The sequence below is a fragment of the Ochotona princeps genome, chromosome 17 (assembly GCF_030435755.1).
Source record: "Ochotona princeps isolate mOchPri1 chromosome 17, mOchPri1.hap1, whole genome shotgun sequence".
Lineage (NCBI taxonomy): Eukaryota > Metazoa > Chordata > Mammalia > Lagomorpha > Ochotonidae > Ochotona > Ochotona princeps.
In genome coordinates this window covers 43948202-44019793 of record NC_080848.1, presented here as the reverse complement: position 1 = coordinate 44019793, position 71592 = coordinate 43948202, and positions in this window count along the sequence as shown.

The window sequence follows — 71592 nt, the reverse complement described above, 5'->3', positions numbered from 1 at the left end:
TCTAGGGTTACCTAAATTGGCTGCATTTTTATTTACTAAATGACATCTCCTGAAAAGACATGAATAGATTTCAGCAAAGATTCTAGGGTTATTAAGGTAGGTATAACAGTCCAATATGAAAAGCTAGTGGAGCCAATAGGTAAACTCTGGATTATAGTAATTTGAGTTACATCTGCTAAATCACCTGGAACATTGCTTGGTGCCAAACAGATTATTAACGGAATCACCCAGAATAACACCAGGTACTGTGTGACCATTGTTACCACGGGTGCTTGAGGTCATCATTTGCATCAAACTTCTGAAAGTGTAACACATTCTCATGGGAGGGAAGAACAGCACCAATTCCAAATAATCTCTGCTGAATATTTAAACGCTCTCTTGTTTTTGCATGTTAACACGGCTGAGTGTGACAGGATAGTTTTATTTTATTTTTGATGATGTTTACATAGGTGCGAAGGTTGTATGCCCACTGATTATGGTGGAAAGGGTCGAGGCATAGGGGGAAGTGGGTGAGACCAATGCTTCCAATTTGACAGTCTTGTCTGACATGGATGCTATAATGATGGCACACAATGGCAAAAAAAAATTTGGGGAAATGAAAAAATACTAATTTGACACATCTATATTGTGTAATATATGATAAATAGGCCCTGATGGAAGATCTCTCTCTCTTCAGTTGTCTTCTTTGAAATGAGGCAAAAATAAATATATAAATGTTTTTAAAATGTAGCTGGAAAAAGTATTAGAAATATTGAGGTGTGAATAAATGTAATGCTGCTTTCCAGGCTTAGAGAACATGTGTTACATGTCTGAGGTCAAGAACTTCTGTTCCTGAGCTGAGGTCAGACCGAAAGGAAATGAAGGGAGGGAGAGCGACAGGGGAGGGGCCGACTGCAGGTATCGGTCTGGGGGTCGTGCTCAGCCCAAACGTCATCTGTGTGGGGTTTTTGTGGATGATTTGTACAATTTAGAGCGGAGTCATGATGGTAGCTGTTTGCGAGTATTTTACTATGTATCAGACCCAGATGGTTTCTATAAAGTGTGCTGGTGAGGTGTTGGGGAGTAGAGGATGTTAGCAGTGATGTGGAAGGGGATAGGTGGGTATCCACGGACACATCCAGATGCATCTTTCGTAATTCAGTTGTTGTTTATTTTCCTTGGGTATTATAGATAATCAACACTTTGCTGTTTTTTCTAGATGAGATCCCACAAGTCTTTTTGTTTTTTTCCTGTGCTTTCAGCATCTTAGAATGTCTCTGTGGAGGGGCGTGTAGCGGGCCTGGTGGTTTGACATCCAGATTGACTTGTGGCTCGTTCCCTTCTCATCTGGCTTCCTGTGAAGGCAGCTGTTAGTGGGCCAAGTGCTGGATCCCTGCAACCCACTCAGGACACAGTAGGTGGAAGTTCTCTGTTACTCTGTCATTAGGTGTTTAAAAAGGTCAACGATGAGGTAGCTTTTAGTTTTTCAAAATACATAGCTTCATACATCCATGAATGCTGTTGCTCTTCTGGCTTCTCAAAATTTGTGAGTAATATATAAATTATTACTAGTATTTGAATATTTATTTTGAATCTGAAACTTTCTTGAATTTGCCTGTAAAATCAAAGAGTCTCTTGATGGAATCTTTAAAAAAGACTTGTTTATTTTTACTTTGATCAGATCTACATAGTGAAGGACAGAAAGATCCTCCATCTGCTTAAGGATCCTCCATCTCTTCACCCCCCAAATATCCACAGTGGCCACAGCTGAGCCGATCTGAAGCCAGGGGCCTCTTCCGGGTCTCCCATGCGGGTCCCAAGGCTTTGGGCCGTCCTCCACCGGTTTCCCAGGCCACAGGCAGGGAGCTGGATGGGAAGTGGAGCAGCCAGGACAGAAACTGGTGTCCATAAGGGATCCTGGCACTTGCAAGGTGAGGATTTAGCCGTTGAGCCATTGCTCTGGGCCCTTGGTGGCATCTTTAGGTTCTTGTGACCTTTGTGCTGCATACAGGCGAGGACCAGTGGGTTCCTTCTGGCTTGTGTATCTTTACCTTCCTTTTCTTGCCTAGTACTGTCCCTAACAAAAGCAGCAAGAATAGACATTCTTGTCTGCTTTCAGATCTTTGTGCGGAAATGCTGTCAGAAAGAACAAGAAACATAGAGAGGTTCTGGCACACGTATTGCACACGTGGTCCCTTGCCCATGTGGTAAGTTTGGTCTTGTGTGTGCTGATGTCCTTGGTGAGCCGTAATTACGTCCAGGAGTGGAGTAATATTTGGCAAATGTTGTGTGGTTATGACACAAGACAAGACTGCTTATGTGGGATCGTGAGATTGCTTTAGGTATAAATTTGTGCTCATCAGTGTTATGTTTAGAGAATTTATTAGGGCTTATTGAGTCTTAAGAAACAGCTATGCGTATTTGGAGAATTAATTGTGGATAGGACAGTGGGCCCTGAAACTTTAACAGATACTTGTAGATAGAAAGTGAGAGGTCTGAGGATGGTGACTGAAATTGACAGGGAGTCAGCGCAGAGCTTCAGCCGTTCTAGTTGTTTACAGTGCCGGAGACTCATACCCTTCTCATGTTGACGTGAGTGCCCCGGTACACAGGTGGTGCTGAGTTCCTGGGAATGAGTGCCCCAGGACACAGGTGGTGCTGAGTGTCCCGGGACACAGGCAGTGCTGAGTTCCTGGGAATGAGTGCCACGGGACACAGGTGGTGCTGAGTTCCTGGGAATGAGTGTCCCGGGACACAGGCAGTGCTGAGTTCCTGGGAATGAGCGTCCCGGGACACAGGCGGTGCTGAGTTCCTGGGAATGAGCGTCCCGGGACACAGTTGATGCTGAGTTCCTGGGAATGAGCGTCCCGGGACACAGGCGGTGCTGAGTTCCTGGGAATGAGCGCCCCGGGACACAGGTGGTGCTGAGTTCCTGGGAATGAGCGCCCCGGGACACAGGTGGTGCTGATTTCCTGGGAATGAACGCCCACGTAGGTGGTGACCTTTTTTTAGAAATGGCCAGCATTTCAACATCTGTCTCCTGTTGTTCTGTATCTTGGAATGCAAGTAAGGTGTTTTTGAGGCTCTGATGTCTTCTTAGGTTCCCTCAGAACAGACTAATGCTCAGAGCATCACACGCTTATCCCCAACTTCTGTACTTACAACATTGCTTCTAAAGTCTTCATGCTTTCTTGGAAAAAAGATTGCCTTTTGTTTTAAAGATTCATTTCATGTTTATTAGAAAGTCAGACATATAGATAGGAGGAGACACAGAAAGGAAAATCTTTTCGTTCGATGATTCACTTCCCAAGCAGCCACAATGGCTGGAGATGAGCTGATTCGAAGCAGGAGCCAGGAGCTTCTTCTGGGTCTCCTATGCCTACGCAGGTGCAAGGTGCCAAGTCTTTGAGCCGTCCTCAGCTACTTTCCCAGGCCAAGCAGGGAGCTGGATGGGAAGCAGGGCTGTTGGGACTAGAACTGGCATCCATATGGGATTCTTGCATGTGCAAGGAGATGGCTTTAGCTGCTCGGCTACTGTGCTAGGCCTGAATGAGATTGTCTTAATTTGCTTCTATATCTCTTCTCAATCCATTTTATGGAGAGTTTACTTATTGCTTAGATTATTTGGATCTGAGGATACTCTGGAAAGTGATCAAAGTAATTTTGCTGATAAGGAACCTGAGGTTAATTGTTTTCTCATTGTCACACATGGTAATTGTAACATAATATATACTGTTTGTCTTATGAATGCAATGTTATATGAAATTTATGCATGGAGACTCTACTAATAAATACCCTGGGAAAAACTGCAGTGAGACTAGGAAGTTAGCAGTGGTGCTTCATTGGATGTCAGCTAGATGAGTTTAGAGTATTCCTTGTGTGATCTTTAAAATGTTCTGTCCAGAGCATACCTATGACTTATTATTCTAGAAGAAGTGAGAGGCGCTTGTCTGCAGTCTCCAACACAGCTGCGGATCTGTGCACTAACATCAGCTTTTCCAACCTCTCAGGTCATCTGAAGCCCTCTGGAAAATAGGGTTGAAGCATTGGGAGCTTTCTGGGAAATGGAACTGAGCCTTGAATGCCTTCTGGGTGGTGGGATTGTGCATGGGTACCCTCTGGGAGATGGGACTGAGCTTTGGATGCCCTCTGGGAGGTTGGGCTAAACATTGGGTGTCCTCTGGGTGGTGGTACAGAGCCTTGTGTTCCCTCTGGGAGATGGGACTGAGCCCTGGGTGCCCTCTGAGTGGTAGGAATGTATCTTGGGTGCACTCTGGGAGGTGGGACGGAGCCCTGGGTGCCCACTGGGAGGTGGGACAGAGCCTTTGGTGCCCTCTGGGAAGTGGGGCTGTCTTTTGTGCCCTTTGGGAGGTGGGACTGAGCCCTGGGTGCCCTCTGGGTGGTGGGACTGTGCCATGATACCCTCTGGGTGGTAGGACAGAGCCTTGTGTGCCCTCTGGGTGGTGCGACTGAGCCTTGGGTGCCCTCAAGGAGGTGGGACTAAGCCCTGGGTGCCCTCTGGGTGGTGGGACTAAGCCTTGGGTGCCCTCTAGGTGGTGGAACAGAGCCTTGGGTGCCCTCTGGGAGGTGGGACTGACCCTTGGATACCCTCTGGGTGGTGGGAATGTGTCTTGGTTGCCCTGTGGGAGGTTGGACTGAGCCTTGGGTGCCCTCTGGGAGGTAGGGCTTAGTTTTGTGTGCCCTCTGGGAGGTGGAACTGAGTCCTGGGTACCCTCTGGGAGGTGGGAGTAAGCCCTGAGTGCCATCTGAGAGGTGGAACTGAGCCTTGGGTGCCCGCTGGGTGATGATACTTAGCCTTTCGTGCCCTCTGGGTGATGGTACTGAGCTTTGGGTGTCCGCTGGGTGGTGGTACAGAGCCTTGTGTTCCCTCTGGGAGGTGGGACTGAGCCTTGGGTGCACTCTGGGAGGTGGGACTGAGCTCTGGGTGTCCTCTGGGTGGTGGTACTGAGCCCTGGGTGCCCTCTGGGTGGTGGGACAGAGCCTTGGGTGGCCTCTGGGAGGTGGGACTGAGCCCTGGGTACCCCCTGGGAGGTGGGACTTAGCTTGGGTGCCCTCTGGGTGGTAGGAATGTGTCTTGTGTACCCTCTGGGAGTTGGGACTGAGCCTTGGGTGCCCTATGGGAGGTCGGAATGTGCCTCGGGTACCCTCTGGGAGGTAGGACTGAGCCCTGGGTGCCATCTGGGAAGTGGGACTGACCCTTGGGTGCCCTCTGGGATGTGGGTCTGAGCTTGGGTGTCCTCTGGGAGGTAGGGCTAAGCCCTGGGTGTCCTCTGGGAGGTGAGACTGAGCCCTGTGTGCCCTCTGGGAGGTGGGGCTAAGCCCTGGGTGCCCTCTGGGAGGTGGGACTGAACCCTGGGTGCCCTCTGGGAGGTGAGTGAGGCCTGGGTGCCGTCTGGGTGGTGGGACTGATCCCTGGGTGCCCTCTGGGAGGTGGGACTGAGCCTTGGGTTTTGACGTGTTAGGAACCACTGACCTTGAGGACTGTGTGTGGAGCTTTCCCTGAACGAGCAGATCTGGGAGGTTTTAAAATTGGACTACAATACTCACATTTTAATCTGTTAACACCAGTTTTTCAGACTTGATAAATATCAGCTTCTTTCTATCCTTTTCCTTTGTCCACGATCGTATTTTTCACTGTTTTTCATGTATCACATGCTCCCCTCCTTTATTATTATTATTATTATTATTATTATTATTATTATTATTTGTGATACAGTTCTATAGGCTCCGGGGTTTCCCCTATACCCTGTTGGCCTTTAAGTCTGAGGCCCACATAGACCTATTTTGAGTTCTAAGATGCCAAAGTAGGAATTATTTTTGATGTGGGACCAATGCCATGCACTGAGCTTAGTGAGTTCACTTCCAGCTCAGCGCATGCACAGCTCACTGTTGTCCCTGGAGTCTCAAAGCCTTTTTTACACTGTACGGAATGGTGTCTAATGTTGTGAATTTTTGTTGATGTTATGTTGTGGCTTTTAATTGATCGAGATGATATTCTGCCAGCTCTGCCTTTAGACCAGAGTTGGTCTCCCCAAGAAACCGTTGAATTTATCTGGACAATAAGATGCTGGACTCTATAATTGGTATATGCTTGCAGTGAAAGAATCTGGACTGAATTTGAACTGTACTACTGCAACAAGGTGGAGGAATCCACCATGGGAGGAGGGGAAGGGAAGGGATTGGGGGAATCCCAGAGCCTAGGGAACTGTGTCACATTATGCAATGTAATTAATAAAGATAAAATTAAAAATAAGGTGTCTGATATGTCACTTGTGCAATTCTTACTCTGCTGGCTGTTAGGTCTCGGGACTACCTGGACCTGTTTTGGGTGAAATCTGTAGGATGTCACATCACTGCAATTCACTGAGCCAGAAATTAGTTCACTCCCAGCTTTGTGTATGTGCAGTACTCTCCACATCCTTTGCCTGCCTATACAAGATGGTGCCTGATTTGGCTCTACTGGGGGTTTGGGCTGTGAAATCTACCCTGTTCTTGCATTGCCTGTTTGGGATCTGCTCTGTCAATGCTCCTGGTAAAATCAAACAGCCCAGCAGGATGGGCAGTGCTTGCTCTGGATTCACCTCCCGAGCTCCTGGTGAACTCCCCTTCCCACCTGGTTGCTGGTGGGGTTCTGGCCACCAGTGCAGGTCAGGTTGCTGCTTGCTGACTGTCACGAGGGCATCTGGTCACTGCAACACCACACCATTGTCTCCATTGCTTTCCTGTGTCCAGTGGTCTCCAGGTGCCCCTCTGCTATCAGTCTGTCCTCTCCTATCTCCTGGAATGTCCCCTGTCTGCTTCACCCTGGCTAATGTTTAAACATGTCATTGCCCTATTCTGCTATCTTGATTTTCTCCACATTCATAAAATTTATAAATAATTTATAATGACCTCAGTGTGAAGTTTTATTTAATTCCTGGTATCAACTGTGTGACTGGTTAGAATGCAGTCTCCCTTGTCATGACTGTCATCTTTGTTCTCCCTGTATTCCACCCACATGGAATTGCCATGCAATGGACATCTTTAAAAATGAAAATGCAAACCTAGTTGTGTATTCAGTGTGCTGATGGCGCAATGGTGGCTGGATGGAGTGGGACAATGCTCACAGTGCCATGCAGGCTGCTGGGAGCACACAGCACCACTGCCAGAAGGGCTGCCGCTACCCTGCCTGGTGCAGGGAGGTGCTGCGTGCTTGTGCTGGGTGTGCACCACACTGATCTGAGTGGAGGCCACTGAGGGCTAGTTTGAGAACAGAATGGAGCTAGAGGCTTTCAAGTTCTGGGTAACTGAAGATATGGGAGGGACAGCTGGATGAAGGGACCTGAGGAGCACCCCTAGGGCAGGTCAGTGCTCCCATCAGCATGTGGGACCTGAGCAGGTGCTGGTCTGTTGAGGATTCTGCAGGGTCTTCTGGATCAGGCCTCTGCACCCACTGTTGAACCATGAGTGTGATGATTGCTTGGTCTTGGGAAAGGTCAGCACTGGCTGCTACTCCCATGGACACACAGGAGGACTAGGTGTCCAGCCACCAACACCCATGGACACACAGGACGACTAGGTACCAAGCCACCAGAACCCATGGACACATAGGAGGATTAGGTGTCCAGCCACCAACACCCATGGACACACAGGACGACTAGGTACCAAGCCACCAGAACCCATGGACACATAGGACAACTAGGTACCAAGCCACCAGCACCCATGGACACACAGGAGGATTAGGTGTCCAGCCAGCAACACCCATGGACACACAGGAGGACTAGGTATCCAGCTACCAGCACCCGTGGACACACAGGACAACTAGGTACCAAGCCACCAGCACCCATGGACACACAGGAGGATTAGGTGTCCAGCCAGCAACACCCATGGACACACAGGAGGACTAGGTATCCAGCTACCAGCACCCGTGGACACACAGGAGGATTAGGTGTCCAGCCACCAGCACCCATGGACACACAGGACAACTAGGTACCAAGCCACCAGCACCCATGGACACACAGGAGGATTAGGTGTCCAGCCAGCAACACCCATGGACACACAGGAGGACTAGGTATCCCAGCTACCAGCACCCGTGGACACATAGGAGGACCAGGTTTCCAGCCACCAGCACCCATAGACACACAGGAGGACTAGGTGTCCAGCCAGCAACACCCGTGGACACACAGGAAAACTAAGCTTGGTGCCCAGCCACTTGTGGGGCTTGGAGGATCTTCCTCATCCAGACCGTAGTGCTTGCAGGTGCCCATGAGGGTTGGAGTTGGAGCCAGGCCAGGCCAGGCCAGGCCAGGCCATAGCACCTGCCAGCCCATACAAGAACTAGTGTTGGGGAGGGCCTGATAGCAGTTCTTAGGGGTCTCTCTAACTATGCCACAGTGCTATGTGTGAGGGCTGAAAAGGTAGGAAAAAAAAATTTGGAGAACCTCATAAGTAGCATCTAGAGAAACAACCACTCTAATGGTGGCCCAGGGAAGGCCAAGCTGGACAGAGCCATTGTGTTGGTCCCATGTTAGCACCTCCAGTCTACCTTTTGATTCTGTGTGTTTGGGGTGTCTCATGTGTAGCTGGATTGTCTTATATAGGAGGTGATGATTTGGGTAGTGGAGGAAGGCTAGAACCTGCTAGGTTTAGTACACAACTGCCCTGATAATGCACCCCAGCCTTTAGGCTGTTACTTTTGTTGTGTCTCAGGAGTAACATGAATTGAATGATTTAGTAGGTTGTACGAGAGAATCCACAATTTGTTTAAAGCGTAATTCAGTGCTTCTTTATTTTTTGTTGGATATTATTGGGTATCAGCACTGTGCTTGCTGTTTCTCCAGGGACTTCTTACGAAATTGGGATTCTTTTTTCATCTCCTGAACTTCCAGAATTTAAAATGTGAATATATAAGTAGCTTTTATTTTTAGAAAATACATGATTTAACACTTCGCTAATAGTTTATTCATTGCTTATTAGTATGAAACTATGTACTAAATGGATACCTTTCTGTTTAATGCCAACTAATGTGAAATATTCGAAAAATCAAGAAGAAATCATAAGACATACCCATGTGCGCACAACCCACATTTAACAGAATGAGAGTCGTATATCAAAGATTTATTTTATTTTTATTTTTCCCTAAGGCCAGAGTCTGAGTACAGAGGTCTAGCTGGGGAGTTCCCAAGAAACCTTGGTCTGCAGTGACCTCAGACTTGAATTTTGTGTGTGCCAGCCAGAGCAGGGTCAGGTTCAATCTGTCACCTGCACCAGTGGAGGCAGTTACCTAGTCAGGTCACCCCAGCCCTGTATCTCACGTGATCTGATGGGTGCTGTGGCCCAGCCCAGCCAGCCTGCCACAGACCTGTGGCAAACATACTAGCAGATGTCATGGCCTGGTCAGGGCAGCCCCCAGTAGTCCTCAACCAGACCTGCCCTCAGCCCTGGTTTTTGTGTGTGGCAGCCTCTGCTGTAACCTAGCCTGGCTCAGCCCACATCCAGGCTAGCTCTTGTATATACTCATGGGTTCTATGGCTTAGCTCAGTCCAATCTGCCCCTAAGCTGGCCCTCACCTGTGCCAATGGGTGCCACTGCCTTGTCCAGCCCGGCCTGCCCCCAGCTCTGTTTCTTGTATTCACAAACGATAGGTACAGTCAAGCAGGGCAGTGCCCACAGTACCTCTGCCAGGCATATTTCAAGGCCCAGATCTTGTGCCTGCCAGGGCATAAAGTGGCGCAGCCTGACATGACTACACCAAGTTCTGCCACTTGCCAGCTTAATGCTGCAGCCAAGCCTAGCTAGCCTGTACTGATTGTGGCTCTGGTATACTGCCCCTAGTGCAGGAGCCTAGCCCAACCTTGCCTGCACTCACACTGGCCCACTCCCAGTCCCAGCTGTCATGTTCAACAGTGGAAGCAGCAGCCCAGCAAGAGATTCCCCAGAGTTCCCCTACTATGCCTGCTGTGCCAGCAGGTGCTGTGACCAAGTTTGAGATGACCCACCTCAAATTTCAGCATTTGCCAGCAGGTGCTGCAGCCTTGCCTAGCCTGGCCCACCCCTTGTCCCAGATCTTGCCAGGGGGTGCAGCAGCATAGCTCAGCCTGGCCCACCCCAAACCCTCATGTGAACTGCTGGTGTGGTTCAACCAGGCCTGTATTGGCTCTCACTTATGCCAGTGTTTGCTGTGGACTGACCCTGCTTAGTACCCCTGTCAGACCCGGTTCACACATGTGCCAATGGGTGCTGTAGCCCAGCCTGATCTTACCCTCTCCCAGCCCTGACTCTCATGCTCACCAAAGGGAGCTGTGTCTCACAGGAGAAGTCTCCAAATTCCCCTACCAGGTCCACTCCAGCAATGGATCCTGTATATACCATTGGGTACTGCTACCAAGACTGACATGCTAGCTCCTAGTCCTGACACTCTCTGGTGGATCCTTGAGATCTAGCCTGCCTGATTGGGCTATATCCATTCTGGCTCTCACTGATGGGAGCTACAGCCTAGTCCAAGATGATCCACCCCCAGTTATGACTCTCATGTGCTCTGGCCTAACCTGTCCTGTCCCACACTAATTCTGGCTCTTGCAAGCACCAGCAGGTACTGGATTCCAGCAAAGTTTGGTCAACCCCCAGACCTAGTCCACATGCATGCTTTTTCTATTTGGCTGTGCCCACAGCCCCAACCTTCACACTCAACAGTGGGAGGGAGCTGCAGCCAAGCAAGGGGAGTCGCCAGAGTTCCCCTATCAGAGCATTTCCAGGCCCTGGGTCTTTCCAGGCATGGCTCACCTGCTGTGTCAGCTCTTGCTGGTGGCTGTTGCAGCCCAACCCAGCACACACCCTTTCCTGGCTCTCATGCATGCCAGTCCATGCTGAAGTCTGGCCCAGTCTGTCATGCCCCTAGACCCGGCCCACACCCTTTCCTGGCTCTCATGCATGCCAATCCGTGCTGAAGTCTGGCCCAGTCTGTCATGCCCCTAGACCCGACCCACACAAATGCTGAGTGCTGCAGCCTTGCCTTGTGGACTAGAGTGAGAATTACCCAAATTGCCCTAGCAGGCTTGTACCCAGCCCTGAATCCTAGGGGTTCCAGTGAGGGCAACAGCCCTGCTTGGTATGTCCTGCCCTCAGTCCCAGCCCTGTATGCACTGGTGGGTGCTGCAGAGAGATGAGCCTAAAAGTTTCCTACAGAATCTGCCCCCAGATTGGATTCTTTCATGGTCTGGTGGGTGTTGTGGCCCAGCCTGGCACGGCCCACCCATGTTCTGACACTCATGGGCAAATATTGTAGTTGAGCCCAGCCAGGCATGCTCCTCAGCCTGTCTTTTGAGTGCCTGCCGGTGGCGGGTTGATGCTACTTAGCCCAATCCTGGTCTTCCATGAGAGTAGGTGCCCTGGTCTGACCCAGACATGCCCTCTGGTCCTCCCCTCTAAACCACTCCAGCTCAGATCCTTTGCTGACCTGTGAGTGCAGTGCTCCAGTCTGTGGAAGACCCCAGAAATACTTCCTTCCCAGCTCTTGGCTGTTTTTCTCCTAGCAGTGGAACGCTTGCCTAGGTAGAAGGCGACCCAGGCAGCTGCCCACACTGAGTGTGCGAGTGCAGGTGACATCTCTGTCATATGCCTTTTTATTCCTTTAAGAAACATGCCCAGAAGTAGTTGATCTAATTGTAATGCTTTGAGGAACCTGCAAATTGTTCTTCATGATTTTCCTAGCGCACATTCCCATAATGTATTATTGTTCCCTTTTATAAACATTCTATTCAATTATGTGTTTTTATTTTTTAAGTTTATTTTTAATTACTTATAACTCAGAGTGACAGGGAGAGAGGGGTATATTCCCGCCGCCACACATAAATGCACTTCATCAGCTAGTTCACTCCCTAGATGTTTACAACATCTGGGACTGGGCCAGGTCCTCGTCAGGAGCCTGCGGCTCCATTTGGTCTCCTCGTTGGGTTCAGGGTGCCAAGAACTTGGCCCATTACCTGTTGTTCCCCTGTGTATCATTAGGAAGCTGGGTGGGAAGTGCAGTAACTAGCACTTCAGTACGAAAGAGCTTGAAGAAATATGGCATGTGGCATCTCAAACTTAACCTGTTGCAGCACAGTGCCTGCCCTTCCCCCTCCTGTTTTTAAGTAACTATTCTAACTGGAAAGGGATGATATTTCAGTGGGGTTTTGTCTTACAGTTTTCAATAAACAATTTTTCATTTGTTTGGACGTTTGTATTGCTTCTTCTAAGAAATGCCTTTGTACCCTGGGCCCATTTCTAAATGGCTTGTTTGTGTTTTTGTTGTTGAGCCATTTGATGAATATGCATCTTTGCCTGATGTTTTCTTTCTTCCTTTATGTTTGCTGTCCCTTCGTTCTGTTCAGTGTTTCTCTTGCTGATCAGAACATCTTCTCGTGGTATGATCCAATTTATCTATTTGTGCTTTGTAGTCTTGCTTTTGGGGTCTTCTCTAACAATAATTTCTTATTTCGGTGTTGTCCAGGGTTTCACCCATGTTTTCTCTAGGATTGAGTAGCTTCAGATGGCATGCTTAGACCTTTGATCCCTCCATAAGTTGGTTTTTGTGTAGTACGAGGGGTCCAGTGGTCCATTGCCAATCTTACAGACTGTTTTCTCAGCAGTGTTGACTGAAGCCATCGTCATTCTTCCAGCGAGTGTTTCTGGCTGCCTTAATGACTGCCAGAAGATGAATCAACTTCTCAAGTGCTTTGTATGTTCCACTGGTCGTCCGACGCTGTGCTGCACGTATACACATATTACATGCAGTGATTTAGTATTTGTGCTTTTTTGTGCTTCACGTAAATGTTAGGGGGCATTTAAACATTTTGTTAGTGATCATGTTTACGTAGTTGTTCAGGATGGGAAGGGTCAAGGATCAGGGGATAGTGGGTGAGACCATTGTTTACACATTTTCTTTTTCTTCTTCCTGTATATGGGGGAGATGGGCTACAAGTGGAGAAACTACATCCAGTGGAGTGTGTTTTTCTGGCTTTGTTGATTTGTGGATGGGAGATTGCACTGAAGCTGTAAATTACTTTTGGTCATTTGGAGTTTTTAAGAATATTAATTCCAATATTTTAAATTAATTAATTAATTAATTAATTATATTTATTATTTTTTTACAATCTTGACATAATTAGGGTAAAAAGATTCAAGCACTACAGTAATTCCAATACTTAAACATGTAATATCTTTCTGTTTTGATTTCCTTTTCAGCTTATTTCATCACAGTGTTTCTTAACTGTCATTGTAGATGATCTCTTCTGTGTTCTGCTTTTTTTTTTAGCTGTTGTGAATTCTGTTAGTCTTATGATTTCTTTCTAAGTGGCTTTGTGGTTGGTATGCAAAAATGTTATTAGTAATTGAATGTTAGTCCTGTATCCTACAAGTCTCTTGAATTTGTTTATCCATTCTAAGTGTCTCTTGGTGGAACCGTGAGAATTTTCACCACCATATCCTCTACAGGTAGGGATGCATTTAATTTCTTATTTTCAACTTGCAGACATTTGTTGCTTGATCGCTCTGGTTCATATTCCCAATAACACATTGAAAAAGAGCGGAGAGAGCAGAATGCTTGTCTGCTTCCAGGTCTTTAAGGAAATGCCACAAAGAAGAAGAAAGGTAATATGTTTTTTTTTACATATATGTGCACACTCTCATGCACTTATGCATTGAGAAGGGCATGAAAGCTTGTCAGAATGACTGTTATCCAAAAGAAGGAGCAACAGATGGTTGCAAGGATATGGAAAAAGGGGAACTCTTACATACTGTTGATTAATAATATAAGATAGTGCTACCTCTGTGGAAAATAGTATGATTTATTTAAAAACTAGAAAAAGACCTTCCATATGATCCAACCAACAGTCCCACTACTGATTATTGAATCAAAAGGCATGGACTCATTTTATCAAAAAGTTACATGGTTCACCGTTTTATAGCAAGCCAAAATCCAGACTCAACCAACGTGTCCCTCCTTAGTGAGTGTAGAAAGATACATGATCCGTTATATTTATAGCAAGCCAGAGTATGTAATCAACCAAGGTGTCCCTCCTTGGTGAAGGTATAAAGAGTGTATATGTATGTTTGTGTGTATGTGTGTATATTATTCACCTATAAAAAGAATGAAATCATATAATTTGAAATAAAATAGTTCTAACTAGAGGACATTTTCTTGAGTGAAGTAAGGCAGACACAGAAAGAAAAATACAGCATATTACCTCTTTTTTAAGATTTATTAATTTTATTGCAAAGTCAGATATATAGAGAGGAGGAGAGACAGAGAGGAAGATCTTCCATCTGATGAGTCACTCTCCAAGTGAGCGCAATGGCGTTGATCTGAAGCCAGGAGCCAGGAGCCTCCTCCAGGTCTCCCACACGGGTGCGGGGTCCCAAGGCTTTGAGCTGTCCTCAACTGCTTTCCCAGGCCACAAGCAGGGAGCTGGATGGGAAGTGGAGTTGCCGGGATTAGAACCAGCTCTCACATGGGATCCCGGCACGTTCAAGGTGAGGACTTTATCAGCTAGGCTACCACGCTGGGCCCACGTATTACCTCTTATATGTGGGAAATAAAATATAGCAAACTCTTAAAAAGAAAATGCTGTGTGGTCAGTTCTGCTGTGAATATTGTGTCTTCTCACAATTCTAAAAAAATCCTTCAAATAGATAGGAATTGCATACTACTGTGGCTTGAATGATTTTAATGATTTTGAGGTTATTTCTAAATGTACTTGTGAGTGAAGTCAGACCCATTGGCACAGGTGAGGGCCAGCTTGGGGGCCACAGCAGCCACGGGTATATATAAGAGCTAGCCTGGATGTGGGCTGCACCAGGCTAGGCTACTGCAGAGGCTGCCACACACAGATAATCATTTGATTGTTTATGGCCCTTGCCAATTTCACTCCTGGAATGTGTCTTATTACTTTGGATTTGTTGAACCCTTTATTTAGCAGAGCTGTTAAGTCTTTGGCTATAATAAAAATTTTAAATGACATCTTGAAGACGACACGGACAGCTAAGTTGGTCCACGTGCATGCTGACTCCGTTGGTGAATGCAGTCGGTGTTTGTAGGTGTGTTGTGCAGAGGGCCTGTCTGCTTGTGTGGTTTCAGAGGCAGTGTTATGCATCCAGCTGTCCTGGCAGGGCTCACTCTGTTGCAGGGCACCTTTCTTGGGCAGGGTTGGGTGCAGAAGTGAAGCAGCTGTGTGTGCAGAATGCGCTGTGGATCAGATACTGATCTGAAACATTTGGAAGTGTGTACCTTTTTAAGTAGGTTAAGTTTGAAAATTGCATTTGGAGAGTAGCTGGGAGATTGGTCTCTATGTTTTCATGTGCTTTCTCTGTGTCAGGAGACACTGGACATGTTTTGGCTGGATGTTCGGGTTCTTTAAAAGTGAGTTGGGATTGTCAGGCGCTGTAGCATGCTGCATGACCTTAGAGATAACACATTTTCAGTGTGGGTTTTGTGAGTGTGTGTGTACATGTGTATTTGAGAATAGAGGACAATACATTTGTTTGATATGTATTTTAATATTTCAACAATGCAATTCATATGAATTAAGACATGAGACAGTGTGGTTTTATTTTGTGTGTATGAGAAGTCTTTGGATTGGATGCCTCTGGAGTCATAGAGATGGTAAGAAATAGTTCATTTATATAGTCAGATCCGGAGTCTTTTGTGTGATGGTTCTAATTTCTCATAAAGACTTGTAAATCCTTCCAAACCAAAGCATTTTCTGTGTTTTTGCCTCAACAGCATTCACAATTTATAAAGCTAATTCTGGATGGCACCATTGACCATTTAAAAGAAAAAAATCCATCACATTTCCTCAGAGAATAATGTGTATACAGTGTTCTAAAATGTATAATTAATTTGAATGTAAGTAAATTTGCATGCCAGGTGGAATGTTTGTGGCTTTGTTTACTGCGTAGAATTGTTCCATCAGCATTTGTTGAAAAGACCAGTCTTTCTCCCTCTCATTGCTTTTGCATCTTTGCAAAGGACCAGTTGGTTCCCTTTTCCTGGGTTTATCTATGGATACATTCTTTTAGTTTACCTAGGGATGTGTCTGTTATTTCTCCTATGTTTTCTCTCTGCGTTTTTGTAGCTTTACATGAACTATTCAAACATGAATCTGTGACAGTATCCATTTTAGTATTCATCATTTAATGGGGTACTTTAACACTAAGATTTTTTTTCAGTACATAAAATACATTTCAATAGAAATTTTATTTCCTCTTCAGATGAGAAGAAAAGGGACATGTTCATATTCAGTTTACTGATCATAAAAGACAATTTTCTGTTATTTTTTTGAGCAGTGTTTTTTTTTTTTTCTGGGAGATATTTTGTGAGATGTTTAGCGATTTATTTGCTCCTTTATTTTTGCATGGTGTGGTGGATGGTTAATTTTAGCATTTTCATTTTAATTTCTCTTTTTTGGTATTTTAAAATTTAAAGTGGCCACATTTCATGTATGCCATTCTACAGTTTTAGGACCACTCCTGTTGCATTCCTCAGTTACCCTCTCCTTTCCTGATTATTTTTACAATGGCCTATTGTCCTTTCGCTTTGAAATCACAGGCGTAGCACTCCATTGGGTAAAGATGCCAGCACATAGTGAGTAGAGCAAACAAAACAAAACACTATTCCTCAGAAGTAAAGGCTGCAGACAGTAATGCTACCCCAGGATGTCAGTCTCACTCATATTGTTATATTCTGTGTATTAGTTATCACAGATTAGGGAAAATGTGATATTTGTCTTTTGAGGGCTGGCTCACTTCACTTAGCATAATGCTTTCCGATTATATCCATTTCATTGCAAAAGACCATATTTCATTCTTTCTGTGGCCAACTAGTATCCCATAGTGTAAATAAGCAACATTTTCATTATACAGTTATCCATTGATGGGTATCTGGATTGATTGCATATCTTTTCTGTTGTGAATTGAGCATCTAGAAACGTTGGGGGTATAGACAATTCACTCTTAACACTGATATAATTTCATTTGGATAAATTCCCAAAACTTGGAGGGCTCAGTCATGTGGTAGATCTAGTTTCAGATGACCAAGAGCGCTCTGTAGTGTCTTCCAGTACGGTTGCACTAGTTTAAGTTCCCACCAACAGGGGATTAGGCTACCATTTCCTCTACATCCTTACCAGTTTTTATTGTTTTATAGTTTTTGGTTGATAACCATCCAAACTGGGGTTAAATGAAATCTCATTTGTTAGGTGAAATCTCATTTTCCCATGTACCTTTGGGTATCTGAACTTCATCCTTGGAAAACCGCCTGTTCATATCTTTTGCCAATTCCTAACTGTATTGTTTGTTTTGTTGTTGTTGAGTTTCTTGAGCCCTTTATAGATCCTGGATAAATTTTCTGTCAGTTGCATAGTTTGAAGATATTTTCTCCCATTGTCTTGACTGCTTCTTCGTGGGTAGATTTTTAACAAATATTTATTTCTTGAGTTCGACCTCGGGGCCTGGGTGCCGAAGGCTTACAGCAGCCTATTGGCCTCAAGAGGCCTCCCCTTTCCTGGTGAGTCTGCTGGGAAGGGATCTCTTGGGAAAAAGGCTGGCCTTGGCCCCACCCACTACTACCTTTGAGCAATGAGAGGCATCCAGGGCAGTTCAACTTTGGGACTAGTGGCTGCTGGGAGTACCCAAGCCAATTCAGACTCAAATCTTAGGACCCTAGCCATAATACTACTGCCACGCGGCTGGGCTGCAACATTCACCAGCTCATATAAGGCCAAGATGGAAGCGCAGAATATGCTGGGCACCGGCCTAACACCCGCTGGCATCTATGAGATCTGAGTCTGGGAGTGGGTCAAGTGGGGAACTTGAGAAACTCCTATAGTGGGTCATAACTCTCACTGATGATCACAAGGTCCAGGTCTGGAGGTCGGGCAAGCTGGGCAAAGTAGCTCCAGTGACTTGCTAATGTGTGGGTTGGTTATGGAAGGGGGTAGACAGCTCAGGGCTGAACAGACCTTAGCTCACCAGCAAGAACGTGGAGCATGGTCATGCCAAGCTAGGCTCTTACACCTACTGATTTGCAAGAGCCTGGGATGGGATAGACTGAGCAGGGCCAGTTTCCATCACCCGCCAGCAAGAATCAGGCCAGGGGTGCAGGGTGCAGGCACAGTCAGGTCAGGTTACGGCATCTAAGATAACGGCCAAGAGAGGTGAGGGGCTATGCCAACCTGGGTCAGAGAATCCACTTGCACGCACACGATATATGGCTGGGAACGGGCTTGGTTGGGGAGCTATGGGAAACCATAACTGGGTTGGGTTTCCCACTGGTGAGTGTGAGGGCTGGAGTGGGGGCTGCATTCTGGTGACATGGCTGCATTCTCCCTTGGCACAAGTGTGAACTGGGACTCGACGCACCAGGCCGGGCTAGACTCCAGCGCCATCTGGTCCAACTCCTACTGAGCCCTCCAACTCCTGGGGCAGATGCATCCACCCCTCCCCCCCACTCACTGTATTGCTGTTGTCTTAAAATCATGGGAGGAACCTGTCTGTGAAGCAAGAACTTCTGAAGGGCCCTCAAGTAATGTGAGCTGAAGTGCCACAGAACCATGCCCAGCGGCCGGCTCCGATGATGGAGTCCTTTGCATCTGGCTGATTTCAGGTGGCACTCAGGGAGTCCAGAGCAGGTGAACATGGCCCCAGCTTCTACCTCTGCCATGTCAGCAGCAGGAGGGCAGGGGCTGAAACCGTTGGGAGAAGGAGCTGTGGAGCAGGGCAGTGAGGAGCCCCTGGACAGGCTCAGTCTAGCTGGCAGCCATGTGGTCCCTGATGATTCCTGTGGAGGAGCAAACAGGCGCTGAGGGAGGTCCTCAGGTGCTCACCCCTAAGCCTGGTCTTCCAGACACATGTCCTGGCTCAGGGCTGCTAACCCTGACAAAAACCTGCGGAAAGCATCTTGTTAATGTGCTCCTCCCCGGCAGAATGCTCCAGTCATCACTGGTCACGCAGCAGAAAAGTTGGGCTGTTTTTTCTAGCAAGTGCTGAGACCCACAGGTCTGCTTCTCCCGGGCTCTCTCTCTCTCTCTCTCTCTCTCTCTCTCTCTCTCTCTCTCTCTCTCTCTGCTGTCTCCCCACAACCTATGGACGTACATCAGCATTCTTCCAGCTACAAAAAAGAAAAACATCTTACTCTGTCTCAAAGGCAGGAAGCTGGGCATTGAATTACCTAGCCTAAGTAGTTGCCTGTGGTCGTTGTGATGGAAAACAGCAGGAGTTTTGATGTGTCACAGGGTGTTGGAATGGCAAGTGTTTAGCCATGTTAATGCTGTGGGGATAATTTCATTAATGGAAGTGAGAGCGGAGGCCAGAGCCAATGAACAGCGATGGTGTATAAATACCTTGCCCGCGTGTGACCGGGAGGCGTGAGTCTGCATCTGTTGTGGATGCCCACGCGCTGAATGGCACAGTGCCACTCAGAAGCGATTGTGATGATCACGGTGGAGAAATCTGTAAGAGAAAGAAAGGAAGCAGCAACAAGGGTGTTTCAAGCGTGGATGCAAAAAGCTGCCGTTTGATTTGGGGTCACACAGGATGCAAAAGGCACCCAGTACTTGGCGGAGGAACGCATCCAGCCCACGGAGCAGAGGGGCATGGACCCTCCCTTGGAGGAAGCTCCCGAGGGGCGTAGGCCCCCCCCCAGGACCTGCTCTGCCCCTGGACAGGCTCCTGTGGCTGCCAACCCAGCAGAGCCCAGTGCTTGGAGGAGCTCCATCCTGGTCACGCCCCCTCCCCTAGTGCTGACCTGCCAAGTCTGGTCCCTCAGCTGGATCGGCCACAGCCCCTTCGGGGTCCTGTCACTCCAGACAAGGACCATCTGTGTCCAGCCAGCCCTGTTCCCTTCCCTCTTGCCCTGAAGTTGGCCCTTCTGCTCCTGTCACTGGCCCAGGCTCTGCCCTGTGGCTACAAGTGTGAGGAGGCAGAAGGATAGTGTTGTGGGGTGCGGGGAAGATCACACCGAGTCTAGGGTGTATTATCGAGTCTTTATTGACCAGGCTTGGTGATAACAGGGCCCACTAGGAATGAGCAAATGATACGAATATATGGCAATCCAGTCTGAATCAAAGAGGCACCCCACCGGTGAGGCCTGGAGAGGGGTCGGGGGCCAGCAGGTGGAGGGCAGTGAGTGGGCACAGGTGAGACAGCCGGGTGGGGCTGTCCTGAGTTAGGGCACAGCCTGCGGGGGCACGGGAATCCCGAGACCGTCCTTCTCCTCGAGGCATCTTCTGTCCCTTGGGCGGCTCACCCTCTGAGGTGACTGCCTTGTGAGAAGGGCTTCCTGTGGCCAGCGCTGCAGACTCCACCAACTCCTGTTCCTCCCCTTTCACCCCTGCGCTTGACCCCAGGGCCACCAGGCACAGTGCAGCTTTGTTCCATGTTGAACACTCTCAGGCTACCAGACCACTGGTTCCTGGCAACAGCACTCAACCTGTGCGCTGGTGCCTCCCACGCCGTCACATAGGGCTGACCTTCCTGGAGCCGCACTCTTTTTGTGGGTGGGAAAATGATAGAGACTGCATGGGGGAGTCTCATACCAACTCACCCTGTGCTCCTGGCAGCAGCCTTCTGAGGACCCTAAGGAAGACCCCCTGCCCCCTGCCTGACCAGCAGCAGGGGAACCTGAGGAGAGGCTGCGCTGAAGGTGGGGTGTGTGGCCGGAACCACCCCAAATGACAAGACCTTTGCCCCTTGCCCCAGAGATCCACCTGAAGGTGCAGGGACTGGGTGGGGCAGAATGAGCCGTGTGCAGGCAGGGAGTGGGCAGGTCTGCGGCCACCTGGGAAGGAGGCGGGTGGAGATGCTCTGGCCTGGAAGACGGGGGAGTACAGAGGGCTGCTCTGCGAGGTGGATGCTGCAGGGTGTTGTGTGAAACGCAGAGTTGGGAAAAAAAACGCAGAAAACACCACGGAGGAGGAGGATGGAGATGAGGCCCTGCAGAAAAGAGCATCAGGCACGTCTGGGTTCTGGGGGCCCTGCTCGGCATCTGAGGGGCCTGGAAATCCTGGCTCCCGCCCCCTGAACCAGCAGCGTGCTTGCAGAAGCCGCAGCCTCCATGACTTGGGTTGTAACCAAGCCCGCCTGGGACAGCTGTGGTTTGACCACCCTGTGAGTGATGGGCTGTGTGGGTTACAACCCTGACACGCTGCCCTGCTCATGGTCTGTCTCCATCTGCCAATCAGAGAGGCAGGTGTCATCTTGAACGCCCAGTCATGATGTGGGAATCGGCAAGAAGCCTGTAGACAGCTTGGGCTGCAGAGCATGCTCAGGGCCTGGGAGGTGGGCCCGGTGGGGTGGGGGGCTCACAGCAGAGCATGCTCAGGGCCTGGGAGGTGGGCCCGGTGGGGTGGGGGGCTCACAGCAGAGCATGCTCAGGGCCTGGGAGGTGGGCCTGGGGGGGTGGGGGGCTCACAGCAGAGCATGCTCAGGGCCTGGGAGGTGGGCCCGGTGGGGAGGGGGGCTCACAGCAGAGCATGCTCAGGGCCTGGGAGGTGGGCCCGGTGGGGTGGGGGGCTCACAGCAGAGCATGCTCAGGGCCTGGGAGGTGGGCCCCGGGGGGGTGGGGGGCTCACAGCAGAGCATGCTCAGGGCCTGGGAGGTGGGCCCGGTGGGGAGGGGGGCTCACAGCAGAGCATGCTCAGGGCCTGGGAGGTGGGCCCGGGGGGGTGGGGGGGCTCACAGCAGAGCATGCTCAGGGCCTGGGAGGTGGGCCCGGGGGGGTGGGGGGCTCACAGCAGAGCATGCTCAGGGCCTGGGAGGTGGGCCCGGTGGGGTGGGGGGCTCACAGCAGAGCATGCTCAGGGCCTGGGAGGTGGGCCCAGTGGGGAGGGGGGCTCACAGCAGAGCATGCTCAGGGCCTGGGAGGTGGGCCCGGGGGGGTGGGGGGCTCACAGCAGAGCATGCTCAGGGCCTGGGAGGTGGGCCCGGTGGGGTGGGGGGCTCACAGCAGAGCATGCTCAGGGCCTGGGAGGTGGGCCCGGGGGGGTGGGGGGCTCACAGCAGAGCATGCTCAGGGCCTGGGAGGTGGGCCCGGTGGGGTGGGGGGCTCACAGCAGAGCATGCTCAGGGCCTGGGAGGTGGGCCCGGTGGGGTGGGGGGCTCACAGCAGAGCATGCTCAGGGCCTGGGAGGTGGGCCTGGGGGGGTGGGGGGCTCACAGCAGAGCATGCTCAGGGCCTGGGAGGTGGGCCTGGTGGGGTGGGGGGCTCACGGCAGGGCACTCTCAGGGCCAGGGAGGTGGGTCCGGTGGGGTGAGGGGCTCATGGCAGGGCACTCTCAGTGTCCACACAATGAGGCCAGTGGAGGTGGGGCTCACATTTGGATGTCAGACTGACAACAGCATCTTTGGCTAAAATAGAAGAGCTTTGGACAGCAGGGACCTCGGACAGCTGAGCTCCCCTCTCAGACCCCTGTTTGCAGTGGAGAAGGATGTCTTCAGGGCCATTGAGGCTGTGTGGGCGGGTGCTGTTCACAGTGACCTTGGCAGATGGATGGTCTGCAGCGTTCAGAGCCTCCTGAATGAGGAATGATTGAGTCAGATGGGGACTAGAGGAGAGGAGGCCTCAAGCTGACCGAACAACAGCAGTGACCACGCTGATGCTGGGAGCCCGGGACAGGGGGCAGGGGCAGTGCTGGTGAGGGTGGGGGAGGGCCTCCCTGCATCGGGCAGTGCTCTCTGCAGTGTGAGTGTCCTTCCCCCGACAACGTAGGAATTGGGCTGCCCTAATGAGTTGCCTTGGCTGAGAAGGTGTAGATCTGATGGTGTGCCATTCTTGAGCCGTCGAGGGGCCTTTGTGTGTGCGTTGGAGTCCTTGTCTCTACCAGGGGAACACACAGTGTTAGCTGGGGGAGACGTGTGAGGTACCCCACCAGGCAGCCCAGTCCAGAGAGAGCTGCCAGTCAACCTTCAGGTGATCACAAATGTGGACGGAGTCCAGGCAAAACCGGAAGAGGCACTCGGCTGAGCCTAGCTTGCCTGCTGGCCTGCAGAATGGAGAGTTAGAAAATGGCAAATGGTGTGCCTGAATTTCAGTTCTGGGTTCACAGTGGGTTTTTTTGAACAACCTGTTATTGAAGTATAGTATCCATATCAGGAAATGCACGTGAGAATACGTAAGAATGAGTTGTTGGTCACCTGATCATACCCTGAGTCTCACTGTCCCCAACCCCAAACAGAAATGCATAAAAAACAAACAAACAAACAAAAAACTGTGAGAAGGGGCTGGCATTGTGGTGCAGCATACAAAACTATCAACCTGCAATTTCTGTATTCCGTTTAGTACTGGTTTGTACACCTGCTGCACCACTTTTTTTTCTGTATGAAGATTTATTTATTTTTATTGGAAAGTCGGATATACAGAGAGTAGGAGAGACAGAGAGGAAGATCTCCTGTCCGCTGATTCACTCCCCAAGTGGCTGCAACAGCCAGAGGTGAACTGATCCAAAGCCAGGAGCCAGGAGCTTCTTCCGGGTCTCCCATGCGGGTGCAGGGTCCCAAAGCTTCAGGCTGTTCTCGACTGCTTTCCCAGGTCATAAACTGGGAGCTGGATGGGAAGTGGATCATCTGGGATATGAACCGGTGCCTATATGGGATCCCTGCGCATGCAAGGTGAGGACTTTAGCCACTAGGCTACTGCGTTGGGTCCTACTGTACCACTTCTAATCCAGGTTTCTGCTGATGGCCTGTTTGGGCTCCCACAGCACTGGGTGATTGTTGTACACTTTCTTAAATTATTTTTTAAAGAGATGTATTTATTTTAAAGGCAGACTTACAGAGTCAGGGAGAGGCAGGAGGAGATTTTTCCATCTGCTGGTTCATTTCTTAAATGGTTACCTACAGTCGCTAGGGCTGGGCAGACAGCACCAGGAGTCAGGAGCCTCATCCGGCCTCCGATGTCGGTGCAGGCCCTAAGCACTGGGTTCATTTTCTGCTACCTTCCCAGGAACATTAGCAGGAAGCTGGATTCTAAGTGGAGAAGTTGGGTCTTGAATAGGTGCACAAACTTGATGCTGGTGCTAAAGGCAGAGGCTTGGGCCCATGGTGTATATTTTTATGAGCCTACCTGGACCCTAGTTCAGCTGGCAGGCATGTGGCTGCTAGCAGGGGCACCTGTGTCCCTTCCTACACACTCTTACACACTTTTAGATTCTTGAAGTAAGAGGGAGGCACTTGAAGACACAAGAGTAGGCGCTGGCTGGTGAGTCAGCACACGTCATTCCGTCTGAGCCTGGGCTCCTGGACACTCTGGCTCTCTGGCCTTCCAGGGGCTCCAGGAAGCCCCCTGTGAAGCAGCACCCACTGTGGAGGTGACAGGGAGACTCCAGTGTTCACAACTCCGCTGGTAACAGCTGGTGCCTCCCTACGCCCAGCGCCTGCCAGCACCACAGGCTACATGACTTGAAATTTAGTCTGACATTAAAGTTAACTTTTTACTTATTAAAATTACAGAGAGAAAAAGGAAGGAAGCTCCCATGCATGAATTTCTGCCCAGATGCTCACAGCAATGGGACTGAGTCAGACCGCAGTTGGGAGGCAGGAACAGAAGGCAGCTCTTACGTGTGCGGCAGGGTCCCAGCTGTCTGAGCCACCAATGCTTCCTCCCAGGGTTACGCTAGCCAGAAGTGGGACGTGCACCCAGGCACTTGGATGTGGGGTGTGAATGCTTCTCTGCATCCAAGCCACCAGGCGAGGTGCCCAGCCCGCAGCCTTCACCGTTAGGACGGAAGCCTGTTGGTTCATTAGACGCAAGGAGAGTGGCCACTTGGCACTGACTCCCTGAGGACAGGCCTGCTGGCTGTCCTGGCTCCAGCCTCATGGTTCTTCTGCCTGGTCCCCGGGGAAGCATTTCTTCAACCAGCTGGGGATAATCCACTTTAAAAAAAGATTCATGGGCCCGGCGGCGTGGCCTAGCAGCTTAAGTCCTCGCCTTGAACACCCCGGGATCCCATATGGGCACCGGTTCTAATCCCGGCAGCTCCACTTCCCATCCAGCTCCCTGCTTGTGGCCTGGGAAAGCAGTCAAGGACGGCCCAATGCATTGGGACCCTGCACCCGCGTGGGAGACCCGGAGGAGGTTCTAGGTTCCCGGCTTTGGATCGGCGCGCACCAGCCCGTTGCGGCTCACTTGGGGAGTGAATCATCGGACGGAAGATCTTCCCCTCTGTCTCTCCTCCTCTCTGTATATCTGACTTTGTAATAAACTGAATAAATCTTTAAAAAAAAAGATTCATTTGTTGATCTGAAAGGCTGAGTTAGAGAGAGAGAGAGAGAGAGAGAGAGAGAGAGAGAGAGAGAGAGAGAGACACAGAGAGAAATCCCCCCATCTGCTGCTTCTCTCCTCAATGGCTGCAAGCCAGTAGCCCAGCTCTCTTGTGAGGCTGCCAGATCTTCTCCCTTTGTTCTTCCTGGTACAACTGTGGGGAGCCAGGCAGGAAGTGGAGCAGCCAGGACTTGAACCAGTGCCCATATGGGATGGTGGCGTCACGGGCTGGGGTTGTACCACAAAGCCGGGGCCAAGTGTTGCAGGGTTTTCTCACATCATGTTGCTGTTGGTAAGAGCAGGATGCTGACCTCTCAGTGGAGCAAGTATGGTGACTGAGTTCCGCTGGTGCTCAGCTGGCCACAGTTGCTTGTCTCTCCCCAAAGCTGGCCTTTAAAGGCCCATGTCCCTATAAACCCACTGGGAACCAAGGAGTGTCTGAAGTCCACTGTGCACAGAGTACATTCATCCCGCCAACTGCCCCGGCAGGCAGGCAAACTCCCCCGGCAGGAGGTGGTTGTGGTGTGGCTGCTCCCTGCTGGGCTCAGCGTCATGAGAGGTGTCTGGCCACATGTCGCTAGTTCTGGAAAACTCAAAATTCAAAACGCAAGAGACAGTTCCCCTTGCACATTTATCAATGTCACTGTGAAGTCTGGGAAGTTCAAGGACTGAGCTGGCCGTCGCAGACTTTGTCCTGCTCCCACACCAGCCATGGAGGACGTGCGTGGCCGTGAAAGTGAAATGAGCCACGGAGCACCCAGGGTCACGTTCAACCCCATCGCTACGCCCGGACTCACACTCTTTATTCACTTGTTCACCCATGAATCTGCGTGAGAGGGGGCTTTCTGTGCACCGTGTTTGGCCTTGGGGTTCCAGGCAGTGCTGTGGTGGCAGTAGAAGCTGCTTTGCCTGCTCAGGCAGACGCCACCAGGAATCCAGTCCTGGAGTCCAGGAGACACGCAGGCAGAGTCCTTCCCTGGGTGCACTCAGGAGGTGACAGGTGTGGTGGGTCAGAGTTCCTGGGAAGTTCCGGGGTGCGATTGTGGATGCTGTCCTTGTGAGTCGGGGGCTCTGGAGGCCGAGGCTGGGGTCTGACAACTCCCAGGATTGACCCCGTGCCCCTGTCTGGGAGTGGCACTGCCCAGACCTGGCTATGCAGGGAGTTCTCTGGGGCCCACTGGGCTGACTGGCACCTGGCACTGCAGACTCAAGCTCGATGCAGGGCAGGTGGTTGGACATGGTGACAGACGCCAGCCTTGCTTATGGTTCTTAATGGAAGCTGTTGTCCCTGGGTGCCAGCATGGCCTAGTCCCCATGACCCCAGAGAACTCAGCCAGCCCAGGCTCGGCTGACTGGTGGCCGTAAGCTCTAGGTGCCCTAACTTCCGGCTCCCGGCATTCCAGCCCAGCCTCGTCCTCTCCCACCTCATCTCCTAGCATGCCTGGGCCCATTGGCTCCTGTGTCACAGCATGGTGGCCACGCCCGGGCTGCAAAGGGGAGAAAGGAGACAGTCTGGGGGCCCTATACAGCCTGCTGCTTTGCAGGGTGAGGGGATAGCCTGTTTGGTCTGCTGCCCCAGCCTCCACCCTGAGCTTACTGTTCACATGCATGGGATCACCGGCCCCTGTTGAGGGCCGCACCCTGCTCCCTAGCCCCACAGGAGACCAGCGACTTCCCAGCAGCATGTCCAAGGTCACACGTAGGGACCCTGAGGGCTGAGATGGCCTGGCAGAGCAGAGGCTCCTGTTGGGTTTAAGCCCTCAGCACCCGTGCACCTGAGGGAACTGAGATGGCATGGAGCCGTACATCTGCAAGGACCTGTGGCCTTGGTGATGCAGGCCGTGTGCGCGGAACTCTGCTGTGTCCTTGCCCCAAGTCATGTCCAGTGTGACTATTTCAAGATGGTGCCTTCAGGAGGTGCTTCCAGCTAAGTGAGGTCACGAGGTACTAATCCCACAGGCTGGGTGTCCTTCTGAGAAAGAAAGGGACAGCAGGTGGACAGAACTCGGCTTCTTTTTCTGTCTTTGCTGTGTGGGGACACAGGAGGACCCCAGTCATCTCCAACCCCAGCAGACCCAAGTCCTGCTGTCACCTGCACCGCCAGGTCCGCAGGAGGAGCCTCCGTGTCTGCTGCTGAAGACCCTGAGGCTGTGGCATCCTGTCAGGGCCAGCCCTCCCCACCTCTGGAAGACTCTCCAGTGGGAGGGGGCAACACAGATCCCCCTGAGTGGTCCAGGTCTTGGGTCATAGCCTTGGGGCCTCCGTGCCATGGCTCTTTGCTGGGGACCCTGCACTTGGATCTGCCCGAGCTCCTGGTAGAGGGCAGGCGACAGGCTGGTCTTTATCTTTGCTGGCCCTTGCTGACGGCTGCTGTTTTCCTGTGTTCTTATGTAACATCTGCCTGGTGGATACGCAGGACCTATCCCAGGTTCTGGTGCCCAGTTGGCGAGTGGGCAACCCCTGTGCCTCAGGTGAGCTGCTGCTATTGTTGGGCAAGGAGCCCCTGAAGATGCCAGAGTGAGCGCTGTGTGGCAGTGATAGGCAAGGTGGGCTAAGGGGTGACTGATACAGGTGGTACTGATACAGGCCCTGGAGACCTGCCTGAGGTGGTGTGAGGGCAGTCAGGGTCTGCACGTGTGGTCAGGGTAATTCCAGGCAGGGTGGAGGGTGGCACGGACTGCAGACTGGCCAGTGAGTGCAGGGAGGGTTACAGTAGGGCCCAGAGGGCAGCAGAGGGTCCCCGGGGTCAGTGAGGAGTGTGGACATGTGGGACCAATGTGGGCACGGACAGGGTCAGGCCAAGTTGATGGATGTTTCTGAGGCTCACTGGGCTCCCGAGGCAAGGAGGGGGTCCCAGGCTTGCCCTTCCAGGTGCCACCATGGCTCCTCAGCAGCCCAGGCCTGCGTACCTCCTCCACCCCCACCAACTGCCACCCCCACCCCCACTGAGTCTCCCTACTCCTGCTCCTTCCTCTCCGGGGCCACGTTTCAACATGGCACCCAGGGGACACCACATCCTGTCCCCAGCTCCCACTTGCGCTCACAGAGCCAGCAGGGTCTGTGGAGGACCTGCAGGGCGGTGGCTCCCAGCTGCCCTTGTCCCAGCTCTGTCCTGCTCTCCCTACTGTTAATAACACAACAGGCTACCTGAGACCATCCAGGTCTTCTGAGGTCTTGGCCACACCTTCAGGTGGGCGGCACCAGCATTGCCCACCCATTTTCTAATTAATTAAGAGACCACCAGTGGGGAACATCTTACTTGCAGGTTCCCGCCCAACTAGGGGGGAGTCAGGGAATGCTTAAAATCCTGAGACACTTCCAAAGACCCCTTTGGTGTCTCTCCCTCCTCTTTCGAGAGGCACCCCACCTCCCGCTTTTCGGAGGTGCTTCCCCTTCCCTCCCTCCCTCCCCTGCTCACCTGGTCCCTTTGCAAATAAACTTTTCTCTTTGCAACTGATTCCCGGCTTTTTATTTCTATACTAAGCTGAGGAAAGAACCCACCGGGCATTTCTGGTAACACTACCCACCAGGAACTGACACAGCACTCGGAGCAGGGCTTTATCAGGGACCACACAAGTGGGCATTGGGGCCCGAGCAGTGCAGACAGCAGGACGTGTGGTGGCCCAGAGCCAGCATGTGACCAAGGGCAGGGAAGGAGGCTGGAGGGGATTCCTGCTGGAAATGGGCAGTTCAGGTGAAAGGGGATCAGGTCCCCAGGCAAGCGCTGCTGGCTGAAGAGACCTAGCACGTTCCCTGCTGAGTCTGGACTTGGCCAGGAACCACACAGGTGGGCCTGGAGGAGGATGCAGTCCAGGGGTCTGGCTCGGGTTTGGTCCAGTGTGGAGTCTGTCTGTGCTTTTGTGGGTTAAGTCAGACCTTGTGAGAGCAGAGGAAGCGCTCAGCAGGTGGGGTGGGGGCGGGCCAGTCCTCAGTTCCAGGGAAAGGGCTTTGTTCTGTGGGGGGGAGCTGCCAGGCTCTGCTGGGCTTGCCTGATTGGGCAGCTGCACAGAACACCCTGGTGCAGTCACGGTGTGGAGCCCTTGGGGCACAGGTGTGGCCTGGGGTGTGTCCTTCATGTGTCTTTGGCGGCCTGGGTGGAAATGGTAGAAAGTCCGTGTGGTCCAGCTGGTGAGGGTGTTCAGGCCTGAGCCCAGAGATGCTTCACTCGGAGGCAAAGGGGCCGGAAGTGGGACGGGCTGACTTCTCTGCGGGGTGTTTGCCTCGTCCAAGCTAGCTGCCCAGAGTTGTAGATTCTGGGTGGGACTAAGAGCAAGCAAGCAGACTGAGTGGCGACCTTCGCTGCACCCTACTGGGGTCAGCACAGGTGGACACAGCTGACAAGGAGCTGGCAGGTGCATGGGGTCTTGGGGTGGAGTCTCCCTGCACCTGTGGCTGGGAACGTCTGGGCCTCCTGCAGACACAATGGCTCACGGCAACCACACAATCGTCACACTAGGACTTCCAGACCATTCTTTGCTCCCAGTGGCCTCCAAGGAGAGCCTCCTTGCTCTGAGTTTGACCAGAGGCTCCTGCCTGACTGACCCTGGGCAGCTCAGGCAGTGGGCGTCTCCAGGAAGGTAAAGGCAGTTCCCAGCCTGTTCCCTAGGGAACACACTATCACAGCCCCCACCCATCCCCGGCCCGGTGCCTCTCCCCGACTGTTGTCTTTCAACGTTCTTCCACAGGCTGATCTTGTCACTGTGATTCCAGCAACTTGCTGGCTTTTCCTATTTCCTCTTGACACTGACTCAGAGACGCCAGGTTGTTTTACCACCGTGTGATTTTCATCTTCGGGTAGAGACTTTCTGTGGTTTCCCATTTCGTGTGTTGCCTTTGAGTTGCTGCCAGCAGCTGAGAGCATTCTTTGGATTCCATGGCTGCTTGCTGAATTATTCAATGTGTTCCCTTATTATTCCCTCTGTGTGGGCCTATGTGGCTTCTTGCCAGGTGTGTGACTTCCATGGTAAGCTGAGCGCCTACTGTATGTTGGCTGAAGGTGACCTTGAGGGAGAAATTGAGTGGAGTCAGTTTGGCCCCGGAGAAGCTGGCTGGCAGGCTCTGGCAGAGCAGGGGCTATGTTGAGCTCACGCAGGTATTCTCTGTGTTGCTGGGTTCACTCACTGTGGCGCATTCCTTTAATCAAAGCACCCAGACTGGAGGCTGTTCTTTTATTGGAAACTCAGCAGGGCTACACTCACCTAAGGGCCTACCATCTGTCCCCGTCCATCTCCACAGCCATTGGTCATTCTCTTATCCATCCACCCACCCATCTGCCCTCCATCCACCTATCAATTTTTTCATTCACTCATCTATCTATCCATCCATATAAACGTGTATATAGACTCAGCTATCAACTTGCTCATTCATTTACCTGTCTACCTGTGTATCTGGATTTCTATCAAGCCACCCATCCATCCATCCATCCATCCATTCATCCATCATTTATCCATCCATCCATCCATCCTTCCATCTAAACATACATAACCTGGCAGTTTACCCACTCACTCAGATGTCATGTACCATCCATCTACCTATTTTCCAATCAGGCATGTACCTGCGCCCCTGCCCCCATCCATCCACCCACCATCCAACTTCAATTTACCCATCCTCTCTCTCTTCATTCCTTTCCTTTTCTCTTTATTTTGCCCTCTTTTTCTTCATTTTCCTTTGTTCCTTTCTCTCCCTCCCTCTCTCCTTCCCTTCCTTTTTTCCCTTTCTCCCTCCATCCTTCCTTCCATCCATGAGTCCTCCACCCCAGGCCTTGTTTCAGGCCCAGTGGACACACTAGTTTCTATACTCAGGGAACTCTCATCTCGATTCTTACAAGTGAACAGAGACTGGCATCCAAGGAAGACAAGGCCCAACAAAATCCACAGATAACCAATGTCATTTCAGGTGGTGATGCTTTTTATGGCAAATGAGGTAGAGCAATGAGAGAAGGTGGCTGAGGGGAGCAGTGGACTTTTTGCCAATAACAAGGTCACCCACGCCTGGGCCAACATCTTCCTTTGTCCATGCCCCAACCTCAAAGCGAGTACACAGGACAGGGCCAGCTGCAACTCATTCACTGTGGGATGAGCTGTGCCTAGGCCTGGGAGGCTGAGCAGGGTGGCCTGTCATGCAGCAGCCTGGCAGGCCAGTGGGTGTTCACATGGTTTAGGACACTGGCTATGTGAGTAACGGCGCTGGCCAGCAGCCAGCCGGCAAAGCCAGGGCTAAGCAAGGCTCCGTTTTCCATTTCTTGGCTATGCTAATCAATAAAGGCTTGGACCCGCTCTTGCCATAGCCATTGATTGGCTTTAGAATTCCAAAGGATGTTCATTTTAAGATAGCAGCATTTGGGGACATTTCATTATCTCCCATTAGGACACTGAGAGCATCAAGTATTTTAATCTGGGGGGCTAAATTATTTAGTGTCTGGCACTGGCACGTATCATGACATATTGTCCCTCTTTCTTGGGGGGGTTCCGTATCTGGCTGCGGAGATGGCTCATGGGGGGGAGAGGGCGAGAAGGAGAGAGGCCTTATCTTAGGGCCATTAAAGTGTTCTATTACTGATGATCTATAAAGGGAAGGAACAGTGATCAGACTCCCCCAGGCACACTCGAACATTTGGAATATCATTAATTTTAACGATGTAGTTCAAAATCACAGCAATTATAATAAAACTTCAAGTTTGGAGGGGGATGGGGAAGACAAGGAAGTGCATTCTAAATGATCACTAATGATGGGGACATATTTAAATCACACCAAATTGATCTTAAAGTTTTACTTAACACTCTCATCAGACACAGGTCATTCTGGCTCATTCCGGCTCATTCCGAGTGGTGCCCAGCTTGATGGTGCCTCTTGCTTCTTGCTGGGCATCTCCAGCCTCCTCCCTCCCAGCTGGGTGCCCTCTCTGTTTGGTGCCCTGAGTCAGCAGAGCCATGCAACTGGGGGGACAGCACTTGCCGACAGGTGGGTGGTGGGTTTTGACCACAGCACAGGGGTGCGGAAAGCTCCTTGTGGCGGCTCCGGGATCCTGCGGGCTGATAGCACAGAATGCATCACTGGCTTTGTCCCAGAGGCCTTTGGCTCCGGGCTGGCTGGTGAAGGAGGCAGAGAGTGTGTGGGGCATTGTGGATGGTCTCGCGAGTCATGTGGGGACTTCCAGGGAACAGAGGATTGGTGACTGGGAGTCACCAAATGGCAATTGTGTGGATCAAGCCTTGTTTCTCAAGTGCAGGAACTGGAAGTGGGCGACCCTCACCTCTTTGGTCAAGGTTGGAATGAAGCCAGCCTGCACCTGTCAGTTTGTGGAGGGCAGGACATGGAGGAAAAGGGGCAGGGGGCCAGGACAGCTGGGCCTGGGGGAGGTGTGTCACTGCAGGACCCAGGGCATGTAGCGCTGTGTTCCCCTGTGCCTTGGTTTCTGCTTCATTCTTTAAAAGATTTATTATTATTATTATTATGACAGATATACAGAGAGGAAGAGAGACAGAGAAGAAGATCTTCCATCTGTTGGTTCACTCTCTAGGCAGCCACAATGGCCAGAGCTGAGCTGATCTGAAGCCAGGAGCCAGGAGCTGCTTCTGGGTCTCCCATGCAGGTGCAGGATCTCCCATGCAGGTGCAGGGTCTCAAGGCTTTGGGCTGTCCTCAACAGCTTTCCCAGGCCACAAGCAGGGAGCTGGATGGCAAGTGGAGCAGCCAGGATTAGAACTAGTGCCATATGGGATCCCGGCGCGTAGAAGGCGAGGACTTTATCTACTAGGCTACTGTACTGGGCCTGGTTTCTGCTCCATTCTTAGCTTCACCTGTTTGCTGATGTCTTCTCTGCCACCTCCCCCCAGAATGGGGTCTCTGTGCAGTATTCTCTACTGCACCATCCTCTTGTGATCCTTCAAAAAGCTCTGTGAGATGAGCAGCACACAAGCTTGAAGCTTTTCCTTGCATCAGAACGAACATCTTTGAATCCCATTTCGCAGGGTTACTCAGGCGCTCACAGTTACGAGCACCTGGTGCCACTGGGTAGTACTTGCGGGTCATCTTCCCCACTCACATGCACTTCCCACATGCGGGAGGACTTGCCTGAGTCCCAGGTGTCTCTCTCTAAATGCTAGACTCCTAGCAAGCCCTCAGGCCGATGGCCTGGATGATGGAAGGTAAGTGGATATATGCTGCTCCTAAGGGGAAAGCTGGCGCTCCAGTCTTCCTAGAAACGTGGACCCAGCGTCCGTGGTTGGGACACGGCACAAACAGCAGCATGACAATGGTGACAATAATGGCCCATGTTTGTACAAGGCTACGTTCACTTACCTTTGTATTTGTCAATCTTCTCTGGCTGCCATGGCAACACAACTAGCATAGCCTAGGAATCCCCACTTCAAAGCTGTAAGATGCCGAGTGGCCCAGGGTCTCAGGACGCCTGATGTGTGGGCTGCCAGTCCAGGCTTGCTCGCGGCCAGCCCCCTTTGAAGGCTCCTCTGACACAGAAATGACCTGTGTTCACCATGGAGGGCACAACATATGAAAACCCCTGGCTGGGGTTGGCAGGAAGTGGCTCTCGGGAGTCCGTTGCAGATCTTTATCCACAGGCTCACGTGTGGTGCCGTTGTCTTCCGCCACACGCTGGCCACGAGGGGGCCTGTGTGTAATTGGTGAGCAGGTCCCATTGGGTGGCTCATGACCAGTGGAGCTTGGGCTGATGTGGACTCTGAGTGCAGCACAGGACAGGCCCATGTGCGACTGGCAGGTACTCTCCATTGCCCACAGGCATGGACGACCCAGAGACCCAGTGGCACCTGGATCATCAGCAGCTGAAAACCAGGTGGTGAAAGACCCCGGGCTCATGACACAGAAGCGGCTGCTGTGATGAGGCACGGTCCACCTGCCACGGCAGTGACCCACTCAGTGTACCTGCTCCTGGTCCACCAGCCTCTGTCCTCTGCAGGCAGGTGAGTGACAGCAGCTGAGATCCATCAGCCCTGAGGGCAGTCCCAGCTGCCCTTGACCTGAGAGCTGAGGAAAGGTTTGTCTAAAGCGGGTGTGACCCAGGACGTTCGCACCCCTTGGCTGACCTGGGGAGCAGCAGACATTAGGGGAGCTCCTGGCCTCAGGCTGGTCTCCTTCATGTCTCCCATGAAAGCTAACTCACCTCAGGGCTGGGAGAGCACAGGAGGGTGGTGCTCACACCCACAGCCCAGAGAATGTTCCTGCTGGGGGTGGAGCACCAGGGGTCAGGGGCCAGCTCCGAGTGGTGGGCAGGTCCTGGCAAATGACGGACAAGGGTGAGCACCTGGCCTTCCTGCCCCGCCTCGCTGGCGGGTAGGGCCTGTTTGTTCCGACCTCGCCCTTTCCCCACTCTTCTGCCGCACTGCTTTGATGAAAATGGGGCTACTCTTGTGGGTGTTCTTGGTCGTTATTTACTGTGACTGTGACAAGATGGCCAGTCACTCCCAGTTACAAGGCAGCAGTGGAGAACGGTTAATTAAAGCTGACAGAGATCACACTTTGTAATTGACATGAAGAGCTTTCTGCTGGAGAAAAGTCAGCAATTTTCAATTAGCGTCAAATGCGCTCTGGCTCCCCGTCAAAGGCCGTGACATCCTCACTGCTCCCTGTCAATGGCCGTGACGCCCTCACCGCTCCCTGTCAATGGCTGTGACATCCTTCCCATGGCAGTGGACTAGGTCCACCTGATGTTGTGGGGACCTTGGGCCCTTTGAAGCAGTGAGGGAACCCCGGGGGGAAATGTCCCTGAGTTGGGTGCCTGGCTCCTTGGAAGCAGGCAACGGCTTTGCCTGTCTGGGACCCCACACGGCTGTAGCGTCTGTGAGGAGTTTCCTCTGGACTGCTGGGCAGCAGGTGTGGTGACCACAGGGGAGAGAACAGGGCCAGGTGGGTTCCAGGGCCCTCTTGCAGGGGAGCATGGGCAGAGTCACTGCCCAGCCTCTCTCTCCCTCCTCTCTCCTGCCTTCCTTCCCCCCTACCTCGCTTCCTCCTCTCCTCCTCTCCCCTCTCCTCCACTCCCTCTCTCTCTTTCTCTTCCTCCCTCCCTACTTTCTTCCCTCTCTTTCTCAACCTCCTCTTTCCCTGTCCTCCTCCCAGTCCAGCCCTCGTTGCCTAGGAATGTATCAAATCCAACGGGCTGGAAACTGGTGTGTTTACATTTATGTTTTTGGAAGGTAGAGTCAGAGGGAGACGACAGAGATTGTCTGCTGGTTCACTTCCCGGAAGGCTGCAATGGCCACTGCTTTACCTGGCTCTCCTGTGTGGGTACAGGGGCCCAGGCACTTGGTCCACCATCTGCTGCTTTCCCAGGTGTGCTGTCAGGGAGCTGGATTGGAAGTAGAGCAGCTGGGACTTGAACCCACGTCCATATGGGATGCTGAGTGTGGTGGGTGGTAGGTTTACCTGCTACACACAGTGCTGGGCCAGCCCCCAACGTACAGGACTTAAACACAGAGTTGGTGGGGAGGAACCTTGACCACAAAGTTGCTTGGGAGCTACGCAGTCAGGGAGCTGCAGGGTTCTTTGCATGTCAGTCAGTGGGTCCTAAGCAGGTTCATCGGGGACACTCCTATTGGGGCGACGCAGGCCTGGAACTGCAGGGAAAGCCATTGGCCTTCACGTGGGAGCTGTCATCCAGTAAGGGAACACCTGTCCCCTTGAGCTGCTTTTCCCAGACTTGGATCCCTGGAGGACTCCCTGCGGAGTGGCCCAATGGTGGGAGCAGGGTCTCCTGCCAAATCCCAGAAAACAGGAGGAGCCACTCCACCCCCGTCTTGGGCCATCTCCCTTCTGAGTTGGGGACTCAGGAAGAATCCCACGGCCCCCTTGGAATAAGGGGTGCTGACTGGGGACACAAGATCAGCATGAGGAAGCTCTACCACCTGCCCCTGGCTTTTCCGCTGGAGCGAGCGAGGCGGAAACAGCAAAACGACTTGTCCAGAATGTTCTTTGTATTTGCACAATGGCCCATGGCTAAATAAAGCCCAGGGAGACAGCAACCTCCTCACTTAGACTGGATTCCACGGGGTCACTCCCTGGAACCCCACACAGGCTGACAGCCCCTGTAGAAGCCCACTCCCCCAAGGCCTCTGTAGGACCCTGGCTCTGAGAGGCCCCTCCCATGCCCCAGTGGAGGCTGCATGGACAATCACATGCCAGTCTAGCCCGAGACTGTGTCCAAGCAGGAGCCTGGCCCTGCCCAGCTCCTTCCAGGCCTCAGCGGAGTTGCTCCTGCCCGCCCACAGCAGGCCTCCCTCCATCAGGCTACAAGGGCCTGAGCCCAGCAGAGGCTTTCATGGCTCCAGGGCGAGCTGGGCTGCTCCCATCCACCTGACACCTGCAGACTGGAGGGGCCAGCACATGGACCCATGCCTGAGCTTCTGCCCATGTGGTGTGGGTGGACAGGGCTGCAGCTCAGGTTCCAGGCCCCATGTTCTGTGGAGACATGACACCGTCATCCACCCACCCAGATGTGGGGCACCCTCAGCTTCCCAGAGCCACCACAGAAGTATTCACCCTGTTGTGCTTCCAGAAGAGACAGCGTGATGTCCAAGGCTGTTGACATCTCAGACAATTGTCTTCTTCCCAGAGACTAAGCGAGCGCCTGAAGCCCCACTGCCCTGGCTTCCCCAAAGTTGGACTTGTTGGTTAAAAACTCCCAGGTGATCAGGACTGGGTCACTGACTGAAGCCCTGCTGGTGAAGAACTTTTCTGGCAGAAGCAAGGGTGACGATGCAAGTTCTCAGCAGGAGAAACTGGTGGCCCTGTGGACATCTGTCCTTGTCTGCTTCCTCCTCTTCTCCCATGGCATGGAAACATTTGAAACCGTGACAGTACACCAAGGGTGCCGTGGGAAGAAGCCTGAGTGGGCAGAAATTCCAGAGATTCCTCAGGAACTGCAAACCATGCAAGGCCAGGGCTGTATGTGTGTGTTGGGGGAGCTGTCTGAGCCCATTGAGGTCTGTGAGCCTCCCAGGGTTTGGCAGAGCAGAGTCCACCTGCCTTCACAGCTACCATGGGCTCTGCACACAGGTGGAGCTCCTGACCTCTGGAGCCTGTGAAAGTGGCCTGGCTTGGAAACAGCATCCTTCAGGTACGATCGAGTGTAGCCGAGTCTGCAGGATGAGTCCTGAATTCCACCTGTCTGGTGTTCCTCCGGAAATCAGAGGTTCTGACCAGAGGCACACAGGGAGGAGGTTTGGGAGGTTGGAGGTGGACACTGGGGTCTCTGCCAGGATGGAGGGCAGCCCCTAGAAGCAAGACTAGCAAGGAGGGCTTCTCTGGAGACCCTGGCCTTGATCTTTAGATCTGTGGGAGGATAGTCATCTCACGGCGAGGGACTCAGCTAGAGGGACTGCAGCAGGGTCCCGCGGGGAGTCTTACTGTAAGGTCACAGTGGAAATTCCTCAGTTTCTCCTCACATCCATGCCTCGACCAGCCTCACTCAGCTACTGCTCAGGGCAAAATTCCCATCAGCTCAGTGAACAGGATGGCCCCTCCTCCTCCTCTTTCCTTCTTCCTCTGGCATCCAGCCTACCAGCAGGCCTGCAGGTTCTGCTCCAGGCATGCAGATACTAGCTGTCCTTTGCCCCAATGTCTTTGTCCAGCCTCATCCTCTGTTCTTTAAAGAATGACCGCCTAGTCATTGTCCTGCTTCTCATCCTGCATTTGCTCTTCCATCTCTTACATGCCATCTTTTAAGATGGGAATCAGCTGGCCCCATGCTCTACTCTCTCCAACAATCATCACCCTTTTCCCCAGGGCCACACCCACATCCCCCTTTAGCTCCCAGTGCTGCTGCTGCATCTGACCTTGATGCACACTTCTCCTGCCTGTCCTTGGTAATGCCAGCCACATCCCCACGGATTCTCCACTGGGAGCATGAGGATTGAACTCTCAATGCTTTGCTCCCGCACGTGCACGCACACACACATAACCGCCCACAGCCCTCTTCCCCATAGCATAATTTGTGGTTAGATCAATATTCAGCATTTACATGATTATGTAATTATTATTCACAGCTGAGCCACCAAGTCGTTCCGTGATTGCATTTCCTGTCCTCATCAGCTCTGTGTTTTCCTAGAGTGAAGACAGAACAGGACTTCCAAGTGAATCTGTCATTCACTAAGAAGCCCCACATCAACATGAAGCAACTTGTAATTTTGGTCAGAAGTTTTGAGTCATCTAACAATTGCATTTTTACTGCAGGGACACAGTGATACACCCGACCTTTCCTTCCTCCTGTGCCATACATCGATTGCTGTGGAGGGTGGCTGCAGAGTCCTGGCTGTTCAGGTCACATCCGCAGATTCCAGGTCCCGTCTCTCAGGAGTCACATCCGGTGTGGGGCCCAGCTGTGAAGCACTGGGTCACAGCTTAGCTGGGTATAGAAGGTGTCTTCGTCCATTTTCTGATGCTTTCACGGATACCACTGACTGGGTAATTTGCCGTTTCTTATTATCCTGGAGGCTGAGAAATGCCAGCTCAAGGCCAGGGTCCAGGGAAGATCTCAGGACCTGCTTCCAGAGTACCTGGTGCTGCAGGTGCTTCTGGGATGACAAGGTAGATGTTGCTAGCTCTAGTCTGAGCTCAGCCCCTTTTTCTCTTGTGAGGCCATGAACTGCATCAAGCACTGACTTTGGGGTTTAAGTTTATAAGATGTGGAACTCTGGGGACACTGTCAAATCTCACAGAGGCCCAAGCTGGAGGAGAGATCTTCCTTGACTGGGAGGCAGCTTTTCCAGAACCCTGTCTGGAGCCCAGCACCGCCTGGCATCCTGGTGACTGGGCAGTAGCTCTTGCCTTCCGGAAGCCTGTGGTGTCGTCTCTTCTTGCCAGCATCCCTGAGCAGGGGTGGGTCTTTCTCACTTGTTCTTCTGAGTACATGGCTGTGAAACCCACATTCTTCCCCAGGCATCATTTTCTCCCCTTTGACGGGGTGTGTTTCCTTCCTGGGACATCGGTCTGTAGGATGCTCTGAGACTGGTCTGCCAAGTTTCTTCTCTCCACCATGCCTGATCTCTCTATATGTTCCTTCTCCTTTTAGGAAAAGTCCTCATCTTTATCTTTCCCTTCTCTCTTTAAATTTTAATTTCCACTGGCACAGTTTTAATTGTTAAGAGCATCTTCTCTGGATGTATTCCTTTTTTTTTTTTAAGATTTTATTATTTTTGGAAAGCTGGATATACAGAGAGGAGGAGAGACAGAGAGGAAGATCTTCCATCCGATGTTTCACTCCCCAAGTGAGCCACAATGGGCCGGTGCGCGCCGATCCAAAGCCGGGAACCAGGAACCTCTTCCGGGTCTCCCACGCGGGTGCAGGGTCCCAAAGCTTTGGGCCGTCCTCGACTGTTTTCCCAGGCCACAAGCAGGGAGCTGGATGGGAGGTGAAGCTGCCGGGATTAGAAGCAGCGCCCATATGGGATCTCGGGCGCGTTCAAGGTGAGGACTTTAGCCGGACTTTAGCTGCTAAGCCACGCCGCCGGGCCCAGGATGTATTCCTTTTTAAAAAGAACACTGTTGCTCTTTCAAAGATACAGTGTATTCCCTTCTAACTCACATGGCATTAATTTGACATTGGGGAAGCTTGCTGCTGCTTCCCCATTATTTCTGTCTCCTTTGAGCCCCTGGCTTGTGTGTACTTGTTTTGGCCTCTGACTTGTATGCTACAGCCTTGCCTTGAAATATGTGTGTGATTGTCTTTAAGAGCAAGGTGCAAAACAAAAATAGAAATACAAGATAAACATCAAGGCAAACCTCCCTGGATTGCCGCCTAGAGTGGTGGTTGTGGGGGTTGGGTAGGCAGCTGAGGGTGTGCTCTGGGCTGTTGGGAAGCCTTCCTGGCCAGGCTTGTGGTGCATGGCTGGAGTGAGGCTTTCGGGGAGCAGAGCAAGGCTCAGAGTGTGCACCTCCACATGGCTTCCAGCTACATTTGGTTGTGTCTATCCTCTGAACACTGGATGTGTGTGTGTGGGACGGGGAGGGACCCAGGGACCCAGCTGCTCCTGTGCCAGCTTAGCCTCCATTTCCCATCCTACTGTCTGTGTCCACTCCCGCCTTGAATTCATCGGCTACTTCTGATACCCTCTGGAAGTCAACCAAGTTCATTGCCATGGGGTCCCTGCCTTTATCCTGCCTGGCTTTGCTGCCCCTGTGTGTGGCTGGGCTCCCTTCTTTCCTTACCCTAAACTTGGTGGGTCCAGGGCAGAAGGCAAGTGCAGTGTGTTCCACGGGTGATGTGTACCTGGCTCCTATGTGCCTTGGTCTTTCTCTGCCTGGCCTCTATTCTGTCTTAGGGTCTTGTCATAGGTGTCCTCTGCAGCCCAGAATGCTCGGGTCCTCGTCCTTCTATCTGTCGCTTCCTGTCAGTCTGAGTCCAAGACACCTGAGATGGGATGCTTGGTAGACAGCTTATGCAGCTCTGGCTTTTGGTGGCTGGCAATCGAGGAGCACAGTCCTGGCACTCCTGCAGTACCAGTGTCCCTCAGAGATGCTCGCTCAAGGCCAGGCTGTTCCACTTCTAATCCAGCTCTCTGCTAATGGTCTGGGAAAGCAGCTGACGATGACCCAAAGGCTTGGGTCCCATCCCTGTACTCATGTGGATGAGTTGGAAGACGCCTCGGGCTCTTGGCTTTAAACCATCCCAGATCTTGCTATCGCCATCATTTGCAGAGTAAACCAATGTGTAAACGAGCTCTCTCCGTTTCTCCTCTCCCACTCTCTGTAACCCTGCCATTCAAAGAATAAAGACATCTTTTCTTTTCCCCAAAGGAAGAAAACCAGTAAGACTGGAAAACTTAACAACACCATAAGTCAGTGGGATGTAATTTCCATTTGTGAAATTGCTCAATACCAACAATTATTTATTTCATTTATTTGCAATCCAGAGTTAGAGAGAGAGAGAGAATTTTCCATTTGCTGGTTCATTTCCAAATGGGCCAGTCTAAAGCCGAGAGGCTCCATTTGGGTCTCCTATGTACGTGGCAGAGCTCTCCAGGCACTTGGGCCATCCCCTGTGCAGTCTCAGACCATTAGCAGGGAGCTGGATCACAAGTGGAGCACCTGGGACTTGAACTGGTGCTAATATGGGATGCCGGTGCCATAGGCAGCAGCTTACCCCACCCTGCGACAGTGCTAGCCCCAGGTCTGTCTTACGAAGCCACTGAAGTCATCACCATTCTCATCCTCTCCAAGTTCTTGGCTCCAAACACTGCTTAGGTTTGAATCTGGGGTTGTGTTTTCCAACAACATGATCCCACCCACCACAGCAATTGGCTCTGGCAGCTGTGGGAGACATCTCCACCCCACCCCCCACCCCGCAGCAGCTCGCCCTGGGCTATTATGGGAGACATCAACCCACACCCGGCCCCCGCTCTGCTTGCTTTGCATGGAGGCTTCCATGCCCTGAATTACAGCTGTGGGAGTTCTGTAAAGTGCTCACCAGCGAAACGAACAGAAGAGGTGGAAAGCAAAAGCCAGCAACATGGGGGGCTGGAGGATGTCTTCCAGACCCATGCAGGCAGAGGGACTTCTGCCCAGGGCCAAACAATACAGCTGGACAGCAGCAGCCAGCCCTTGTCCCTCCTCCCCACGCCCATGCCTGGTCTCCTCAGACCCCTTTGTGCCAGCCCGGGCAATGTGGGCTGCACTGGGGAGCATTTAAAAACAATCTCAGTATTCCTGGACTACTGTCATGTGAGAATTGCCACGGGGGCTGAGAACAGGACCTTGGCGATTTTGTTGTGCTGACCCCGCCTCCTGGGACACACACAGACCTGTGGAAAGGGGACAGACAGGCTAGCTTCCCCATCTCATCTTTCTTGGAGCAGCTGCCGGGAAGGTGTGCAGGGAAGTGGTCCCTCCCAGTGGGGCCCTGGAACTGGCAGCCCAGCCCATGAAAATTAGGAAACTGTGCTGCTCACTGCTGCCCCCTCTTAGCTAACTCTTCTTCCTCCTGGATCCTCTCCCATGCGCTGAGCATGTAGAAAGGGGCAGAGGGTCTGAGCTGCTGGTGACCCTAAGCCAGGGGCCAGCCAGGGCTCCAGCAGGGCCAGCAGCCCCTCCCGGCTGTGTGGGTCAGGTGGAGAGTGTCTCAAGCATTTGTGTGGCACTCCAGGGCTGGCTGTCTCAGAGGCTGTGAGGACGGCTAATTAGCCTGTGCTAGTTACAGAAATGCTTCCTCGCTTCTCGGTGTGCTCAGCCTGCTCATGACTGCCCTGGGCAGAAGGTGCTGCGATTCACCTGGCCACTTCTGGGCCCTCCCTCCAGGCACATGTCCACCCCTTGGGAAGGCCACCCCAGCAGCTGCCAGCTCGAGGCGCAGAACAGGTTCAGGGTTCCAGTTCTGTCACCTGCTGTTGTCGCTGTTCTGTGTCCACATGGTGGGGTCCCAGCCTCCAGGGCTCACAGTGTGACCTGGACTTCAGCTAAGATGATGTCAACAGCCAATAGCAGTGGATCCCCAGGGCAGGGGAGACACAGGGCAGCGGCTTTAGAGGGAGCCAGCCCTGCCCAGCCTTGGGCGTCTGACATCCAGAGCTTGCTGGTCCACGCACCCCTTGGACGGCTGGACAGCAGCGAGATGGTGCAGAGGTGTTCACGTGCAGCTCCAGCAGCACTTCTGTGTTTCGTCCCAGGGTCCCAGCTGCAACAGAGCCCCAGCCACGCTGTTATGCATCCCACATGGGCGTGTCGGTCTTTGGCTCCCTCTGCCACCCAAGACTTGAGTTTCCTGCCCGTGTGGACCCTGTGAGGTTGTGGGGCTGGCTCATAAGTCTGCCACCTGTTTGGGAAAGCTGAACTGAATTCCTGGCTCCTGGCTTTGACCGGGACTGGCATTTGGAGAGTGAACCAGCAGATGGATGCTCTGTGTATGTGTGTTTGCCCCTCAAACGAATGCGTAAGAAATTCACTTTCTCCTTCTTGGGAGCCCTGTTGCTGGGAAAGAGATGTCTGGGCGGTTGAAAGGTTGCTGGGTACCCACTTGTGGGACAGCTATGATTTGTTACACATCCCAGCACAATGTGGAGGTTCTGGCTGTGTAGGCCAGGGGGCTGCAGACATCCTGGGGGCCTCTGAAGTTGGGTCAGGTGAGCGCTTTCCAAACCACGGGGTTTCAGCCCACCACAGCCTGGCCAGCTGTAGGGCTCAGGACGGAGGCCTCACCTTCCACAGGCCGGGCCTTTTCCACGAGACACAGCCTGGAGGGTGTGCAGGCTCAACCCTGCTCCTTCTCCCCACGCACTGACATCACCAGCCCCCTGGAGCCTGAACCAGCCCCTGGATATGCTGGGCTCAGCCGAGGGACAGCTGGCGTCCCGAGCAGAACTCCGAGCCCAACTGTATTTACAGATTCCTTTTGCGGTGATGAATTCATGCTGCCCTGGTGAGATGGATGAGTCTGTAAAAATAATGGATCTTGGTTAAAAATGAGTTCATTGGGCTCGGCAGCGTGGCCTAGTGGCTGAGGTCCTTGCCTTGATCCCATATGGCCGCTGGTTCTAGTCCCGGCAGCTCCACTTCCTCTCTATCTCTCCTCCTCTCAATATATATCTGACTTTGTAATAAAAATAAAGTAAATCTTAAAAAAAAAAATGAGTTCATTGTCTAAAAATAAAAAAGACAAGGATGGTGACAGACTCATCTGAGGCTCAAGACCCCAGCTGATGGATCGTGCTTGGCATGTGCTCGCATGTCCGCACCCTCCTCTCCCTCAGCAGGCACCGTGGTCTCAGCTCACGGTGCCATCCGTCACCCAGTGATGCTAATTTGAGCTTTATGGTATCTCTCGTATTTGAATTGTAAATGTGTTTTGTTTCTATGGTCGGGTAAGAGCCATACATGTAAACAGCTTATGCCTACTTTGTATTGCTGTTTATTTAAATAACATCATCATGAAAATAATTTAACTGTTCAGACTGTCCAAACAAGGCTATTGTGGTCTTTAAACTGAATCCCAAGAAAAGTAAATCGGTGTGAGTGAACAAGCGGGACCAGGCACTGGGATCTTGGTTAATTTCATATGAGATGTGTGTGTGTGTGTGGATGTATATCACGCATGTGTAATGTGTGTGTGGATGTTTCATTTATGGTCTATATTAATATATATGAATGCATGTTTGCGTGATATATGTATATTTGTATATTACAGGGTTTCAAGAAAAAAGCAAAATGTGCATCATGGTTTTTTCCTTTATTATTATTATTATTTTATGACACAGTTCCATGTGCTCTGGGATTTCCCTTCCTCCCTCCCTAAATCTCCTACCTCCCCACTGGGTTCCCCTATATTAGTACAGTGGTACAGTTAAGTCCATCATGTGGGCATGGACAATGACAGAGAGTTCATCATCCTATTGTCAAGATATAGTGAACAGTTTCATTGGGAGCTCATCTTTGTCTGGAAGCAGAGATGCATACTTCATTGTATTCTCACATCTGGATATGTTAGTCTCCATTACACAGCTACTGTACATCCCTTTAAATGAAAAGCCACAATAAAATCAACAGGAAGAAAAATAGAAATTTACAACACCATGAAGTTAAATAACACGCTACTGAATGACTAATGTGTTGCTGAAGAAATGGAAAAGAATCTTCTTGAAGAAAATGATGCTACTGCATATCTATGAATGAGTGAAGAATTTGAGAAAAATCTGTTTTGAAGAAATGAAAACAGAAACAAAAACATCAGAATCCTTGAGATAAAGTTTCCGCTGATCTTTGTAGATGAGATGTGTCTCCTGTAGGCAACAGATAGATGGGTTTTGTTTCTTCAATCCAGTCTACTAATCTCTGGTGCTTGATTGATGGGTTTAAGCCTTTTTATATTATTATGAATAGGTGGTAACTTGGTCCTGTCATTTTAGCACTGGGTTCTTCATTGTTTAATTTAGTCTTCTGTTATTTTTCTGGCAAGTTTTTATATTTTCCTTTGGTTTTGGTGGGCGCTATTTCTCTTCTCTGTCAACAAAACATCTTTAAGTATCCTTTGTAGGGTAGGTCTGGAAGAGGAGTATTCTTTGAGCTTTTCTTTACTGTGGAAGAATTTTATTTTGTTTTCAAAGACAAAGAAAAGCTTTGCTGGGTGCATTATTCTGGGCCAACATTTTTTTCCTTTTAGAATCTGGAATATGTTACTCCATTCTCCTGGCCTATAAAAAGTTTCCTGTGAGAGGTTAGCTGTGAGTCTGATTGCCATTACTCTATAGGTAAATATTTTTTCATATGCACATTTAAGGATCTTTTCTTATGTTTGATCAAAGAGAGCTTGATGATCATGTGTCGGGGTGAAGATCACTTTTGGTCAACTCTGTTGGGAGTTCTGTGCTCCTCCTGGATTCTGTTTCTCAATTCTTTCTCCATTTAGGGAAGTTTTCATGTATTATTTCATTAAATACATTTTAAACCCAGCTTCTCTTTCAGTGCCTTCTGGGACTCCTAACTCTTACATTTGGCATTTTAATAGTGTCTCTTAATTCTTGAATACTTTTTTTTTTTTTGGCTTGGCCCAGCTCCACTTCCAGCTTTTTGATTGTTTCACCATTGTGACAAAAAAAAAAAAAAAAAAAAATCTTCCAATTCTGAGATTCTTTGTCCTGCCTGTTTCATTCTATTATGGCAACTTTCCACAGAATTTTCACTTTGCTCTATTGTGTCCTTCATGTCCAATAATTCAGTTTGTTTTTATTTTAGTGTTGTTGTTTCCTGTGTGACATACCCCTTAAATTCCTTGAACTCCTGTATGTGTTTCTCATTGTTGATAAGAAGCTTTATAATGAGTTTATTGAATTCTTTATCCCCTATTTTCTCAATGTTTTCCTCAGTTAACTCTGAGGTTTGCAAAGGCTTTTGCTCCTCTGCAGGGGAGTCTTCAGCAAAATTTCTGTCCCTCTGTCTCTTCTTTTACTCTTGGTCGTTGTACTTCTGGTTAGCAGATTCTTCTCATTGGGGCAGGTTTCTAAGCTCTGTCACCCACAGGTCTACAGTTCAGTTTTACTTATTGTGGCTGGTACATGGCTCTTTGTTTGCAGTCACTTGTGCCACTCCCTCCAGCAAGTTTCAGGTCTGGGCTCTTGTGTTAGCTTTCCGCCACAGCCTTTGTAGCCCGCAGCTCCTGGCTCACCACTCTCCACCTCCTGTGATCCCATGCTGTGGCTGCACTACTATCTGTACAACCTTTCTCTCACTTTTAGTACGAGCAATTCCCAGGATTAGGGAGATACCAGGTGTCCTAAATAACTAGGTTGTTGGCGGTACTGATCTTGCCAGAACCTGCTGGCTGTTAGGTCTGAGGGTCAACTGGACCTGTTTTGACCTGTAGGATTCCAAAGCCCGTATTATTTTTCCTGTGGGACCAGTGCAATGCACCAAGCTGGAAATGCATTAGAGCTCACTGTCATCCCTCTCATCTCAGCCATTTCCAGGCTGTACAAAATGGCACCTGATGTGCCACTGGTGCAGTTCTGCTGGCCATTGGCTCTGGGGTCTACCCGGACCTATTTTCGGTGGAAGCTGTAGGATGCCATGTGTTGGTGCAATGCACTGAGCCAGAAATTAGTTTGCATGCACAGTCCTGTCCCAAAGCCTTTGCCTCCATACACAAAATGGCTCCAGTGCGGTTCTGGGTTGTGAAATCTGCCTTGTTCCTGCACAGCCTGTTTGGAGTCTGCTGGTCTGTCTCTGATTCTGGTCAAATCAAACAGACCAGCAGGACAGACAGTTCTTTGTCTGGATTCACCTGCTGAGCTCCCACTGACCTCTCCTTCCCACCTGACTGCTGGCGGAGTTCCAGCACCTTGCTGATTGACGCTGGGGTGGCTGGTCACTGCAATATCACATCGTTGTGTCCACTGCTTTCTTGTGTCCATCAGTCTCCAGCTGTCCCTCTGCTGTTGGCCTGACCTCTACTATTTCCTGGAATGTGCCCTCTCTGCTTCACTCTGGCTAATGATTCTCTGTCGATTTAAGCATGTCCTTACCATATTCCACCATCTTGATTCAGCCACATTATATTTTAATTCTACTTTCAAACTTGCTATAGGACTTGGTGTAAAGACATGATGCATAGGTTTTTATCTTTTAAAAAGATTTGATGACTTATTTGAAAGAGTTGGGGAGAGAGAGAGAGAGAGAGAGAGAGGGAGAGAGAAAACACCTACTGTTTCATGGGGAAACCCTTAAACAGAGACCGGGTCTCTTAAAGGAACTAGCTGCTGCATTGGTGATGTGGGGCGTCCTCCAGCTGGGCCCTGGACGTTCAGCATGACAGAATGGGCTCTGCTGACACCTGGGAGATCTGGGAACTTGAGTATTCCTGCTTGAAACCCCTGAGACCCTGATCTAGGACTTGGCCAACCCTCCTGGCCCACAGGGTCCGTGAGAAAGCTGAAATGTCTCACTCACTTCCATACTCTGAGCCTGGATGGGCAGTGGGGAGCTGTTCAGTTGAGGCACTTCAGTACCCAGATCCCTCCATGTGGGGCTGACTCTCTCTTCCTTTCCAGTTCATCTAGCCCCCGGTGCTGAGTCCAGCTGTGTCCTCCCCACATCCTTGCATTGGGGCAAAGCTGCTGCTGAGTCCCCCGCACCCTAGATGAAGGTTCTGGAGAGGGGAATGGTAATCCAATTGGGGACGTTCGAGCTCCACTTGGCTGCTCCTCAGGCCACTGGGTCCCCGGGGTCATGGGTCAGCAGTGCCTTCTGTGTCCACAGCCGCCACGGCCACACCCCTCCCTTCCTCTCACATGCTCCTCCCAGTGAGCTCACCATCACAGTGCATGGCCAACTGAGCCGACACGGATCCGTCAGCTGCCAGCCACACTTAACTACTGGGGCAAGCTCGCAGCTTCCTGGGCTCACTGATGCAAGCAGCTTCCTCCTCTCCTGGAGGCAACGCCACCCCAGCAGTAGGGGTTGGGCTAACGGTGTGTCTGTCTCCCATGGAGGCAACACTTTCGCAGGTCCCCTCCACAGTTGCTCAGGACACATTGCTGGGCAGAGGTCTGTTTGCAAGGCAAGGACTTGGAATGAACTTGGAATGGGACCTGGGCCACTATGCCTCTTAGCTGTGCTGACTTCTAATCAGTGACTAACTGGGAGCCCTAACATCATATCCAGACACGTGGGCTCCTGTCTGTGGTGGCTGTCCTCTGGGTGCACGTGCCCTGATGGGGTTCAATGGTGATGGGGTTGAGACGCAGAGGAGCTACACATGGACTCTCCATTTGTAATGAGAACTCATGTGGGTGTGAGAGTGCATGGTTGTGCACATTCACACATGTTCACATGTGGTTGTGCAGGCCTGTGTGTTTCATGTCCATGTGTTTGTGCCATCATGAGCACGGGTACAGGTGTTCTTTAGGAACATCTGTGTGCACATGTACACGGTTGTACATGCATGGTACCCACACATATGCACACTTGCATGTGTAAGTCTGCATGCACATGCATGCATCTTGCATGATTATTGCATATTTCTCTCGCATGAGTGAATATCAAGTATGTTTTCACCTGCTTGCACATGTGTGCTATGACCGCAGTCACCGGGTGGACTATGGAGTCTTACGGGAAGGAGCTGTGGCCAGAGCATCTCCAAGGCGCCCTTGTGATGGCATTTCCGATCGTGTCCAAGGACGTTCTAGACCCTGGCCCAGTGATTGGGCTGGCTTCCCTCTGCTAGCCTGCGGTGTCTGGCTCTTCTTCCGGAATCACATTTCTGTGATGGCTGTCATGCTGCCGTGTGTCTTCCTCTTGAGCACATGGTACCATGTAAGCAGGGTCATGGCGCACACTCACTGCTTTGTCCCCAGTGTGGGGCGTGCAGTAGGCTCTCAGTGAGCGCCACCCAGGTGCTTGTGAAGATGGGTGTGCCCTCACTTGTTTGACTCTTGGAGATGATCTGGGGGACCCTCTCCCTGGGCAGAGCTCCCAGGCTCAGCCTCAACTGGGCTCCCTGGGAAAGTAGAGAGAGGGACCTTTTATGGTGTAGGTCATCTTATGCTATGACTACTTTGGAGTGCGTCATTACCTCCCTTCTTTTCTATTTTGAAAGAGTTACAGAGAAAAGGAGAGAGAGAGAAAAAACCTTCCATCCACTGACTCATACTCTACATGGCCACAACAGCCAGTGCTGGGCCAGATGGAAGGCAAGAGCCAGGAGCTCTTTCCAGGTCTTCCACGTGGATGCAGTGGTCCGAAGGCTTGGACCATCTTCTGCTGTTTTCCCAGGCCATACGTAGGGGACTGGATCAGAGGTAAAACAGCTGGGATGCAAGCCAGCACCCATACAATGCTGCCACAGCAGACCGTGGCTTCACCTGCGATGCCACAATCTCGTTGTTTTTCATTTACATTCCTAGGCAACATATCCTGGTGGTTTCTCCCCAAAGAACTTGTTCTGGGGAAGACTAGGATAAAGCTTGCAGGGAAGCACAGCACAGGAGTCGTTTCCTGAGTGGGATGGCATCCGCAGCTGCCTTTGCAGGGAGCCAGCGAATCCCAGCAGGTCCTGCTCGCTCTGTCAGCAGGTGCATCAACTGCATTGGCTTTGCAACAGGAGGGAGAAAGATGGTGCCCGGTGATCCCAGAGTGGATCTCATGGTGACATCCTGTGGTACTTTGCCTGAGGGTCCCTAAGCTGGAGAAGGCCAAATGGTCCACTGCCACCCTTCATTCTGGACAGTTCTGTCTGCGTTTTGTCCTCTGTGTGGGGTACTTGGAGCCCAATTTACACAACAGACAAACCAGCTGCTCTTTATTCTGAACTTGCCAGGGCTAGGGATGTCTGGCACAGAGGTTCTTGATATGAGGTGGGCAGTAAGCTAGCTGGTGAGGTTTCAGGAAGGCAGTGCCTCTGCCAGCCCAGGTAGGTGAACCGGCAGAGAGCTGCAAGCCATGTCTGCATTCCACTGGAGTTCTGTGCCCATGGACTTGCTCTTGTTCTCCTGGCCTCTTCTTCTGGGCAGCCGCTGGCAGAGGTTGTGTGGCCATGAAACCTGTCAGATTCCTGCCAAGGTTTCATTAGGACAGTGGTGCTAGACTGAGCAGAACTGGGCAGGGCAGACTCTTCTGGAATCCCTGGGGTGGAGCCTATGTCCAAGGCTGGGCCCTGGGCAAGACGCCTGCTGTGCAGATGCTGGGCTGCTGCCAGTCGTGCTTCTCTGTTTCTTTTCCCATCCAACCCTACACAGCCCCCATGCCTTTGGTGGTCCCTGCTGCCCCTCATGCACCATAAGTCAGTGTCTCCTCCTGCCTGCCTTAGCGAGCCAGTCGGCCACTGGTGCTGGAGTCCATAGTGTGCGGGAGTAGTGGGAGTGGGGCTGTGGTGTGGGCAGCGAAGCCCTGGGCAGAGCCTAAGGGCTGGGGAGGCCGCAGGTGGCAGATGGGCACCAGTACCTCCTTTGGTGACTGGGAGAGGCACGTGTCACTTTGCCTGGTTCTGCGCTGGAAGAGGAGCTGAAATCCAGACAGGCTGTTACTCAGCAGTCGAGCCCTGGCCACTGTGGGCTGGGACCGCCGGGGGTCTCCATGCGGCTTCTTGGAGACTAACCACCAGCCGCTATAACTTCCTTGCTTGCTGGCTGCTGTGAGCGGGGGTCCCCATGTGGCTTCCTGGAGAGTACTGCCCCAAGGGGCTGGCCAGAACCCTGCTCAGAGGACAGAAAGGGACCGCAAAGCAGGATTGCAGGGACAGATGTGCCACAGACAGATGAGGAGGACAACACTTGAGGACTTTCTGGAGCTCGGCTGGGGAGGCGGAAGATGCAGAGGTAAGTGATGGCCATGGGTGGGTGGTGGGGGAGACTCCTCCAGCCAAGTTCAGGAAGGCTGGAAGGCTGCACGGGCCGAAGCAGCAGCTGCCTGTGGCCAGGCCCACTGGCCTCCTGTGCCCTGGCTTTGACGTTCTCTGGTTCATGCAGAAGTGCAGCTGACAGCCACCCTCCAGGAGCCACAGCAGCTCCCGGAAGGCTCTCACCTGGCCCTTCCCCTCCGATCCTGGCTAACTGAATGCATGATGGGAGAGGCTGGCCTTGCCCAGGTTCCCGCATCACCTGCTAGAACAGTGCTACGCAGGATCAGAAATGGCAGATGGCAGCTGGAGCTCTCCCTGAGCTCCCGGCTACTTTCTTTCTTTTTTTTTTTTTTTGCATTTGAATTCCTTTTTTTTCTTTTTTTTTTAATTATTTATTATTTTTAATTCATTAATTACATTGTATTATGTAACACAGTTTCATAGGTGCTTGGGTTCTCCCCACCCCTCCCAAACCCTCCCACCATGGTGGATTCCTCCACCTTGTTGCATAACCACAGCTCAAGTTCAGTTGAGATTCCCCCATTGCAAGCGTATACCAAACATAGAGTCCAGCATCTTATTGTCCAGTCAAGTTCAACGGCTTCTTAGATATACCCTTTCTGGTCTGAAGACAATCCAGCAGAGTACCATCCCAGTCAATTAAAAGCTCCAACATACCATCAGCAAAAATTTACATCATTATGGAATTAATTGACATAGTAATGAGTAACCAACATGGTAAAAGTAAATGCGAGATCCTAGCCACCTTCTGTGACCACCTCACTTACATTTCACTTTTAGTTTATATACAACATGTAACATACATAACATAACATGTTATACATAAGATCATATCATCTTAAATTAAGGCAAACATGTGGTATTTAACCTTTTGGGATTGGCTCATTTCCCTTAGCATTATGGTTTCCAGTTTGGCCCATTTGGCCACAAAGAACTGCATTTTGTTTTTTTTAATAGCTGAGTAGTATTCCATGGAGTAGATGCACCATAGCTTTCTTATCCAATCCTCTGCTGATGGGCATTTTGGTTGCTTCCATGTTTTTGCAATTACTGATTGTGCTGCTATGAACATAGGAGTGCATGTTGGTTTCTCATAAAACAATTGTTCTGGATATATTCCTAGGAGTGCTATTGCTGGATCACACGGTGTGTTGATTTTGAGTTGTTTGAATATTCTCCATACTGATTGCCATAGAGGCTGTACCAGCCTGCAGCCCCACCAGCAGTGGAGTAGGGTTCCCTTTTCCCCGCAACCTTGCCAGCAAGTGTTGTTGGTGCTTTTATTCATGTGGGCCAGTCTTACTGGCATTAGGTGGTACCTCATTGATGTTTTAATTTGAATTTCCCTTATTGCCAGGGAACTTGAGCATTTTCTCATGTTTATTTGCCATTTGGGTTTGTTCCTTTGTGAAGTGTTTGCCCATTTCTCGTGCCCATTTCTTGAGTGGCTTGTTTGTTTTGACATTTTGGTTGTTTTGTAGCTCTTTGTATATTCTGGAGATTAGCCCTCTATCACCTATGTCGTGTGCGAAGATCTTCTCCCATTCTGTGGGTTGCCTTTTTACTTTCTTGATTGTTTCTCTAGCTGTACAGACGCTTCTTAGTTTGATGAGGTCCCAATTGTTTATTTTGGTCTCGATTTCTACTGCTTTTGGAGACTTTTTTAGGAAGTGAGGGCCTACCCCTAAGTGTTGCAGTGTGTTTCCAACATTTTCTTCCAAAAGTTTGAAGGTTTCTGGATGTAGGTTTAGATCTTTTATCCATTTAGATTCGATCTTAGTGTATGGTGAGAGATGTGGATCTATCTTTTTGTTTCTGCAGGCTACTAACCAGTTGTCCCAACAGCATTTATTGAACAGACCTTCCCATTTGCCTGGATTGTCGTTTGTCTTTTTGTCAAAGATTATTTGGCTGTTTCTGTTTGGGTTCCCTTCTGGTGTTTGTATTCTGCTCCATTGATCTTCCTCTCTATCTTTGTGCCAGTACCAGGCTGTTTTGATAACCACTGCCCTATAGTATGTCCAGAGGTCCGGAACTGTGGTTCCCCCTGCTAACTTCCTCTTCTTCAGGATGGTTCTAACTATCCGTGGTTTTTTGTGTTTCCAGATGAACCTTTGGATCATTGTTTCCAGTTCCATGAAGAATGTTTTGGGCAATTTGATTGGGATTGCGTTGAATGTATATATTGCTTTTGGCAGTATAGACATTTTAATGATATTGATTTTACCTATCCAGGAGCATGGGATGTTACTCCATCTTTTGAGGTCTTGTTCAATTTCTTTTTTAAGTAGTTTGTAGTTTTCTTCAAATAGGTCTCTTACCTTTTTGGTTAGATTTATTCCTAGATATTTCCTACTTTTCTGTGTTATTTTGAATGGTATCTTGCTGGTTAAGTCTTTTTCCATCTTGGGGCTGTTCGCATACACTATGGCTGTTGATTTTTGTTCATTAATTTTGTACCATGCCACTCTACCAAACTCTCGTATAAGTTCTAGTAGTCTCTGTATTGAGTCTCTTGGCTCTTCTATATAAAGAATCATATCATCTGCGTATAGTGAGAGCTTGACTTCTTCGTTTCCCATTTGGATTCCTCTGATTTCTTTTTCTTGTCTTATGGCCTCAGCGAGTCCATCTAGGACTATGTTGAATAGTAGTGGAGAAAGTGGACATCCCTGTCTTGTTCCAGGTCTCAGTGGGAAGGGTTCCAGTTTTTCTCCATTCAGTATGATGCTGGCGTTGGGTTTTTCTTATTGCTTTAATTATGTTGTGGATTTTTCCATCTATGCCTACCTTGGTTAGGGTCTTTAGGCGGAAGTGGTGTTGGATTTTGTCGAAAGCTTTTTCTGCATCTATTGATACTATCATGTGATTCTTGTTTTTCAGTTTTTGGATGTGGTGTATCACATTGATGGATTTCCGAATGTTGAACCATCCCTGCATTCCAGGGATGAATCCTACTTGATCTGGATGAATGATCTGTCTGATGTGTTTTTGAATTCTGTTGGCTAGGATTTTGTTGAGAATCTTAGCATCAATGTTCATCAAAGAGATAGGTCTGTAGTTTTCTTTCTCTGTTCTCTGTCTGTTTTTGGGATTAAGGTAATGTTGGCTTCATAGAATGAGTTTGGAAGGGTTGCTTCTTTTTCTATTGTTTTGAAGAGTTTGTAGAGGATTGGGGTTAGTTCTGTTCGGAATGTTTTGTAGAATTCTGTAGTGAACCAGCTACTTTCTAAGCATGAGAAACCTTGCATTTTAGACCCACGTGATGGCCTGTGCAAGGTCCTCAGAGGCAACTCCGTTCAGTTCCCAGAAACCTTGCCTGCCTGAGAGTGAAACCCAGCTATCCCGTATGGCTTACCTGGTGGCTGTGACTGCCAAACATGGCAGCAGGGGCAGCTCCGGGCAGCACAACGCCAACCCAGGTCTCAGCCCCAGCATCGCTTTCTTGTAGCCAAAGCACCCTAGGTGCTGGGATGCTAGCGTGGACTGTGGGAACAGGTAAATACGGTCCCCCACCCATGTAGATTCTTCACTAGGGGCCCTGTAGGAAACATTGGATTAACAAGAGAACAGACAAAAACTTTTTTGAGACATGCCTGTCCCATGAAGAGGCTGTGCTCGGATAAACCCACGGCAAGACTAAGCTTGTTGGAGACATGCAGCGGGCCTTCCTCAGATGCGTGCAGGATCCTTCATGAGCCAGAGCCTGGGTAGAGTTGCTGTCTCACTCCAGGCTTGCTTTGTCATCAAGAGTTGGTCATCTTGAGCCAGTGACCCAAAATGGCACCAGCAGGGAGGAACGGAACCGATGCTTTCATCCTGGAATGCCAGAGTGGTCAGTTGAATCATCGTGGTAAGTTGGGAGCCACATGTAGTGTACACGGGAGGTACCCGGGGGAGCGGTAGGTGGAGCACCAGGCAGTGGCCTGGGATTGGGTAGAATAAAGGCAGGAGGGTATGAGCGGTACCCTCTAGGCAGATGCAGCAGGGCTTCTGCATCTAAGACAACTTTGGTGGTTGCCATTTGCTGGCCAGCAACAGCTATTCCAACAACCAGCACATATGACAACAGCCATTCAGGGCCCCAAGCATGCTCTAGACAAACCTTCCGAATCAGGTTCTCGTACAGCCCAGGGAGCAGTGCCCAGGGCGGGGCTCCCCACACTTGCTGTGCCAGGTTGTCACCCAGCTTCCTGCCCCCACTGTTTCTCCGTGTGCTTGGATGTGACATTTCACGCTGGCAGGAGATTGGTATTTGGGTGGGCAAATAGACACAAGCTTCTTCAAGCTCCCAGATGTTACCAGTGGCACGGGCCCTTCTCAGCCCGCACAGGGCCACAGGGAATGTTTGAATACCTCCTGCTCAAACAGAAGTAAGAAGGAGCGAGGGCCACAGAGGGCAGGCGAAAATGGAACCCAAACATTTGCTTATGGAAATGGGAGAAGAGCCTTGCAGCTTCCCAGACTCCAGGCAGGGAGATCTGAGCGCAGGAGGGCCACAGTCTGTGGGTCCACGGCATCGCCGTCTTTAGCTGTCCAACTTGGGGATAGTGGACAAGTCTGGTGGCTGCGTCTTTCTGGACGGGCAGAAAGGCGAGAAGATGGACAGTGCAGGCAGTGCAGCTGCTTGGTGAGATCTGCTGTCAGGGTGGGGTCAGCCCCAGCTCATGCTCCCAGAGGCCAAGGCTGCCCGCCCCAGGTGCATCCAGATGTTGAGCAGCATCAAAGCCCACCCACAGGCTGGTGGATGTGCCCTGCTGCGGAGCCAAAGGGGAGACCATCTGGCACACAGGAGGCAGGTCCTGTTCTCAAACTCCAAAGCTGGTGGCTACCTCTTAGGGAGCCCTGCGGGGTTCTGTGCCCCCACATTGATTCCTGCAGCTAAGGGTGTCTCTGCCTCCCAGGCTTGGAGCCAACCAAGCTCTGCACACCCAGCTCTCTTCTTCTCCCTGTCTCTCCCTGTGTGTGAAGAGGAGGCAGGGACTGCTTTGGGCCTGTCGGGTGCACTGGAGTGCTTCTCCTCTGCACCTTGGCACAAGGCTGCTGATGGGCCCCTCGGCCTGGCCCTGCAGTGGTGACCTTGGTGGTTCTAGGAAAGCATCTTCTGAGTGATTGTCCTGGACCCTTGGAAAGAACCCCTAGGGGCCCTGCCTGCCAAGGCAGGACCCTGGGGCCCTCAGGGTGCAGCCACCCTGACCTGACCACGGGCAGAGCAAGAGCTGGCAGTTGGCCATGTGCGTGGATGTCACACATGGCTATGGCCGGAGTTGGGCACAGTTATGGTCTCAGAGAGGGAGCACCTCACAGGTTCCCTAAGCCCCTTGGATAAGCAGCTCTGAGCTTCTGGAACCTTCTCCCAGGCTCATTGCATGGGTGGAGCAGAGAGCCCGTGGTATCTCCTTAGCAGATCATTCACTTCCCACATCCATTGAGGCCCTCCCCCAGCACCTCTGTCAGGCGACACTGGCTTCCTGCACTGCTCTCAAAGACTGCTAGGACCCTCATCCACGGTGATGCCTCCAAGCATTTTCCATGCTGTTACCCTGCCAGGCTCCTTAGAGTGAATTTCCACTGCCTGTTCAGTTTGGAGTGGAACCTGGTCTCAGTCACTTATTGCTGTGGCTCCTGTCCCCATGGCCACGGTTCTCTGCTTGCACTGCCTCATTGCAGTGGTCCCTGGCCCCCTGGGCTTCTGACTGCACTGTCCCGGTACTGTGGCCCCTGTCCCTACAGCCATGGCCCCGAGCAAGGCCACATAAGAGCAGTTACCAAGGTGATGTGCCTGACTCCCACTGCTGCAGGATACTCACACATCCTACTTTCTGAAGTTGTTTAATGCAACTTCAAGGATGGCTGCATTGTCTTGAAGACAAATCACGTAATCTGGGTTTAATCACCAAAGTAGTCAAAAGAGATTCAGCCAAACACTGATGCCTTATGTGAAACAAGCCACCTTGAAATACGATGTGCTCAAAAATGGCAAGAAAGAGTGACAGGCAGCACAGAGAAATCACAAAAAGGGTCAACGAAGCCAAAATGCTGAGACGGCAGTGCAGGACCCAACCCTAACTACACAGAGCTGCAGCTAGAAGGACTGAGCATGCTGCTAAAGCATGTGGATTCCCAAACGGACCAAAGCCCACAGCCTGCCTCACGCTGAGTGCAAAGAAAAAGATGTCAAGGCAAAGCCAGTGTGCAGTAACAGGACAGAACATGGTGCTGCGTGCAAGCCCTCGGCACAACACACTAACGTGGCGTGAATGTCAGGACAAGTCAATGTCATGGAAAACAGCATTGCTTGGGGCAAGGACAGCAACACGTGGTGATGAAGATACAATTCATCGAGGACACTTAGGTGCCGCATGCCTGTGGGAGCTCAGAGCTTGAGAGCAGCCAAGTGAGGAGACAAAACTGAGGTGCCAGGGGGCACAGAGCCTGAGAACAGCCAAGTGGGGAGACACTGAGGTGTCAGGGGGCACAGAGCCTGAGAACAGCCAAGTGGGGACACCTGGTGCCATTACCTGGGAGACAAGAGAGGCAGAAAATAGGGAGCAACACGTATGAGCTTTAAGCAGCCCTGCCCACCATGTCCGAGGACACCCCCCAGGCTGGGCTCACACGGGACATTCCACAGCACAGAGCTGTGAGCTGCACCTCGGGACACGTCATGGAGTGGGGGCACGGAGAGTGTTCTGTGATCACAGTGACCTTAGATCAGAAGGACTGTGCAACAACGTAGTACTTCCCTAGAGTAAACAGGTCTAAGAGGAATCACAAGTGATGCTAGGAAATATTTGATATTTCTTTTTTTCAAAAAAGGACTTATTTATTCTACTTGAAAGTCAGAGTTGTAGAAGGAGCGGGACGGACAGACAGAAGTCTCAACCTGCTGGTTCACTTCCCAAACGGCCGCTTCACCCAGACCTGGGCTGGTCCAAAGCTGGAAGCCAGGAACTTCTTCCCGGTATTTCAAGTAAGTGCAGAGGCCCAAGCACTTGGCTTATTTTCTGCTGCTTTTCCAGTCAGGGAGCTGGATTGCAAGTGGGCAGCCGGGACTCAAGCTGATGCCCATAAGGGATGCTGGCACCACAGACAGATTATTTGCTTGCTATGCCAACACACCAGCCTCAAACAATATTTTGAACAAGAAAACTTGGAAGCACAGCATTTCAAGGCTTGCGGGGTGCAGCTAATGTAACCAAGAAGAACCAGGGGCTCCAGGAATCCTAGTACAGGCAGGGCTCATGTTGCTCCCCCTACTACCTGTCCAGGACACCACAGTGTTACTAAATGAAGATCTGCAGCAAGCTGTACTGAGCAGGCGAGTTGGTGCCACCTCCCCAGCAGCGCGGGTTACGATCGGCACTTACATGGGATAGAATGTTCTAACCTACATGTGTGCACATGGGTTTGTAGGCATTATGCTATTGCACTTGTATAGTGGCATGACATTTTGTGGACATATCATCATAAGTACTGGGAAACAAAGCAAAACAGAAAAATTACGTGATGAACGTAACTGCCACGTTTGCTTTATTGTGGTGCCATTACCAAGCCTGCAGAGTCTCCGGAGAATGCCTGCACCAAGCAACACGGACAATTTAAAATAAACCATCTCAGCATCTCCTTGAAGATGGACAAGAAAGAGCCAAGGCAACCCAAGGTAGAAGAAAGAGAGCAATGAAAGTAAGGATGGAAGGCAGTGACATGGAAAATGGACAAAGAAGATGAATGCCAGTCAACTCAAAACTCAGACAAGTAATACATGTTAGTAAAACTCCGTTCAACTGGCTAAGGATGGGGGAGGGGGACAGGCAAAACCACGCACTGCTCAGGTAAGAGTGTGAGAAGGGGCATCACGGTGAGCCACAGACATCAGTGGGACAAGGAGCTGCTCTTAAGAACCTTACAGCAAGAACGCCAAACACGTGGGAGAGTTGGAAAAATGTGACCAATTCAGGCAAAATAGTGATCAAGTTGATTTATTCCAGGACCTCAAGGAAAAATCGGCACACAGACAGTCGATAATATTAATTATATTAACTGAAGGAAGGAAAAAAATGTGCATGTGCTACTTCAATAAATTCAAAAAAAGAACTTGACAAAATTCAGCACTCATTCGTGATGAAAATTATTCACAAATTAGAAATAAAAGCAGATTTCCCCAATGTCATAAAAGCTGCACATAATAAAGTGCCAAAAGTCACGTCTTAAAGATCAAACATTGAGCTTCTCTCCCTGCAAAGCGGCAGTGGAGCAAGGCTGCCTGGTCCCACCACTTCTTTTCAACATCACACATGAACTCCTTACCAGGTCAATAAGGGAAAGAAATAAAATGGATAAAGATCTGAAAGACAAAGACGTTATTCAGAGTGGATAGGACTGAAGATCAACCTGTGAGTTTTCAGGTTTATGGGAGACAAGCTCAGTATACAAAACAGAAGCTGTTTTCGTGTAATAGCAATGAGAAATGGAGGCGGGAAGCACACTTGTACAGCAGTCTAAACATCCAACACCAAAGAGCTAATAAAGATACGGGCCGGAAGCCACAAAGCACCACGAGCCGGATGGGAGAGCTGGCACATCCGGAGCTGGGAGAGTCGGTGTTATTAAGCAGTCCATTCTCCCGAAATTGCTCCATCAATTCAGTATAATCACACTCAAAATTCCAGCAGGTTATTTGGAGGAAATTGAACAGATACTAAAATGTATGTGGAAATGCAAACGATCTAGAATGACCAAATGATCTCGAAGTAAAGCAGGGTGAAGGAATTGAGGCCGTGGAGTTCAAGCTTAGTGCAAAACATAGACGTTTGAGAGAACGAGATGTTTACGTGAGGACAGACCGACAGAGAGTGCAGGGACAGACTCACTCACACACGGTCAAGCCGTTTTCAAGTCAGTCAGTCAGTCAGTTGGTGAAGGCAGGAAGTCGTAGGTCACTGAGTTCATGAAGGGCAGGAAGGTCGTAGGTCACTGAGCCAGTTGGTGAGGAACAGAAGGTCTTGCTAGCAGTTGGCTTTGGAGCCACAAGTCACACACGTGAGAAAGATGAAACCTAGCCCCTATCTCACACTGTACTCAGAAATGGGGAACCCACGGTGCTCCTGGCCAGCCTTTGTCACTGTGGCCATCTGGGGAGGGAATCAGACAATGGAAGGGCTCTCTGTCCCTCTCTGTGTAAGTAGATTTTTTTTAAAGATTTGTTTATTTTTTATTGGAGAGTCAGTTCTACAGGGTTAAGGAGGAACAGAGGATGATTTTCCATCTGCTGGTTCACTGCCCAAGTGGCTGCAACAGCTAGAGCTGGATTGATCCAAAGCCAGGAGCCAGGAGCTTCTTCTGGGTCTCCCAGGCGGTTGCAGGGTCCCAAGGCTTCGGGCCGTCCACGACTGCTTTCCTAGGCCACAGGCAGGGAGCTGGATGGGAAGTGGAGTGGCTGGGACATGAACCGGTGCCTGTATGGGATCCCTGCGCATACAAGGTGAGGACTTTAGCTGCTAGGTTACCGTGCGGCAATCCGGCACCCCCGCACCTCCATTTTTTAAGGTCTTGAACAAAATCTCTTTTGAAGAAAATTGATGAGAAAATTGAGTCTCTGTCACCAGGAATTGAGAATATCTGAATTAAAGTGCAATTGGGGTAGCTTTTCACACAAACTCAACAATGGAAGTTTGAATAGCAAGGCATGCCAAGGAATGCCAAGGCGTGCCAAGGCTCTGCTTGTGAGCAGAGAACGCCTCGGTCCCACCCCTCTTGGAAACTGCAGGATTGTGCAGGGGGAGGCATGGCTGCCCCTTCTGGCCTGGCCTTCCCCACAGGTGTCCTCCACCTCACACACCGGTTCGGGCCCTCCTGCCAGCAGACACCTGGCTCCTTCTCCTGGGGGGAGGGTCTACACAGCCCAATCCCCGCTGGTGGATGACATGCCTTGCTTTGCCCCACGCTGGGACTCCCAGGTCCTGACCGTCTTGCTCACGTGTTGGTCCATGACGGTTTCCTCCGTTCCCTTCTGTCTCATCTTGTCTACCATCCCTCCCGACGCCGACCAGAGCCCCATGGCGTGGCTCCACTCCCTGTGCCTCCTACCCGTCTCCCAACGCCGCCCTCGGTCTCTGCGGCTTTCCTCGCCGCAGCCCCCACCTCCACAAGCGGCTGATTTCAAACTGGTTTTTTCCCATGACCTTGCAGCCAGAATCACTCCCACCTTCCGCCTAGTTGGACAGTGCACCCGAGTGTCACTCTGAGCCACTCACACGCCTGCCCCTCACACCTTTGCCAATCAAGAATGACGGAGGAGTCCGGGGTGGGGTCTTGGCTGTCTCCCAAGCCCCTCCTATGTTCTGGAGACCCCAGACACGTACTCTGTCAAGGTCGAAGTCAGTATGTCCACAGATGTACGTCTGGTCTCTCCTGCAAACCGTCTCCTCTCCCTCACGCTTCAGTTTCTCATTCCTGTCTTGCTCCATACAGAACCCTGGCTGCCTCTGTGTTCCTCCCCCTGCGACCAGTGAGCTTCATGTTCTGTGGATGTGGACGCAGCCCTCCTCTGCGGTCTGGCGGTTCTCCATGTCCATCGTCGTGTGCTACCCCCGTGGGCAGTCTGTCTCTGCTCCCCACGCCATGGCAGCCTGGATCTGACTGCGTTCCTGGATTCAGGATACAAAAATGCGGAAAGATGCCCTCAGACATTTGTGGAGAGAGGGAATGAGGAGGTAAGCTTGTTTTGATGCAAAAATATTTGCATAAAGAAATTCTGTTCTTTTAAAAAAATATTTGTTTATTTGAAGGAAAGGAAGGGAAGAGAGAGAGAGAGAAAGGTCTTCCGTCTGTACTTTACTCAAAACAGCCGGGGCTGAGCCAGGCTGGAGCTGGAGGCCGGGAACGCTACCCAGTCTCCTCCCCGGATGACGGGTCCCAGCTCCGTGAGCCCACACCTGCTGCGTCCAGGTGAGCGTTAATAGTATTAATAGCTCTGAGTGGAGCTGGCCCTCGATCCCAGGCGTGCAATTTGAAATTCAGCTCAAGCGACAGAAAAACCGCTCTGCCAAGTGCCACTCCACTGCAGTCATACGCACAGACTCGCTACCATGTTCACGGAAAGGTCTACCTCCAGAATCTATTCATGAATTGCAATTTTTTTGCACCCAAATAAACATATCTTTTAATTCTATTTTTATGAGCTCTTTAGATTAAAATTTGTTGTTGTTGTAAGAAAGAGTTACAGAGAGAAGCGAGAGAGATCTTCCATCTGTTGATTCACTCCCCAAATGGCCTCAAAGGACAGAGCTGAAGTGATCTGAAGCCAGAAACCAGGAGCTTTCTCTGAGTCTCCCACACTAGTGCAGGGTCCCGAGGTTTTGGGCCGTCCTCCACTGCTTTTCCAGGTCACAAGCAGGGAGCTGGATGGAAAGTGGAGCAGCCAGGACAGGAATTGGTGCCTATATGGTATCCTGGCACTTGCAAGGGGAGGATTAGCCAATTGAACCATCGCACCAAGCCCTTCCCATGCACTTTTCATGGTTCCTTAGAAGCAGGCCCTTCCCTGTGGAAGTGTTAAGACCGAGGCCAAACTTGGTCTTCTGAACGGGACGTGAGGTCGCTCGGTGAAACAGCACACACCAGCTGAAGGATGCAACAGCAAGAGGTTTTATTTGGTTACCAGCGCGCTGGGGCCGAGGCCAGTTCCTCACGCAGGAAGCTAGGCATCGACCCCGAATCATTAGACAGAGGGGTTTTTAAAAGGCTAAGCTAAGGCTAAAATCATTAACATAAGCAGGAAGGGTGAACCATTAACATGAGCAGGGAGTGGGAATCATTAACATAAGCAGGGAGGGGGCCGTGCCATTAGGGGCGGAGGCTAGTTGCAGGTGCCCCTTATCTCTCAGGCCCCCAGGCTATCATGAAATGTGTCACTGCCCTTCACTGTCCTTTTACCGCAAGCAGAATACAGAAAGTAAAAAGCAAATTAAATTCTTCTGTCATTTCAATCCTAAATGTCCCTTTTCAGAAGAAGGTCCCACATGTCTCCTCCGGCCTTTCAGGGAGGGACAGAGGGACACATCTCCATAGATACGCACAGTCAAGAGCCAAGAACTCTGTCCTGGTCTCCTACGGGGGCAGCTAGGCTCAGTTCTTGAGCCATCGCCAGCCTCCCCCTGCAGACAGTTGGCACTGGCATTGAGAAGCCTTCAGGCATGCCAGGCCTCTCGCTCGCTCCTATGCAGCTCTGCACCCGAACGTCTGAGAAACGGGCGCCCAGTGGGTGGTACCTGCTGGAGTCGTATCTGCTCTTCAGAGGGAGATCCACCTGCTGTCTCCAGAACCTTCCCCTGGGAGAAGAACCTGCCCCCCAAGTAAGCAGACAGAGGAGCTGGGGCTCTGACTCTGTCCTACCTTTCTGCTCCCGGAAGGCTCTGAAAGCGGGACCAGTGTCCCACTTCTTCCAGGTTCCTCTGCCAGCCACACCTGACCTAACAGAGCGCCCTGTGCGTTTGGGGCCAGCGGTGACATCCAGGGCTTGTGGATTCTTCCATCCCTGACCAACATGGTAGAAGCAGACGGAGCTTGGGACCCACACCAGGACTGGCAGATGACACCGGCCTGGCAGCCGACGTGGAAGTGACTTTCTGAAGAGGGGGATAGGCAGACAGATTACGTCTTCTTTCCGGCCCCTGCCGGGGTCAGGCCTGAGCTGAGCCTCATGGAAGGCAAGCTTCCAGTCAGGGCAAGCTTCCGCTGGTGGGGGGCCCAGTGCCTTGCACAGCCGAGCAACCCCCTTGCCAGGCAGCCATCCCCTAGTCTCCCTGCTAGGGTGGGAATGCTGCCTGTCTCACTGTGCACCTGTTCTTCTCAGGTCAAGGCCAGACAGAGGCCAGGGCTGATTGGGATTCTGTGCACGGAAGGGTCTGGCGGCCGAGGCTGCGGCAGATCCAAGGCACTAATGTCCCTTTTTAGTATGCCTGCTGCTCCCACCGGCCTGTTCCTGAACTAGCCATCTATAACGTTTGTGGGCCTATTAAGAGGGAAATACAATTTCATAGCTACAGATAAGAGATTAGACAGATCAGTTTCAAGTCTACAAAACAGATGAGGGGTGGAGGGAGAACCATTTCCAAATTACGATGCTGCTGACCATGGAGCTGCTGGCATGGTGGAGTGCGGTCTGGTACTGACAGCATTGGGTTCTGTCTGAGCTGCAGGACCAGCTGGTGACAGGCAGGCACCTGGGTCCCCTTTGGGACTCCAAGAAGGCCATGGAAACAGCAGCGATGTCACCCTTCTTTGTCTCCTAGTTTTGGAAGTGCAAATTGTTCTAGCTGGAGTAACTCAGGGTCTTGGCCAGGTGCCCTTCATCCAAGGAAGAACGTGTTGTGGGCTGAGGAGCTGATTTACATTGCTTTAGCTGAGCACTCAGGAATCAGGCCTAAAGCAGTAGCACCTGGCCTTTGCAGACTCATTGGCGTCCTATTGTCCTGTTAATGGACTTGGGTGGAAGAGGAGATAATATGTAACAAAGAGGCTTAGGAGCAGACGGCTCCCAGCACTTCTACCACCACCATGGTCTCCGTGTGTCGGTGCTTTTCGCTTGGACATTCGCTGTGCCTACTATGCCAGCTCAGCGGAAGAATTCTAATCTGTCCAGGCATTTTTGCTATTGTGAGACTGGCTTTTTACACAATTGAGCTTGGAGGTTAATGTCAATAATAATGTCTTACAAAAGGGCCTTCTATTATTCCTACTGTTTTGGCTGTCTCCATTGACCTTATGCTAATCAAGGGACCTGTATTTAGGGTTTCATCCTTTCCTTAATCTTTAGGTTCTCCTTTTCTTTGTGATACAAGATTAGGTTGTAGGATAAGAATTGTAGCAGGAATTTCTATTGTTTTTGGATAAAGCAGGTGGCAGGGTTGTTCTTAGAAACACCCACTTGACCATGACGTGGAAAGTCTGAGCCAGAGTTTAACTGATTCTGTATAAATAAAGCGGACGACTTTATTGCCATGTCCACTATCATCATGGAAACCTAGTGGTCTGTCTCTTTCTTTCTGCGCCTCATCCACGCACCCTTCCCGAGTTCCAAAACCCAGGCTGGAGCTGGACTCCGGCAAGAACGATTGTGAATGGCTCTGAACCAGACAGCCTGTTTGCACAGTGCTGCCTTGGAGGCCCTCTGGAGGTTTGGGGCCTTGTCGTCAGCAGGTGCGGCCAACTGGAGGCTGTCACAGCAGGAGCTGCTTGTATCACCTGTCTGACAGGGGCAAAGCCTCCTGGGGCAGGCAGGGGGGCCTTGCCTGCTCTCCCAGCAGCTGGGGCTGTCTCTTGTCCTCTGCACCAGCTACAGTCCCCCATGCTTCTCCCACTGCTTCCCCTCTCCCTGCTCCCTAACGGGGTCCTCGTCCAGCGGGTGAAGCTCTGACACAGGTACTTGCTCTTATGAGAATTTTTTTGAAGAACAAACTAATTACATAACATAACAAAACAAGAAATCCAAGTATAATACACAAGGGCAGTAACTACAGCATATTTACAGTCTTCCTCTCTTCTTCTTTGTTCTCTCTCAAGCTGGGCTTAAGTCCCTATCAACAGCCAATTCTACCAGGGCTGCTTGGCCACGCATCAAGCACACCAATCACAGCCTTAATCACGCACACACGCACCAATCACAACTCTGATCATGCGCACACCATGCAGATTGCATGAGACCTTGAACCAATCTTCTGCAACTTCCTACAACTTGTTTACTGCCTCTGTGCTGTGAGAAGACAATAACAAGCGCCATCTTGGGGTGTAGTCCCGTGCTCAGCAGCTCCCCCTCTCACCTGGGCTGTCTCAGGGACCACTGTTCAGCACACCCAGGGGCAGGTGCCTGTCCCTCAGCTGCCAGAACTCAGAGAAGGACACACAGAGTTCTCTTGGTTTTACTCACTAAGGCAGAGTGTTTCAGAGTTGGAAGGGCTCTTTGAATTGTCTGTATAACCTTGAAAATCCTCTAAGCACACTGTGCCTCAGTGGTTAAATGGGGTCAGTTATGGTGTCTGTCTTGTGGGATGACCAAAGTCAGTCATGCAGTGTGCTCAGCTCCACGCTAAGAATAAGTCTTGCATGGATATCAGCCACCATCACCACCACGACCACCATCACCATCATCATCACCATTACTATCATTACCCTCACCATCATCACCATTATCATCACCATCACCACGACCATCATCACCATCATCACCATCACCATCGTCACCACGACCATCATCATCATCACCATTGTCAATATTAAGTCCATCCTGATTATGATCCAGCGTACCCAGAAATGTTTCTTTGTTTCTTGAAATGTTAAGAAACAACTCCACCTCGGCAACACACACACACGAGAGGAGCAGAGGAGTCCTGAGGAGGTAAGTTAAAGAAAAAGAGAAGTCTAGGGAATGGACCAAGAGGCGAGGCACGCACATGGAGATGACGCAGAAGGTGAGTCTGAAACAGAGCAGGAGAGACGGCTGCCGGCTGGGAGGCGGGCAGTAAAGATGCTGGTTGGTGTTGACAGAAGTGTCAGCCTCCACCGGGCACCTGTTTCACAAGCGACGGGTTCGGACTTCCGAGGATGTTGGTGCCGCAGCTCCAAAGGTGACTGTGAGTCAGGTGGAGGTGGTGTCCTTTCTTCTCTTCAGGTTGAATGATGCAGGTGCAAAGCACTGGTGTCTCTGGAAACCAAACCAGAGACTGGGAGCAACAGTACAGTGTGTGCCGATGCTGGGATTGGTGGCCTGCCCCCTATACCTTTTGGAGTTCCCAGCACCGAGATCAACGCATGGCTCTAGATCCATGGGAGAAGGAAGCCGGGGAGGCAGGCTTGTCACCCCCACCTGCACTCTGGGACACGTGAGGGCAGACCAGAAACTACACGGTCATCAGTCAGAGAGGGGGTTCCTGCAGCTCCGTTCTCTCCCTTGTTGGGGTACCTGAGAGTTTTCCTGCTGATCTCAGTGAAGAATCTGGAAGGCTGCTTGGTGAAAAGGCAGATGGAGCCATCTTGCATGCTGTCTCGGAGAGGCACCTGTTGCCCCACAGCACCCAGAGGTAAGGATGCCAGGATGATTTCCCCAGATGGCACCGTGTGGAGCCCATGGACCACAGGCCAGCTCTCACCAGGCGTAGCGTGATAGGGGGTTGCCTGTGTGGTGGGGCTAAGGACGTGACCCGCATTTTCAGAAAGTCAGGGTAAAGTCCTCGTGGTTTCCCATGAGTGTGGAGACCAGCTGGGCCCACACCATCTTGAGAAGTCAGCATGGAAGAGTCGCCTCCTGCTGAATGAGCTGATGCCAGCTGACTGGTAATCATGAGGGGAATCGGTCAGGCCAGTCCTGGACAAACACCCCGAGCCTCAGGAGACCATCCATGTGCAAGCTCACCTCTCAGACACACCCACTGCCCCGACCTCTCTTTTCCACCGTTGGTCTAGGAGCTCTCCTCAGACTTGCCCAGCACCCCACTGGCTGCTGCCTTTCACCATCTGTCTAGGAGCCCCTTACAGGCAGAGGAGCTGGGGTGGGCATCAAGTGAAGGAGCCTGCTGGCTGCTGCAGGAACACGCCCTGAGGACTGTCTGCAGGACCTTGAGGATGCAGCAGTCCAAGAGTTGGTTTCCCTCCTTAGTCTGCTGCATGTATCGTCTTACTCCAGCTCAGGGGAGGGGAGGAGCATCCCAGTGGATGAGAAAAGTCAAGGTTTGGTGTAGATCAGGTTGAGCTTTGAACCCACCTGGAGTGAGACCATTCTTGGGGCCAACAAGCACAGCTTGGTGCTTGTAGATTGTCCCCTGAACAATCAAGTCTGCCAGATGGACAAGTAGATGCTAAAACCCTCCTTTGTGCCTGGGCAGCAAAATCTTTCATGCTCCCAAGGGGACTGTGTTATCCTAGAGAGAGAGAGAGAGAGAGAGAGAGAGAGAGACTTTATCCAGAGGCCTCCTTATACAAATGTGCACAAAACAATGCCACAGGCATCATAATAACATTTCAAAATATACTACAGGGCTAACAAAACCAAAACAGCATGGTCTTGGCATAAAAATAGATAAAAATAGATATCTAGAGCAACGGAGGCAAGTAGAAACCTCACAAGAAAATCCGCTTGTCTGTGCCCAGCTCATCTTGGACAAATGTGCTTTAAAAATTACCTGGAGAAAGGACAGATGCTTCAATAAATGGTGTGGAGAACATTGTCTTTCCACATATAGCAGTTTGAAGTAAGACCCCCGACCTTAACTCTGCACAAAAGTCAACCCCAAATGGATCAAGAATCTAAATTGGAGATCTGAAACTATGAGATTGCAGGGGAGAGACAAAGGAACAATGCAGGAAAGCGGTGGCCCGTGGGACACATCTCAAGTGCTGGGACGAAGAGCAAGAATGGATGAACGGGGTTACATCTCGCTAAAACACTCCTCATGGCCAAGGAAACTGCTAACAGAGTGAGGAGGCAACTGACAGAGTTGGAGGAAACTCTCAGAAGCCACAGATCGGACAAGGAATTAATATCAAGAATATAGAAGGAGCTCAGGAAACTCACCAGAAACAAGCCATCGAGATGAGCCAGCTACACTTGCTGTCAGGGAAATGAAAATGAAACCAGAGAGAGGCATCATCTAATTCCAGTGAGAACGCAATGGCCTGCGTGTTCTCCAGGAAAGCCTGGGGTCCCCCTGAACTCTCTCTGTGTGGTGAATCCAGCCCCACCCACACAGCAGGAGCAGAATGGGCAAGACAGCTCTCTGTTCTGGTATCCTAGTTGTATCTCTGAAGTCAGCCCATGCACTAAGGCAGCCCTAACGTACCACTGCAAGGAAGGAAAGTGAGGGACACGTGGATGGGCTGCATGGATGATGGCTAATGTGATGGGTAACTAGTGTGATGAAAGGGTGGCTGGTGTGAGGGATGGCTGGATGGTGTGATGGACGGCTGGATGGTGTGATGGCTGGATGGTGTGACGGATGGATGGTGTGATGGGAGACGGCTAGTGTGGTGGATGGATGGATGGCCAGTGTGATGGGGCCCTGCTGAATCTTCCATGGCTTATGCTATTTCTGCACTTCCAGTGTGGTGTGGCAGGAATCCTCCAGAGCTCACTGGCTACCAGGACAGGACATAACCTGCACCCAAGTCTGGATGGAGTTGCCACATAGCTGTGACACTTGGGAACATCCATGAACTTCTCCAGTCTCTGACCTTGTTGTCTGAAGTGAGGACATGAGATCGAAGGGCTGACATGCTACTTCATGACAGCAGCGACCATGACAGTGACAGAGATGATGTGGGACACACCTGGTTCTTACATGCAGGGCAGTGTCACGAGTGTGCTTGTACTCATGTCTATAACCTGTTGTCCTCACAGGTGTAACTCATGGTACACACGGTGATCTCTTCCTGTGTAGGGAGGTGCCCATTACCCCGCTTCCCAGATAAAGGGAGATTCAGCAAGGTTAGGTAATTTGCTCCATGACACAGTGTGTAAATTGGCAGGAGTGAGATAGTCTGAGTTCAGATTTCATGTTCTTCGTGCTGTTCACTCCTTTGTGTGAGACTGTGAGGCTGGTAGAGACCTAGCTCCCATCGTGGAGGTTAGAGCAGGGCAGTGGAAAGCCCGGGACCCACCCTCAGGGCTGCCTGATGCCAAGCTGAAGGCTTTTCTCCTGCAGTGATCTTGGATAAGCAGGTTTGTATCTGAGCTGTCATTGATCTCTGCTGGCTTTGCTCCTTTGGGCTTTCGGTCTGTACCAGGAGTCAGTCAGGCACTGAGGATGTTGGGGTCCCCATGGGCCTCAGGCACTGGGGTTCCACTTTCCATGACTCTCAAAGAGCACCCCAAGTGGCCCATGTGTGCAGGTGTGGGGCTGAGGGCAGCCACGTTAGAGTTCAGCTGCTGACTGAGAGGCTCTGCCTGCCCTGGTCTCTAGGAGCAGTGGGGCAGGACCAAGCCCGTGTCCGTGGAAAGCACCAGCACTCCAGCATGGCGCAGCTGCCCGGCAGGAGGGCAGGGCCCTGGGTGTCCTGCAGGCCTGCTCCCTGCTGACCCTGTGCTGCCCGGCCCTTAGACAAAAGCTGCTCTGTGGTGCCAGAGAGATCTGAAAGTGAGGACTGCAGAGTTCCAGCTGTCTCCAGGTTGGACGGAGACAGGATGTCTGTTGTCCCTGGTGCTGTCCTGGCCACATGGGGGACATCAAACCTCATTGAGTTTCAAAGATCCAGTATCAAGAGATGTAAATTAATCATTTTAATTCCGATCGCATGGTCAGATGTTGACTTGCTTGCTAAGAGAGGGTACATTTCACCACATCACACCAAATATATAAAAATTAGTTTCTAATTTTAAAGAAACTAATATAAAAATTAGTTTCTTTCCCTGGTGATGGTGAAGTTGTGGTTGCTACAAGTATCCAGTGCCACACAGGCTCACGGTGTGTTTTGACTGGTGACCCAGTGGCTGGGGCAAGGCTTGCTTGGATTTTTGGACAAGTGGGGGTGGCTCCCAGCAAGATCGGGGCCTCTGACCTCTTGGGGCTGCTTTAGCCGGAATCCTTAAGGGCCCTGGAGAAGGTCAAGGATGCACAATGTGCCTTGCATGCTGTTAGTGTGCTCAGCACAAGCGCTCCCTTCGCCTGCTTGGAGTTGCGCTGTCATGGCTCCACGAGGCAGCTGAAGCAGGTCTCTCATCTCCTAGGAGAGGAGGTGAACTACCCCGACAGGTGCTGTGGTTTACCCGCAACTCAGAGTTCTGGGTATGGCCAAGGCATGCTGGAGCCCAGGCAGGTTAGCGCTGTGCCTGGGGACTCAGCTCCCACAGGGCAGAGTCAACAAGAAGAAAGAGAGCATTACAAACCCCTCTTGTCCTTGGGAGGGTGATTGAATGGACGGAGGGCTACGGTCTTGAGCAGGGCCCATGGGTGTCGTGCACTGGCTTAACTCTAACTTGGGGGTGGCTGTTGGAAGCGTGGTTAGGGCCGCAGTCCACAGGCTGTCTCTTCTGACCCTGCCAAGCCATGGAGTTCCTCCAACACTGCCGTGGGTGAGCCCCCTTGTGTGGTCTCAGGAGATATGTATGGGCTGTCTCCCAAAGCAATGACCAGTCGGTGGCAAACATGGACACAGAGGCTGTTCTGGGAGCAACTAGATTTGCACAGATGGGCTCAGGTGCTGTGGGATGGAAAAAAGCCTGGCAAGCCTGGAAGCCAGGGAGATGGAGTGTGACTCTGGAGGAGAAGAGGAGTCACATGGATGCGGGAGAGGGGCACCCAGGAGCAAGGCTCCAGGGCCTGTGTTGGCTCCTCCCATTCCTGCCCGGGGTGCGTGCTGTTCGGCTAGCCTGCCCTCCTGTCAGCGGGCCAAAGGGGCTCTGCAGTCTGGAGGTGCTTCCTGGCATCTCTGTGTGAGTCTGACAGTGCCCTGGGAGACAGCTGGAGAAGACTTTTGGCCTCAAGCTCTGTCCTGTCCACCAGGAAGCCACGGCACATGCTGGCACT